This window comes from Osmerus eperlanus, chromosome 5 (genome assembly GCF_963692335.1).
Source record: "Osmerus eperlanus chromosome 5, fOsmEpe2.1, whole genome shotgun sequence".
In the NCBI taxonomy this organism is placed as follows: Eukaryota; Metazoa; Chordata; class Actinopteri; order Osmeriformes; family Osmeridae; genus Osmerus; species Osmerus eperlanus.
The window spans coordinates 11794876-11855916 of NC_085022.1; the positions used below are offsets into that span (position 1 = coordinate 11794876).

Consider the following 61041-nt stretch of genomic DNA (forward strand, 5'->3'; position numbering starts at 1 on the left):
GGTGTCGTGTTGTCATTTTATCAGTGTTTTCATCAGTTTGTATGGCTTTGTATGTCATCATGATGTGAACAATAACAAGAGGAGCATATCTGAAATGTAAAGACATTCATATGTAGACAGTCAAACTGATGTTTGTTCTCATTAGTGTCGGTTCTGTCAGAGATTACACATTTTGATCCATGATACACAACATCCTGACCTGATCATGCTGTGGCCTACTTTGTATTGCATTTGTTTTCCCCCTTGGAATTTATACGTTGACTAACAGGTTAAGTTAACACTACCATATAGTGTTACACATTCTTGAGTGAGTGATTTACGCAGTAGGCTTCACCTATAGAGTCATAATACTATAGTCATCATATTACACACTATTCAAAATTATTTTGAGGACTTTACTGTTCTTGAGCAGTAGACATCCTGATTGGGAGCCACAGTCTGTTAGAGGTGACTGCGTTGCCACCAGTATTATGGGACAGCATTATTTTGTATGATTTAAAACTACTCAAACTACTTCTTAGAAACGTAACATGAAATCCAAAATTGACCTGGAGTTAGGAAAAAACTGCCATGCTACTTTGCATGGTCCTGCTAGCACTACATTAAATGTCCCCTGTGAGATGATTAGCTTTTCATTGTGTATAGCTTAGCATTCATTAGCATTCAAATGAAATACCGTATATTATATACATGGTAACTGATACACAGTATACTGAACTTGGATCCATATTACCACAATCATTAAAGTAAACTTCAATTTCACAGCTCTCCCCAGACACCTCTTTCTCTTCTTACAGTGAGTCAGATATACAGGCCCCAGGGGGACATTGTTCGAGGCCCATAGCTGCAACATAAAGGTTGGGATGTCAGTCATAGAATCAATCAACCTACAGCACTCAGGTGTTTTGATGAGTGACCACAACTGTACAACTCTACTGTAAGTTTACAGTTAGTTTAATTAACTACACAGATGATTTAATACTGAATATTAACTTTTTTCTCCTATTTCAGAATGTTTTTTCAGGCCAACAGGAAAGCTGAGCTGTACTTTTGGGAGGAACCACCCTATTCCACATCCTATAAATAACAGCAATTTCAAAGACCAGCACAATTCTACTCAGAAGTGTTCCATTCATACATTCCTGGCACCAGACAGGTCCATCCCCACCCACTCAAGCTGACTCATGCCTCAACAAGACTACACATGAAAGAGTGTGTTGCATGCTCCTTAAACACACACATTCCATTCATTCAATAATCAGATACTTTTGTTCTTCTCCATTTTACTTAATTTATATATTTGTATTTATTATTATTGATAACTCCTCAATAGATTCTATAATATTAATCGTTACACTAGGAAGGCAATTCTGGTGCAGCATAAAAACATAAGAGAATCATACTTTACATACAGTACATCCACCAAAAACTCTATACAAGAAGCAGCAAACATCAAGTTAGCAAAGTGTAATAACCCTGTCTATCAAATTGAATAGATAAAAAAGACAGGTTTGCTAAATATATGTAATTAAATATGGAGAAAGATAACCAGACTGTGGATACAAATACAATAAATATACATAAACAATAATACAAAAGTATACAATAGCCTTGATACATTTGCCCATTTTTAGTCCCCAGCATACAGTATAAATGTTTTTAAATAAAAAGGGAACCAAACATACAATTATCTTCCATTTGATAGGCAATTTATCATTAATTACAGGTAGACAGTACCAACACAAAAGCAGGAAAACATAGGAGAGTAGCACCCTAGTAGAATCATTTTAAATTAAATAAATGTAATTACATTGTGTGCAAATATATATTCACTGAGTTCATGTGAAACAGCCCAATGCCATATGCCATTTTATAGTAACTCAACAGACAACACTACAAATAGTATGCTGATTGTGGTCACATAATCAGAAACAGAACTGCAAAGATTGCACCGTTTTTTTCCTGAGTATTGAATGAAGGAAATGATAATGTCATTCTAATTCAGGCACAAGCATGCAGTGAAGCAGTAGAGTTGGACTTTACTGTTTGAGAATGACAAACAGCCTATTCCGCATTGCACTACCATTTATATTCAGTTTGATGCCCCTGAATTTTTAATAGTGGGCAATATTGAAGTTTGAAGACACAGTTTGTTGAATTTCAGATTACACTGTTTGTGGTAATAACAAGAAATCATGTAGTCTGGGTTCACTGCTAATAATGGACAGGGCCATATACTCTCCCGTTAACTTTAATGTCATTCCACCAACAGATGTTTTTCAACCAACAGATGCCGACTGCTCACGGTTAAGAACAGGGCCTACATTAAATTATATGTTAGAAACTACAGCTAAGAGGTGTAAACGTGTCCAGACTGATTTACTCATAAATTCAGATTGTGAATTTGACAATAGAAGCAAAAGGTGAAGTCCTAACGACCTCCACATAATCTGACCCTTGGATTGGGTAAGTGGATTTAAAATCTTGGGATCAGGATTTATACGATTTCATTTGAATTTAAATCAGTATACATTTACATTATTTGAAAATATTATTATTTGGCCAAAATGAATTGGGTGTAGCCTACTAACCAAAAAACCCCGAAACAAACTGGAATTACAGACAGATCATCTTTGTCTCTCTATCCCAGAGTTTACTAAGTGTGTGTAGTGTACCCTATAATTACTCTGATACGAACGCAACTTGAATAGAAATTGGTGCATGCTACACAGCGCCACCGTAGTCTGTCTCGTGGATGGACGAGGCGCGCAGTCATACTGTAGCTCCAGAAGTGCGGGGAGTGCTAAGTAAATCCAGAGCAGTCATGTCAAGATTGTAGTCGAATTCAGGACCTGACCATTGTGACGCTTACCAGTCTATTCCGTAAAGATGCAACCTGAGCGAAAATTCGACGCTTTTCATTCACTTGTACCTGGGGGATCATCGCCAAGGAGTTTTTATGTCCCTGCTTTTCTTTCTGTTACACGACGAGGCAATGTTTAGATCTTGCTGAAGGGAAACCCCTTGGAATCTGGCTGTATATTTACAGTCATAGTTTGTCAGATGCGTGGAATGTACAAGACAAAATAGAGACTCTGAATGTAGCTAGCTTTAAGGACGACAGCGGTGTCTTCAATGTTTATCTTCGGGCGAGCCGGTTACCCTCTGTCTTTCGTTTCTCGCAGAGCTACAAAGTAGCCGCTCAAAAAACGATGCAGGAGAAAAAACAGAGGGGGTTGGAGAGGAACAGTGGAGACATTCAACGTAAAAAGTCATCATGCTTCTCAAACATCAAGATATTCCTGATCTCGGAATGTGCCCTGATGCTTGCACAGGGCACCGTTGGAGCATACCTGGTGAGTCGATAAATCTGCGCGTTCGAGAGGCATGTGCCCAAAGACACATGTTGTGTACTTGTATTGCCCTTTATTTAGCTGTAATGGACAAATTACTTTTGGGTTTAAAAGTAGTTATATGCCGGGTAAGATACAGCAGTCTTAAGTATCTGTCATGAAACGTGCAACACCTATGACATAACAAGATAAATGTACAGTAACCGGCTTATGTGACTTGCCTTGCTTTGACACAAGGAAGACAGGCTACTAGGCTAGGTCCTAAATGGTGTTTGGAGTGACAATTTACAATGCAGCTTTAGTTTCGTTTCTCCTAATTATAGTTCACCGGTGATAGAATTGTCCTATTTAGGTTTACTTACATACCTACTTCATTCATTTGATAAATATATTGGTACATCAGTTCTTGGAAGTGGAAAATGGCTTCATTGACCATATACTTATTTATTCAAGCACTTTACAGCTCTGCAGCAAGAAAATCAAATGTAAACTGACACGGCCATATTTGGAGTGGAACATGTTATCTATTCTGTGCTACTTGGAGAAGCAGTTACCTCCCAACCATGGGAACAGAACGATTGAGGCACACTGGTTTCATACGTCAGAATTTCCTTGCAGGACTTATTATTGAGGTTACGCTAATTGAGAACAGAAGTGAAAAATAATCCACCACTTCCTGCTATTAACCATTGAACCTAACTGGCCTAACTAACAAAACTTCCAGTGGGGATTTTTTTTTCTTACTTTAGTCTCTCTTATTTTGTATGATTGACTGATTTATCTTTTTACTGATCCGTTCAGTCCTGGTCAGAGTTTCCTCTGCATGTGGTTAGTTGCTAGCAAATGGTCACACACACCTTTCCTTGGAACCAAGTTAAATTTAAGTAGCTTCAGAGTGAATGTCATCCTGTAGGCCTACTCACATTTCAGTGTGACGTGAGGTGTTTCTGAGCTATGTGCATGTGGTAAAAGGAAATTAAGACTGTCAAGATTCCTATCAATCAAGTTGAGCACAGTGCACTGCTCACTGTTTTTATAAAACAAATAGGTGTGTCTTGAAACAATATATTGTTTGTTATGCAAAGTCCCAATAACGTCCCCTCCTACGTGGGTATGGTGAACAAACTTTTTTTGAAGGTTAACAAACAAATTATAGATCTTTGAGGAGGTAAATGACTTGCATATTCAAATAAACATGTCACATTGCCTGAATTATTTGCATGGCCTGGAAAATGAGGCACCTGCACCAGGATCCAGCTGATGACTTGCTTGTGACATTGCTCAAGGTTCTCTTGGAGGAGCTATTGTTGCTGCTGTGATAGGATGAGGGGACTTAAAATGTGCACTGGTAGCCAAGGCTTCAAACTCAAGGATCACAGCTCATGCTTATTGCTACAGTATGTGAGCTGCTTAGGATGCACTCAACTTGGCAGATTACTGTCCTGATTTAGGCCAAGTTTTGTTGCATGTTAAACTGTCAACACAAACCTGCATGGACAAATGGTGAGATATCCTAACAGTAACCATGCTCCTAGCAAGCATAATTAGTTGCGGGGAATTGCACAGAACTATCTTTGTCAACCTGTTTGGGGGAATACAATGATATGGAACTGGGTTGTTACTTTCAGTTCACAGAAATTCCATAGCACTTTGCCGTTGGTGCTGTTCTATTTATTTATTTATTTTTAAATGTAAAAAGATTCTATACTTATTTCCTATGCTCAATCTTACACATCTTAGTTGATTTGCTTTTTTAATTCATGCTTGTTGATGCCAATACCCACTGTCCCTCACAAACAGCTACAGTAGTTTAATTTTAAATGTTTATTTGGTTGTTCCCAGTTTATTTGTTGATAGAGTTTACAGAATGTAACAAGTAACAGTACTGTAACATAGCAGAAGGACAATAAAGATGAAAAACTGGCAGCCAGTGTCAGTTGAAAAGGACAGCAAAGGGGAACCTGAGCTATACTTATACCGGAAGTCACTCTGCTCGAACTGGTCTTATCTTTTTGTTTGAGAAAAGGGATGCGGATGTATGTTGATAGTGACAGTCACTCTCAACAGGTGAGGTCATGTTGAGGCTAAACCTTGTTAATGAAAACAGACACATTTTCTTTGTTAAAGCATACTTTTCAGACAGTTTAGTGCTGTCAATATACAGTAAACCCTAGCTTTAGTCTAGCTAGTTCAAAGTACCTGCTCATGCTAGTGTAAAATGTGTGCAGTCTCTTCATATAACATAATCCAGACAGAGCTCTATTATTTCCAATTTATTTTGTAAATAAATTGGAAATAATAGAGCTCTGTCTGAGCTCTGAATTCTGTCTGTGAAAGTCAAACTTATTGGTGATGTAATCAGGTGTGAAAATTCTCAGCTACAGCACCTGAGAATCTCAGCCATGTAGACAACTTCTACACAGGGTGATGTGAAGATATATTTTCACAAAGTGTGCTGGTGTGTAATGAAAGCTCCAGCTTTGCCATCAACAGGTTGCATTGGCATGGTGTTGCTCTTAGGAAGGCAGCAGATGCCAGCGTTTTGAGCCTAGGTTTATGCAAGTCTAGGACTGTTGTGGTTTGGAAGCTACATTGCATTACTCATACGCTATGGTAGCTCAGATGTGACTAAAAGACCAGGACGCACACATGTAGACACACACATTCCATCTGGTTATTACCACAGACTGTATGTTAGTTTGTACCTACAGTTAGGAAAAACTCTTATGAAATATAGAATTAACTTCATAACCCTAAAGATCGGCAAACAACATTAACTATCCACAAGTAACTATCGCCTTGATAGTGAAGAACCTTTGATACAGGACAGACAACGATTACTTGCAAGGGTCCCTCTTTTAGGAGAAAATAACTTGCTTTCATTTTCAAATATATTTCTGTCAATGGAACTGGCTATGCCCTTTAAAGGTAATATTTGAGACAGATCCGGGAATAGTTTGATAGTTGGTTGTATTTGGCAGGTGAGCATGTCGGCAGTTTGTTCTCAGACATTTGTATTTATGAAATCCATGAGTCCATCATGGACAGTAGAAATTTTGTTTTTTTAATTGTTATTTGGAGATTTTTCCATTTTACTACCCTGAATTTAGTGTCAACCTTTTAGTTTTGTAAAACGTTTTTTACTAATTTATCCACTTCAAAAACGTAAATGTCCTCCGAGAGGTAATTTGGGGTACAGCACAGAACATATAGACAACAGACACTACTGGTTAGTAGAGTAAAAAAGAATGTGGGTTAGGATTGTGTCTGCATGCTTGCTGAGCTTCATTGACAAAAAACTTACTGTATGTAGCATTAGTTAATCAACACTTAGGCCTATGTGTGATTTACTGCCACTCACAAACACAACCTTACTCTTTCAGAGAACTACTGTAACATATTGTATGAAGTGTCATTGTAATCCAGATATACACTACCGTTCAAAAGTTTGGGGTCACCCAGACAATTTCGTGTTTTCCATGAAAACTCACACTTTTATTTATCAAATAACTTTCAAAATGAATAGAAAATATAGTCAAGACATTTACAAGGTTAATTATTATTATTAGAAATAATTATTTTTATTTGAAATATAAATTTTGTTCTTCAAACTTTGCTTTCGTCAAATAATGCTCCATTTGCAGCAATTACAACATTGCAGACCTTTGGCATTCTAATTCTAATCCTTCTAATCATCCATTAGTCTTTTAAGGCAATTAGCAAACACAATGTACCATTCGAAAACAGACAGTAATAGTTGCTGGAAATGGGCCACTATACACCTATGTAGATATTTCATTAAAAACCAGACGTTTCCACCTAGAATAGTCATTTACCACATTAACAATGTATAGTGTATTTCTGATTAATTTAACGTTATCTTCATTGAAAAAAACAGTGCTTTTCTTTGAAAAATAAGGACATTTTAAAGTGACCCCAAACTTTTGAACGGTAGTGTATATTCTGAAATACTTACGCAGAAATGTTCATAGGTTAGGCTAGTTATTAAACCTTTGCATGTCTAGGGCTAGGCTACATTTTCGTTGTTAAATTAACAGCTGGGCCATGTTGTGTTTGCTGTCACTGTTTTTAGTAGCCTACCTATTGTCAGACTGCCCATACAAATGTTTATAGTCTGCACAGGTTTGATAAGAGGAAAACATGTGTAGGTGGCTGTACCTGTATTTCAGAGGGATCATCAATTTGGTAGCTAAAAGTCGGGAGTAGTAAGTATTGATGCACCGGCCAGCAATTTGTATCGGCAGATTATTTACAGAAAATGTAATAATCTGTATCTGACGACTACTTTAAAATGGCAAGTTATCAGAATCAGAATCAGAATGGTATTTATTCGCCATGAAAGTTTGCACAGACAAGGAATTTGCTTTGGCAGGAAGGTGCATACAATAAACATATAGGGACCTAAAATGTAAATATGTGGACTATCTATACTAAGGGTACATAAACTAGCAGTACTAAGTGGAATTAGAATTAAATAAAATAAAATATAAGTTGCCGTAATTTACAATATAATTTACAATATTATGTTCGAGGATTGTGGTGTCTGAAGGCATCACAAATGCTTTTATAAATAAAAGCCTAAAGTTTTTTTTCTAGTCACGTATGACAGATAATATATTGCTATGCTGCTATATCGTATTCAAGGTGAGAACTTTCACTATCTAACAATAAAAATGCTAGCTGTGTGAACATATTTCATAATTTTGGATCAGGACAACTGAATTTCCACTGGTAAATTACAGTAATGTGAAAACTTTGGTATCGGAATTGGCCTTTTATGTTACGTGTATGAACATCGGCTATAGGGATTTGTGTATTGCATCCCTAGTGACCAGTCCATGACAAATTGTCTACTAATTCATACACGTAAATGTAATTGAATAGATAGGAATGGAAAGATTCAACTTTTGTGTATTTTACTTACAACCAAAGAAAAATGGTTTGATAAATCCTCAGCTACCCAGCCTCAGTCCTAAGAAAGTAATATGATCAATTCTCGTCTTTCACTTGCATTAGAAGTGAGAGAGAGAGGGAAAGAGAGTGTGAAGGTAGAATGCACTTTCAATAATGCCATGGGAGTAAATGTTGCAGTGCCAAGCTAATCAAAAACAGAGGACTGAAGTCGTTGAATAGAGTTGAATATGATTTTTTTCTGAAACCACATCTGCAAGGGGTTTGCAAGTCAGTTTATTCAAAGGAAAGGGATTACTTAAAAGAGCATAACCTTAATAACATTGTCTTTTCAGAGGCATAATCCATTTCTTTCTGATGTTTAAATCCCACATTCAGCCTATCCTTCCATCATATGTTGCTTTGAAAACAAAATAGAATTGTTTTTTTGTCTATGGGTCATGTACAAGTAAATAGAGACTCCTGGATGTCCATAAAGTTAGTGTGATATTTCAATGAAATGTTATTTCTGATATGTTGTGCTTTTACAGGTGAGTGTCCTGACCACCTTGGAGCGACGTTTCAACCTCCAGAGTGCTGACGTGGGTGTGATCGCTAGCAGCTTCGAGATTGGCAACCTGGCTCTCATCCTATTTGTCAGTTACTTTGGGGCCAAAGCCCACCGGCCGAGGCTCATTGGTTGTGGGGGTATCGTCATGGCGCTAGGAGCCCTTCTCTCTGCCCTGCCGGAGTTTTTAACCACCCAGTACGAATACAACCCAGATGAGACGTGGATGGTTGAATTTGGACGTGACGTGTGCACTAACAGGACTGAGAGAGATGAGGAGGAGACCTGTTCCAACAAGGCCAACACCAACATGATGTACCTGCTGCTGATTGGAGCTCAGGTCCTCCTAGGGATAGGAGCCACCCCGGTCCAGCCCCTTGGTGTAGCCTACATCGATGATCATGTGAAGAGGAAAGACTCCTCCCTCTATATAGGTAAGTCAATTTGCATTCACGTACACCCTATGGGCACCATGACAGTACACATTTTGTTCCTGTGCAACCTTGCACTTGTTGCTTTAGCAAAAAAGAATAAAACAAAAATCTAGAGCACATTAACCTCACCGGGTTACTGGCGAGTCAACAAGAGCTCGAATAACAAGACTGTAATGAAGTGCACCAAGAAAAAAGGCAGATTGTTATCACTCTGGCATTTACAAATCAATTTGTTCCAGCACATGAGATTCTTAAGACAAACACATTTGGGTCATCCCTTTAGTTGAACATCATGTTTTCACTGCCAATGGCAGGTGCTGTGTGTACATAGCCTCAGAGTCCTGAGTAGTCTGAATGTGTGCTCTGTGTTCGGCTCAATCTTCCTTTGTCCCCAATCCTAGGCCAGACCATGTGACTACCAGGTTTAACAGAGCCACAAGTTTTTTTTATTTATTCATGTCCATGACACTAGGGCCCTAATTTACTAACAGGATTGCGCCCATTTCAGGCGTAAAATAGCGGTTAAAGACATAAAACCGTATTTACAAAGGCAGCGCAATTGAGTAAAAACGCAGATTACCGCTGCTGGGAGGGTTTAAGAGAAACTGGGCGTGTGGCGCAAAGAGATGGGAGGAGAGGTGTATTTCTTCCTTGTAACATGTTAATGTTAGCTGTAATTTCGTGAACCAATATTTATATCTCCTGTTCGATGAACCTTCTTTTTTTTTTCTCGAATCACCCATGGTGGCAGTAACATGCAGGCGATTTCTCCCGTCTTTTAACGGCGTGCTAATTAACACTAAAGGGCGGAGTAAGGCGTTGATTGCCCGACGAGGATCTGGTTTGATAAAAACCACGCAAAATGTGGAAATACACCGTGCACTATTTGCGGTTGGGCAAAGGCGCAGATTAAGCTGCGGTCGCAATGTTAGTAAATGAGGCCCTAGGTCTGGTGATGGCATGAATTGAAAGAGGGATGAAAATCAACTGAGCTTGCTGTCTCCTCCTTTGGCTACACAAGTCTGCTGATGCAGCTTTTCAATGTTTACCACTCCATTCAAAGCAGTACCAGAGCAGCCCTTTGATACCACATGATTGGTGGATGATATACCCTGTGGTGTGCCTGGTCTCTGCTGTTTCTTTGCCAGTGCTCTGTTTCCTTTCAGACTTTTGGAAATTCCATGGGTTTTGTTGTGGCTTCAGAGGTGTTTGTAACTGAGATACGACCACACTGTAGAGTCATAACTGGGTCTGTTTGTTCTAAGAAACCCATCATCATCACCTTGGCGTCTAGCAGCGAGACCTGCTGCAGCACATCAAAAGCAGGCTAGAGGCTGGTGCCTTGTGGACAATCCCACCCAGACAGTCGGTTCACAGTGACATTACACAAAGAGATGAAACATAAATCATGCACATCTCATAATAACTGATTTGCTTTGAAGATCAACAGTTGTCAAGGTGACAACGCAATGTCTGGAGGATAATTGGAAAGGCTGCTGCAACCTTCTATCTTTCAACTTTTTTTAAAATGTTGACTGTAATGCCGATTGGTAATTACTCAAATCAGAAAACAGTGCTTATCACAACAGGCCTGGGTTGATAGACACCTGGTCATTGCTGATTGCCCATGCAAACTCATCAGGCTTTGATGGAAAAGATTAGATGAACAGTATCTTTGTTACTCTGCCTCTTCTCTGAAAATACATATGGTTAATATGGTCAAGCATAACCCATGCCCCTACAGATGACAGGCTGACATCATATTATGTTACTTTAAACTGGACAGATGTGCTGTTCAATTCTTTGGACAAAGTCTACAACGTGCCGCTATTGTAGATTTCAGAGGTCAAATTTGCCTAATTGTCCTTCCATGTGTGTACAATTCCCTAAATCTTTTATTTTCATAGTCCTTTCTACCTTGTCTGAAAGCAACAGGACCAACAAACAAGCTCTGTGAAGGCTTTGACGTTTGGAACCACTGCTGTGCCTTGTTAACATTGTACAGTAGGAAGTGTGCTCGCGTAGATTAACGTTTTGCATTCACAGAGGGAGATTTGGTGCTGTTCTCCGTAGATAAGCTGCAAAGAAAGTTGGAGGAAAACAAGCGGTGAGCGCTGAAGAACAATGTTGTATTGAGTTGAGACCATGTGCTCAGCTGATCATTCTAATCCTCATGCTGCATGCATGTCATGTGATTGTAGCAGCATGAATGGGGGAGATTGTCTGAATCTCTCTAAGATGTCTTTTCACGTACTGATAATGTATTCAGTGATTATTCAGTCATGTACATTGTATACAGCCAGGCACCCATTGTTACGGTACCGAGATCAAGTTGTTTGGCCAGGCTCCTTCCTCTCTAAATATTCCTGTTGCTTTCTTTTTAGACTCTGGTGATTGGCACAAGCCATGACACTGCCTCTTTGACCAAGTAGCTGGTGATAGCCAGACAAGAATAGCAGGCATGATAAAGTAGATGCCTTTACATAATCTGTAACCTAAATAGGTATCGAAAATACCCTTCTTGATGTGCAGTCTGCTAGATAAATCAACATTCATTGGTTAATGTGTCTACAATGTAGACACAAAAACACTAGATGTTATATGAAATGTGAAAGCACACACTTTTTGTATTAGTTTAGTGAAGATAGTACCCTACATACTATAGACCTGGGAGAGGTTCGTGTTGATGTATAAGGGATGATGTGTCCTAAAGACCTTGAAACGGGGAGGTTGATTGCAGGTGGTCTAATTGATTCTGTGTGTCTAAATGTTTCAAATGGACTCTGTCAGCATAATGATTAACATTTATCCTAATGATCTACCCATCCATCCATCATCTTCCGCTTGTCTGGGGGTCGGGTCGCGGGGGCAGCAACCTAAGCAGGGAGGCCCAGACTTTCCTCTCCCCGGCCACTTCCACCAGCTCTTCCTGGGGGACCCCGAGGCGTTCCCAGGCCAGCTGAGAGACATAGTCCCTCCAGTGTGTCCTGGGTCTTCCCCGGGGCCTCTTCCCAGTGGGACGTGCCCAGAACACCTCACCAGGGAGGCGTCCAGGAGGCATCCTGATCAGATGCCCGAGCCACCTCAACTGGCCCCTCTCGACGCGGAGGAGCAGCGGTTCTACTCTGAGCCCCTCCCGGATGACCGAGCTTCTCACCCTATCTCTAAGGGAGAGCCCGGACAGCCTGCGGAGAAAACTCATTTCGGCCGCTTGTATTCGCGATCTCGTTCTTTCGGTCACTACCCACAGTTCGTGACCATAGGTGACTCATTACTAATGATCTACCATCAAGTCTAATAACTACATAGGTCTATTAATTCCTGCTAAACATGGCAAAGTTGACCTCCGTGGGTAGAATTTAAAGTTAGAAACAGCCTGGAGGAGGCTGATCCATGTGAGGAATAAAGTCATAAAAATATATAAAAAGGGTATACTGGTAGTTGATATGGTTATTCTGCCCTTCTAGGGGAGCTGGTCATGGGATGTAGAAGCAGGGCCTAGTTTTGTTGACAATGGTGATAGTTTGTTGGGGGTTTTGGTAATGATGATGATCTTAGAGCATCCTGCCCCCAGCAATGCATTATTGTTATAATTAGACATTCTGCTAAAGTGCCAGGTGATGAGAGAGAGAGAGATAATGAGAGAGGGAGGGAGAGAGAGAGAGAGAGAGAGAGAGAGAGAGAGAGAGAGAGAGAGAGAGAGAGAGAGAGAGAGAGAGAGAGAGAGAGAGAGAGAGAGAGAGAGAGAGAGAGAGAGAGAGAGAGAGAGAGAGAGAGAGAGAGAGAGAGAGAGAGAGAGAGAGAGAGAAAACAGTGTGGTCTGTAGGAAAGGCAGAGCCATAATTACAGAGAGAGACAGGAATGCCAACCAGCCAGCCATGAGGTGGGTCTGACTGGTACGACTGCATATGCATTCCACAGAGCTCTGTGAAAAACAACTCCTACTGAGTCACTGTGCTGGGCAGCAGGGCTGGGCTGTCTCGCCCTCTTCACTGTGTACTCTACCAGGCCCAGCTCACTGCTGTTTATACAAGCAGGAAAACCTCAGACATTTCTACATTACACGTTCAATGAAGTATGGGGCCTGCAGTTTCCTACTTATTGTTTAAAGACTGCTTTAGTTGTGTTCGTAGCCCCCCCTTCGCTTTCGTTTTAAGAATCAGTTGTAAGTCTCCTTTTGTGTGCCTCCAAATGCAACATAGAGACTAGAAATGACTTCCCTCACCACAGGGGGCTTCCATTGTCATGTCTGGTCCATAGTGGTGCTGTGGATAGACTGTTTTAAGAGATCTTCTTGTTTTCCATGTCTGGACGTAGGTACGGATTTGTGCCAAAGGAAACAAATATGATTGGAGGGCGTGCGTCAACAGGATTTCTCTTCTCAGTACCCCATGACCTTTCCCTTCTCAGTGCTAAATATGGCTCTTCCCACAGGACCTTTGGTTGCAAAAATATACTGTACAGCACATGCATGTGCAGGGTGGAGCTTGGCTGTGACTCTCTACACAACAGAAACCCAAGCAATAGGCCTTGTCCAGTTTTGTAGGTTTTCTAGTGCCTGAGAATTACGCTGTACACTTGACTGAATGGATCACATTATTCATTTTAGTCAATGTCGATGCCAATTAAAATTGATTACTTAAAATACATTTTCAATATATTTTTATGGATCCTGTATTTTCAGTATATAGTCACAGATAAGTAAATTATCATTGGAAAAGTGTTAGCACTGGTTTGCATCAGAGTCCATGTTTTAAATATGGTTAAAAAGATTTGGTGTGATATCTTTTCATGCAGTATTTCTTGCCCATTATATTTATGTTAAATAAGTATGCTGTGAGACGATTTCTTCTAATTCTAATGTATGGGGTGAGGGTGACAAACGGACACTGTCACATTCAGCTTTGAAGTAAACAGTTTTGTGTGTGAACACCAACAGTCTGTGGCCCAAGCGGAGGAGGAGCCCTGAAGAATGCTGTGTCTGTTCCAGCCACGAAGCAGCCCTGTCCTTCCCTGGCTAACACAATGTCCACACACACACACACACATATTCCCCGGACTCCATTGGGCTAGAAAGTGAGGCCAAACTAGAAGTGACAGTCTGGCTGTAGGACAACACAGAAGTTTTTTCCTCCACTGTGGCCACATACAAGACAAGGATCCACTCCTGGGGCACAGAAGCCACAGAGTCTCGTCCTATTCATACCTGACACATCAGGCCCACAGCACTTGCACTACTGTGAGCATCTGACACAACACCACTTTATTGTGATGTAGACCAAAGCCTGCATGTTATTTTCAGGACATTTCCTTTCTTCCCTAGCATAACTGTGTATACTGTATATACACTACCGTTCAAAAGTTTGGGGTCACTTAAAAATGTCCTTATTTTTCAAAGAAAAGCACAGTTTTTTTCAATGAAGATAACGTTAAATTAATCAGAAATACACTATACATTGTTAATGTGGTAAATGACTATTCTAGGTGGAAACTAGAATAGTCTGTATGTGTTCGAATGGTACATTGTGTTTGCTAATTGCCTTAGAAGACTAATGGATGATTAGAAGGATTAGAATTAGAATGCCAAAGGTCTGCAATGTTGTAATTGCTGCAAATGGAGCATTATTTGACGAAAGCAAAGTTTGAAGAACAAAATTTATATTTCAAATAAAAATAATTATTTCTAATAATAATAATTAACCTTGTAAATGTCTTGACTATATTTTCTATTCATTTTGAAAGTTATTTGATAAATAAAAGTGTGAGTTTTCATGTAAAACACGAAATTGTCTGGGTGACCCCAAACTTTTGAACGGTAGTGTATATATAAATTGCGTAGAAAATTATACAGTATACATAACAGTGGGTTTACATTATGAATATACAGTACACCACAACAGAAAGCTACCCAATTTAACTTCAACCCACGTTTACGTGCTTTGCCACGGATGTCACTTGTTTTAGACCAATGTTAGAAAGCTGGAGTGGTCGTCATAGTGACAAAGACCTCAAAGGGATCCTCGAGGGACTTGTCAACATCGCTGCTCAAATGTTCTGACTCCATGTGGCTGCAGTAGGGCGTGTTTATATAAGCTACTTAAACTCAGCGCTTGTAATGTCATCTTGAGGGATTAGATTCTAAATGGGTTTTTCCATCTCTGCCACTAAGCTGCATGCTGAGTGTGTGCCTAGCAACAACAGTTTGTTTTATTTCAAGACAATAAGCAATTTTTGATGTATCAGCAAGCTGCAGCTCTCTATTCTTCCCCCCAGTGTGGGAACCTGGCTGTCTCCAGCAGCATGGCAGAGCTGCCCTGTCATCACCAGCATGGCTGCATGGTTCCCCAGATGGTTTACCCTTTCCAGGCTCTGGGATTAGAGCAGTTGTCGAGCCACACTGGCAGTGGAAGTGTAGCCATGAGCCCATTACCCGGGCTGGGTCTAAGCAGGTCTGCCCCATCATCGCAGCATACATGTGCTATGCGTCTGGAGTTATCCACAATTACATCTACCTATGGATAGACAACATCAAATCAGGAAAAGCAATCACTTAAGGACAGTGCATAGATATGTTAAGACGATTAGCTGGAGATCTAACAGACTCCCTCACTCTGGACGAGTGGGTCTGGTGTATGGAAATCTGCAGTGATTGATTGAAGGACAAGCCAGTATTAAGCATCTACATTAAACTATGTTGGAGAGGATCATTAGTGTTGAATCTTCTGTCTTTACTTTAACCCTAATGAGATCATTTATCAAGGCTGTCTGCTGAACAAGCAGAACAAATGCTATGGAGGAACCTCCCATGCCCCTGACTAGTATGGAAATTGGAAACTGTAAGGTATAGCCTGGATGTTGGACCAATCTCAGGCTTAACAAGCTGGGTTGGGTTGATTGTCCAATGCTGGGTTCATAGATAGATAGATCCATAGTTTTTACTAGACCATTAAAGCTGTCCAGAGGAAGACAAACATGTTTTATTTGAAAAGGAAGTTGGCTTTTTGCATCAGTGCCAGTTGTACTATATTTGGCAGGGACCTGAAGCCACTGTGTTATAGCTTTACAATTTAAGAGACCACGAGTAAGTGGTGGTTTAAACGCATTCATCACCCAATATGACAAATTAAAAAGTCTTCTTACTTCTTAACTTCTGTTTAAAATAAAGGAGGGCAATTTCCTTTTAATTTCTGCCAAAATATATATATTTTCAAATAAATGCGTGACATCAATTTCAGCTATATGTTCTCCTTGAAAAATCTAAAATAAATACTTTTGGGAGTGGCGTCCACAAGGGTTGTAGCAGTGTGGGTGAACAACCGTGCCATGTGGCACCGGTGTTGACAGGATGTCTGCATAGGGCACGTGTCCTAGGCGGTGCCCAATCACCAGACCTGGTGTGCTGCAGCCCCTCAAACCTGCAGCACTGTCCCTGTCCTGTCCTGATGAGTCTGGTGCCCTCCAACTGTACACACCAGAGACAGAGAGGGATGGGAAGGTTGGTGTTGGCAGCCTCTAAATGGGTCAGACTTCTGAATGATGTGGGTCAGCGCTGGATAACAGACATGGCCCGGAGCCCCCTAACATCAGAGCAGGCCCAGGCATGTTCTCCAACCCTGTGGCTGTCTATGTCAACCCACCATCTGCAGGCCCAGTGGCCCTGCCCCTCCTCTGGACTGCTGTGTCCTCCTGCCTCCTTGGCTGGCTGCATGGGGAGCTCAGTGTGGGTGCTCCCTGTTGGAGGGAGGGCAGGGTACCTGTGGACTGAGGGTGTCGGCCATATAGCCTCATCATCACTCTCTATCTATGTCCAATTCCTACGGCCTCAGTAAACCCCCACACTATGCCGCCTTCTCAAGGAAATCTGGGTCAGTGCCCTGTCGCTGATTAAAAAGGGGATTTTTTTTGTGGTTCTCCTGGTGGGGTTGTAGGGGGTGGGGGGTGAAAGGGGGGGGGGGGTGGGGGCAGATCATAAACACAACAACACTAGGAAACCGTTGCCACGGAAATGTCTGTCAGCTGAGCTGGGGGTTTTTTTTTTACTATTGGATTGAGATGCTCATTCCTCTACCAGGTACTGCTGTTCCCTCCCTGGCCCCCTGCCTGCTGGGGGAGGATGCAGCTGTCAAAGGGCTGGGCTACATCAGAGCCCATCAGAGTCCAGCATAGCGCAGCAGCAGAAACAACACTTCACAAATCCCTGGTTGAGTCAGGGAGTGGCCAACTCCCCTCTACCTATCAGGACAACTGACCCGGGCCTCGGGTGGACTGTGTTCTGCAAGGGAAACAGAGCAGCGGTATTTACAGCGTGAGGATAGGTCAACAAATTCTGCCGATTCACCATCCACTCCTGGTATTACAACAAATCCCCAGTCTCATTTATTGAGTGGTGTGTAAGTAGTGGCTCCGGCTGGCTCTTAAGATGGCCTAGTAGCATGTTCAGCACTTTATCCTAGTATCAGCGCTGACGTGGAGCGCAGGCTAACAAAGCTTAATTAAATGGACTCGGATCGATAGGGTGGCTAGCAAATTTTTACAAACGATTAGAGGGTTGACTGAATAAACTTGTTAGTAGCCACAATGAGTAGGTCTCTGGAAAAAACATCCGTTGGACGTTTTGCTCAACACAGCTCCAACTTTCAGTTGCAACAATTTTGCTGAATGGTGTATCATTGTACTCGCAACATCAGTTCCCAGTTGCACAACCCTCTTCATTTCCTCAGGATGCAGTGCAATTAGGTCTTCTTTGTGGTTTGTAGCAGACATGCTGGATGTCCAACCAGCTTCATTATTTTTGCCTGGTTCTCCCTAACACATTAAGGAGGAAAGGGGGGGGGGGGCATGGTCCTGGCACTGTTACCCTGGCAATTAGGCCAAGCCACCTGCTGAAGGAGCTGCTAGCAGCTGCAGCGAGCCCCAACCTCTGCTCCTCTCCTCCCCTGCTTCGAGAGGGGCAGCTGGGGCCACTCCAGCAAAGCAGCCTGCCTGAGCCTGCACTGCCCTGCTCCGCCCGCGCCCTGCCTTCATCCCACCACCCAAACGCACAAAAGACACTGTGTACGCCACTCGCCTGGGCCTAAGGAAAACATCTGAGGCAGGATTACAAACGGATTGCTGTACCAGGGCTCCTGACAGGGCACCTCGCTGTCTGGAGGCCTCCTACTCATCCCCTCTCTTTTTTCTCTTGGTCTTTCTTTCCTTTCTCTTTTTCTCCTCCTCCCTCTTTACATCGCTGACCCAGCGCTGACAGTGCTGGAGGTCTGGCAGGGTCCATTGTGGCTCCAGTTCCACATCAGTGGCATGTTTGAAAACATGCCCAATCTGTTTATGCAATCTTACAAACAGAAAGACTATCATTAACGCTGTGAAAAAGGCTGTAAGCTAGCATTATCGAAATAATTGCAAATTGCAAGCTGTGAGGAAGACGAGATGTCCTCTGCTGGGACTAGTTCAGGCATCCCAAGCTCAGACGGACCTAAAAATGCTACAAATAATAGATTTTTCTCACAGAAATGAGTGAGTCTTATATGTATATCGTAAAGAGAATATAGACATATTCTTTGAACACTTTTTTGGGGCTTGACATTTTATGTAAAGACCTTGTAAACAAAAGTGTTCCAAATCAGGGTTATTAATATATCTGAATATGTCCTATTTAACTGCATGTCTCAGTGCCATAAATGAAGAAGATGCCATTTAGGTTAATAAGGACTTTCTCATACTGTACTTGAAATAGTGGGGGTGTAATGACACAAGGTTAACACCCAAAGATTATCTTACTATATAGTTTGTAAGGACTAAGCAGGGTAATGCAATTGACCTGACAGTCTATGTAGAACACATATGCAGGTAGGAGGAAAACACCAAACATTTGTGAAAGCATATGATGTGCAATTGAGTTGCACATCATAGCAAAATATTTGCCTCCAAACTGTTAGCTGAGCTGTCAGGCAGTGCTAAAGTACACTGCTATGAATTTGACATTTATTGAGCTGTCATGCGTGCACCGGTTCTGGGATTAACACTCGATATGACACCTCAGTGACTCATCTTCATCATCAGGGGCAGTAGCATTCCTTCACATTCTGTGTGTATGTGTGTGTAAATTACACTACCAGACAACGTCTCAGTGCAGGGCAGGCCTGGGAAATAGTGTGCTAAATAGATCTAAGAACTGTTCAGCTGCAGGAACAGGATGAGTACACAGAGAAATCAAGGACAGATATATTTGGGTACAAAACAGCTTTAAAACATTCTGGGAACTGAAGCAAGTTCTCATTGTTAAGGGCCAATTGGCAAACCCCTGCAAGAGTTTTGCCTTATATGGTAACACTGTTAGGCTTATTTATGGGATAAAATGTCTACTGTCAATCTCTGTATTCTCCCTCACTAAAATAGATCTACTCAGTTGAAAAATTTGGAAGTAAAGCAAATATTAGCATCATCTGAAGATTCTGGCATTTCTTGTGCGTTTTTGTATGAAATGTAATTAGTTCCAAGTAGTCATTATCTTTGTCTCTTGCTTCTTGTCATGGTTAAAGACTGTTTCAGGGTCTAAGTGAAATGCAATCCTTCTATCCTAAATACTTCTTTCTTCTTTTACGTACACGCTGTGTGTTTGTAACATTGCATCTTATCTTATAAATTCTGAGAGTTTGTTATAGATTCAAAGAGCATTTATTGCCATAACAACATCTCACAGTTTAAACTAATTAATGGGTCCCACTTGATAAAGCCTTAACATTTTTACACAACAATGTAGCTTGGAGTGCCTTATTGTTAGGCCTCTTTATTGCCACCTAAAGAGACATGAGATGGTGGCTTGACTTTTACAACTGCTGAATGATAAAACAGGACAAATTGAGGATCAGTTAAGGTTCTTTTAGCAACATACTTAAGTGATTTATCTACTCAGTAGCAGTCATGTTGTCACGGGCATGCAGTTGGTTGCATGTTCTTTTGAATTACTGTTTGATGATGACAGAGGCCAATTCACAGTGTCAGACTGATGTTTGCAGCTCTGAACTGCATACAGCCTTTAAAAACCAGCTGTTTTGGGCTGTTGATGTGACACATTAAATACATCAGCAAAGCGTGACATTGAACTCCCACTTAGGATCATGACCCCATTGAGGATTAAGTCTAGCCGTACCTAGCACCCAGGTTCTGAATGTGTCTTGTACAAAGGATAGCTAGCACATGGTTTGAATCTAAGCGACATGGAAGCCTGTATTTGGGACACTTGCATACCTCTGTTGAACATATTGACATTGTTTTGCTCTGTGCCCTGTTTAAAGCTTTGACGTCCAGGGTATAGGCCCAGGCCTAATGCTGTTACTAGTGTCTAGTGGATCACTGCAGATTTGGCAGGCCATAATCCCCTTTTACATGGTGTACTTAATCCAAAAAGACTTCACCTAAATTCCCCTCATGGTGTTCCTCCATACCCTATGTAACGGAGTGAGAACCGTGAAACTCGCTCCTCAGGTATGTAAGAGGCCACTGCGTCAAAGAAGAGCTAGCTTTTCTTTGACGTAGTTGGTAGTGGTCGCGCTTGGCAAGTCGGAGGCCGAGAGTTTGAATCCCGTGAGTGGCAAACTACCTTGTCAGACGGAGCGTGGCTACGGCTTTTACAGACCCGTTACATTGGTGCCGTGACCCGGATTCACTAGGTTAGCGTCAGCTAACAGCCGGAGTGAGTTTCAGAGGGGTGAGTGTAACGGAGTGAGAACCGTGAAACTTGCTCCTCAGGTATGTAAGAGGCCACCCGCGTCAAAGAAGAGCTAGCTTTTCTTTGGCGTAGTTGGTAGTGGTCGCGCTTGGCAAATCGGAGGCCGAGCGTTCAAATCCCGTGAGTGGCGAACTACCTTGTCAGACGGAGCATGGCTGCGGCTCTTATAGACCCGTCACAGCTACTTGTTTTGTTTTTAAACACATCTAATAATGCCAGGAATGTCTGTTTGTTTGTTTGTTTGTTTGTGTGTGTGTGTGTGTGTGTTTGTCTGTCCGTGTTAGTTTCCTACGATTATCTGGAGAACCGGGCAGTCTGCAAAGTTTGACATTTCTTTTTATAATCCAATGGAGTGCATATACGATTTGAAACTCTGTAATGTGGAAAGAATAGTTTTGCAAGCTTGTAAACTAAATTTGAAGGTTTGTAATACAAACTTGCAAGGTTGAAACTTGATATGTGAACGTATTTTTTATGTTTGTAAGCATAATAATTCAGCTACGAGTATTCAAAACATGGGTTAGAGTTCAGAGTTCTGACACTGTTGTCAAGCCGTGAAAGTTTTGAAACTCTGGAAACTGAGAAAGATTTGAAACTCTGAAGAGTTAGGTCAGGACATTGCGACATTGACCAATCAGATTTCTCGACAAAGTCTTGCATTTGTTAGATTCTCACATCAATCTAAAATAATTCCAGAAGTCACACCACATTGTTGTGGGTCACAATGCGCTTGCATTTACTACTGATGTCCCTGCCTGAGATTATATCAAATTTACAGCCCTGAACTGGACATATACTGGATTAAGCAAGGGAAGTTTTTATAATGCATTGTATTGCATACTTCTTGAGCAAGCTTAGAATAAATGAGTAGTATGAGTAGCTCAAATGAGGGGTCTGTGCCCCAGTAGCGTCATGTCTAACAACGCCCCTGTGCCCCACCATATGCAGCTGGTGCCCTTTTTTTCGCCCCTGCCCCTCAGATAGATACAGATAGAGTCCACCACTGAGGTTGACTGAGATAGAGAAGTGGGACTGGGCAATACGTTTGCAGTCTTCTGAACTTGGACATGGAACACTCTGTTCCCCTTTACACTACCAGCACAGTCAATATTGCAGTTAGATGGGTGGATAGGTTACTAGACAGGAATGCTAGTATCATTAAAGCCTGGTGACATATACATCAGGCTGCCGAGAATGTAAAAATTCACACGTTTTACATTTTAACCTATTCTTTCGTTGACTTGTCAGATATTTAAAGATGTATAGTACAACGCACTCCTTAATATTTCACCCCTTACATTTTCCTCTGTGGTTATCTGTATGTTGCACAGATTCTTTAAGCACACCGTTCAATTCTGGATTCAGTCTTAACACATAAAAACTTAGTCATTTAGTGCTAAGATATCAAGAAAGCAAACAAGCTAGTGGCTGGTGTCTTTTCAGCTCTCTCCACAATTGCAGCTACCTACACATCCCCCAATTTCCAGAGAAAGAAATCGTACCAAGCTACTTTAGGAGACATTGAAGCTTTTTCAACTGAGTTAGTCTGTGTGACCAGTAGATTTCAGGGTCTGGGCAGCAAGACACCAAGAGTGTCTTAAAAATATGTTACTACTAAACATCTGTCCAGTACCTTGGCAGAAGGACAGTGATTTTACTTGCAGTCTCCCGCCTTATTTTTTTAATACTCTTGGCTTGGTCTAAAATTGCTGACCCTATAGAAATGTTTTCTTTATGCACTAAATGAAGCCTATAATAGGGAGTCTGGGAGTCAGGTGGCTGAGCGGTTAGGCAATCGGGCTGGTAGTCAGAAGGTTGCCGGTTCGATTCCCCCATCAATGAATTGAAGGTCAAGAAAGCCAGCTTAAGTCTTCGGTTGAGTAGGATGTTGAGAGGAAATATTTAGTTCCATAATACGCTGAAAACCCAAACAGTATTAACAGGTCAAAAAATAAAGTGAAAGTTGCACCCTATGGAGCGAAGGATTAAGCCTAAAGAGTTGGGTGAATGCTCTTGCCATTTATTACTAAGGTATCAGCTGTCTGCTGTCAGTTTGTCATGAGTCTTATTCTATTCGTGATGCAGGCATACATAAGTCTAGAACTATACACAGTGGCGGTTCTACATTGAATTACACCCAGGGCGAGACGCCCTTCGCGCCCCCCCCCCCCCCGCGCCCCCCCCCCCCCGCGCCACCCACACCCCCCCCGCGCCCCCCCCCCCCCTAACATAAACATGCCCTTACACGCTAAATGTCTGTTATTACATGCTATATTAATATAACTTTTAGGGAGGAACACTTTTAGTTATGACGTTAAACTATACTTTGTCACGAAATATAGTTGTAGTAAATAGCAAATGTTCGTCTTTGAAACTACCTACAGATTTGAAAATTCCGTTGGCTAATTACAGGGCCTAACCTAAATAATGAAAATAAATAATAACTGAACTTGTTACAGTTTTGTTGCAAAGCACACTATTATGGTGAAATGTTATCTCGTGTTTGTTGAGTTAAAACCGAAATATTGTTGTTGCATAGCAAGCATCATAGCAAAAAGGCTAACAAACGTAAGAGTTAGCTTATACCCATTTTTTTTTAATTCGCCATTTCACACAATTAAAAAAAAACAAAAATGTGCAGGAACTTTAGGCCTATATTTATAATATTATGAATTGTCCGTTCCATTTGGGAGACCCAGTAAGATGAGCAGTCTGTCCCTCTCCCCTTTTTTCACACAGCTTCTGTGCACGGCACCTTCTCAGCAAGCAAGGGTGCCTGCCGCTGCCTGAAGGGGGCGCCAATTTGCCAATTCCCCACACAGTGAAATGATAGAAAAGAGAAAACCGCTTCGCGGCGCAGAGATTTTTATTTATTTATTTTATGCTCGTGCGCCTCCCACGTGACATGAAAAAACGCCGCCCCGGGCGGCTGCCCGGTCCGCCCGTGCCTAAAACCGCCCTTGACTATACACTATGCATACAGTAGTTTGTCCCTTACAGGACAATAGGAACATTTGTAGCTCAGCCCCCTCATCTCTGAAAGATATCACTAGGATGTTTTTAATATGAGCTAACTGAACAGACTGAAGTCAGTCTTTAGTCCTACAGTCACTACCTTGTCGGGTTTGTTGTGATGTTTTCTTTAAAAGTACGCTCGCTAACCCAGCTAACACAGTTACGTTGCCCTTACGTTGCCGCAACGTCACTCGATGACCAAACATACGTTGCCGCAACGTCTTTGGCGACGTTGCGGGACCGTGCATCTGTGGGACGCCAGAACGTAACCGCAACGTAATCTTGTGACGTTGCCAGTCCGTAACCGCGACGTCGTGGCAACGTTATTTTTCCGACGTTGCCAGTCTGTAACCGCGACCTCCTAGCAACGTCATTTTCCGACGTTGCCAGTCCGTAACGGCGACCTCCTAGCAACGTCATTTTCCGACGTTGCCAGTCCGTAACCGCGACCTCCTAGCAACGTAATTTTGTGACGTTGCCAGTCCGTAACTGCAACGTTAACTAAGTAACCTATATTTCTCAATTCTACTGCTTATATTGGGGCGGTTCATATGCAGACCTCATTTGCCCAAAATGCTACTTGTTCTTGTATAATAGGCTACATGGTAGCCAACTTTAGGAGGTTTGTGTGATGTGTAGCCTAACTCCAGCTAATCATAAACAAGGCAGCATTTCCATGTAACATTGTCATTTTATTTCAAACAAAGTGCCAAACAGTGAATTAAAATCTTCTGCCTGTCCCCGCTACAGGTCCTGTCTGTTGGCCCTGACAATGAAGCACAAAATAAGTTAGTGTTCTATCAACATAATTGCACGTGTAAAAAGGCGCTATACAAGTCATAAAAAAATCACATCTAAAATAATATACATCATCAAAAAAACATGTGATTCTAGATTTGTGTCACATAGCCATGTGAAAGGTTGGATATGGAAGCTGCAATCATGATTCATTCACCTGGCTTGTTTTGAACGGGCTGCCGGGTTGTGTTTGAGTGTCTCCTCTATGAGGAGCTCCACAGCTTTCTCTCCCAGTCCCGTCTTCCACTTCATCACAGCGTCTGGAATTAGAAGTCATGAACTTATTGTCAGCACCAATGTGAACGTTGAACGCTGCGTGTAAGCCATAGTTCATGGCATCTCCAAACACTTACCACTCTCTTTCGCAACTCCAGCACCTTAAGGCGCTCCTCGCTTAAGGCGTCTTGGAGTTCAGCCTGTGTTTGGGCCACCTGTAGGTCCATCACTGGCACTGGCAGTGTGTCTGCCCTGTAGTCGCCTGAATAGGAGAGCCTCTCGCTGGTTCTCCTCTCTCCATCTTCTGGAGCATAACCTGTAATGTGTCTGTCATTAAAGACAAGTAAAACAAGTTTACAAGAGTTAGCATGATTGGCATACACTGTGGTTCTTCTAGATTAGCTGTAACATTTATGTAAATAACAAATGTTACCTTGAATGGTTGTATACAAAGCATATATTTTTTTGAGTGTTTTATATTTGCACTTGCCTGGCTGCCAGCTGTTTTCCTGGGCCCCCAATTGGTTCACCTCCACCAGACCAGAGTTGACATCTAGGGGTATGGAATCTGGTGATGCAAAAGTTTTAAGTCATGCTTTTGCTTCAAAACATAGCCTTTAGGTTGCCATGGCTCATACAATTATTGTCACTGTTTTAAACGGTCATTCATTACTTTACCATCATTTCCCAGGGACACAGTGCTAGGCCGTGTGACGGTGGTAGGATAATCTGTACAGAAATGAAAATGGAATGTAGTTTATGTACATAGTTATAGCATATTGATATAAAAGGAGTAGCATTGCACATATGTGATCGTTCGAAAGCAGGGCCCCACATCGTAGCGTCGCACATGTGTGATTCTGAACATTCCAACCGACTGTTTTCCGATAGACAAAAACTATATGACAAACGCTATAGTATGGCTTCAAAATTTACAATTAGTAGGCTAACAAGTAACACTAGCAGGTAGTAGCATTGCTACGAGTATTATGCTAGGTTGCTAGGTAACGGAAGCTAATTAAAGCAACCTAGCTGCCGTTTTGGAAAAATAACTGGTGGAAGCGTCGGAAATATTTAAAACTCACGCATCTAAAAGGTTAAAACGAATAAACTTATCCAAAAAAAGATGTCATGTACAAATTGGAAAAATTAGTGACATGATACTTTTATAGACGCCATTGCTGTGATTAAAACGTGATCAGCCACGCTAGCTCCAGTCTTTGAAAATTCCGGGCTACTGTAAATAAACTATTTTGGGACAAGGTTTTTTAACAGTTCTGAACGTTTATTTTTACTGATTCTTTTGTGGGTGATTTGTGAGAAGCTAAACTTTGAAAACATGTAGGCCTATGCATTTTCAGTATTTCAACATAACTTTCTGGAGGGTTTACAGTAACCTCTACTGTACTGTAGCTATCGAAATCCTAACGTAAACAATGTGAATCTGATAGCACATAAACAGGCTAAATGGCCTACATTTCAAACATATACGTATAAGTATGCCCCATCAAATTTCTTAAAATATGTTTATATATTTCTGTAAAGAAACTCACCTTTGAAGTAGCTAATTTCCAGTTGAAATCCAATGCGTACAAGACGGTGTTGAACCCCTGCAAAATCTCTTCTGAAACCCCAATTTGAGCGATGCGTTGAAATGGGCATGCGCAAAGTTGTTGCTCAGGGGCAGACTGAGGGGCAGGTTTGCTAAGGAAGAATTGTAATATTCTGTGATGACTTGTCTTTGGAAATGAAACTCTTAAGAGTCGCTTACCTTTTGGTCACATTTAACAATTTTGTATCACAAAAATTATTGGAGCACAAATTTGCATTGTGTGTCATACAGCTTTGGTGTGCTATACAAAGAATGTTTGCTTAATCATGTTACACATCACACATTGATTGCTTTTGTACATGTTTATAGTAAAGAATGAAAGACTAAATTATTTTCCAGATTCAGTCTTATTTATTAAAGCTATGTTTCTGCATATGAGAAAATTGATGACCAATGACATGCTGGGGCTGAGCTGCACATGAATTACATGCATTGTCTACATTTATACGTGCTGGGTGCAACATTTAATATTGTGTGTGATTGAAATTCATGTAGACTATGGGTACATTGCAAAAGTGTCAGAACTGAGAGCAGTCCAGTGTGATCTCTCCATCTCTGGATAAACCACTATATGCACTCGAGATCCGTTGTCCTGCGACCAAAGAGCGACTTAGCCGCAACTTAACCCATGGTACCAAAAAATAACGTAACCAGCCGACCAAGGTACAACGTCTCGGCAACGTTGTCCACGGGTCTAAAAATAAGGTAATTAGCCGACCAATGTACAACGTCGCGGCAACGTTGTCCATGGGACCAAAAAATAACGTAACCAGCCGACCAAGGTACAACGTCGCGGCAACGTTGTCCAGGGGACCAAAAAATAACGTAACCAGCCGACCAAGGTACGACGTCGCGGCAACGTTGTCCAGGGGACCAACAAATAACGTAACCAGCCGACCAAGGTACGACGTCGCGGCAACGTTGCCCACGGGTCTAAAAATAACGTAACCAGCCGACCAAGGTACAACGTCGCGGCAACGTTGTCCAGGGGACCAAAAAATAACGTAACCAGCCGACCAAGGTACGACGTCGCGGCAACGTTGTCCAGGGGACCAACAAATAACGTAACCAGCCGACCAAGGTACGACGTCGCGGCAACGTTGCCCACGGGTCTAAAAATAACGTAACCAGCCGACCAAGGTACAACGTCGCGGCAACGTTGTCCAGGGGACCAAAAAATAACGTAACCAGCCGACCAAGGTACAACGTCGCGGCAACGTTGTCCAGGGGACCAAAAAATAACGTAACCAGCCAACCAAGGTACGACGTCGCGGCAACGTTGTCCAGGGGACCAACAAATAACGTAACCAGCCGACCAAGGTACGACGTCGCGGCAACGTTGCCCACGGGTCTAAAAATAACGTAACCAGCCGACCAAGGTACAACGTCGTGGCAACGTTGTCCATGGGACCAACTGGCAACATTCCCTTTATAACGTAGCTACGACGTTGCCACGACGTTGCCAGAAGGTAACGTCGCGGGTTACCAACTGAGCACTTACTGGCAACGTTGCCGCAACGTCATGTGTTAGCTGGGAATATAGCGGGACAAGCTATTCCTTAGGCCTACTTCTCAGCGTGAGAAATCCGAGGTGTTGCGTGAGAGCGCGTGAAATGGTTGAAATGCGTGAGTCTCACTGCAAATGCGTGAGTTTTGAGAGCCCTGAATTAAACATAATCTGTATGTTCTAAACTTTAATGCAGATTTTAGATTGGTTAGTATTAGCTGCCAGTCACTCCTTGTCACTGCGCACCGTTGTCACATTAAAAGGAGCTAACAAGCGTGCAAAATAAATCTATAACATCAGGGCTGCCAACTCCTGCCTCGTCCATTAGGCTACTGTTTACAACGTTAGCAGGACTACTTGGTTGGCGTTCAGGGTTCGAATTACGGGGGAGGTTTGAGGGGGTTTGGGGGGGTTTGGGGGGGGTTTGACCCCCCTAATTAAGACTTCCCCCCCCCCCCCCCCCCTAAAAGAGGTAAAAACCACCGGGGGGTCGATACATTTATATATCGTTCTTACCTGTAATCGTAAATATAACTTTACGTCCTGGAGAAGAAGCTGACCGCCCCCCGATTATCTAGGGTGACCAGATTTGAGTTTGTGAAAAAGAGGACACTTCGCGTCGGCGGGGAGGGGTGTGTGTGTGTGTGGGGGGTGCTGCCGCACTATCTGATCGAAATGACAGTTCTCTCTAGAGTCACAGCTCGCGCAAGAAGGTGGAACGTAAGGAAGATACCCTTTCTAAAACTTGTAAGGGCGTAATAGTTTGTGAAAGACCCAGAGAAACACAAATATCTGACGAGGCAAAATCCCAGACAATTTAGGAATCCCTGCCGGACACATTTTTTAGGTCTCGAAAAGAGGACATGTCCGGGTAAAAGAGGACGTCCTCTTTTACGAATTATACAATGATAATCTAGGGCCTAGATTATCATTGTATAATTCGCACTTTGTTGGCGTTGCCTTCTCAACGTGAGAAATACAAGGTGTGGCGTGAGAGCGTGTGAACTGGTTGAAATGCGTGTGTCTCACGGCCAATGCGTGAGAGTTGGCAGCCCTGGTTTAACATAATTTTTTTTGTTGTGGTGCTGTGCTGTAAAAACTTTGTCGGGTGCTCAGTGGTTGGGAGCACCAGTGCCACCCATTAAAATTGTTTCGAGCCTGTTTAGTGGAAGAGACAGAAATCTCTCAGCAGAGTGGTGAGCTCTAAAAACTGTCATGTTTCACCTGGCCAGGGGTAAAGCTTGCGTACGCACAAAACGGGGCTGAAAATGTGCTTACGCCACTTTCCACGCAAAGGTTGTGATTTATAAAAAACAAACTTGACGGGAGAATGTGCGGTCCTCCACGCAAACTCTGACCCTGCCGTAGGCCTACGCACATTTTGGAAGCAGTTGGAATTGGCGACGCAGATGACCGTACTGTAGTCAGACTGCAGAAAGTGAATGTGGGAAGAACATTACTCGTAATATTTATATATATTGTTTTCCTTACACACGTTTTTTTCACTCGATTTCATAATTATCATGAAGATTAAATCCAGCAGTGTTATTTGCGCTTGTACTGACTGATAATTGTTCCATAAACACCTTGTACAATCCAACTCAAATTTTAAATCAAAATTCAGCGCTGTATGTCTCACCATCAGATTATCCACTACGGGATGTAGGAGGCGGAGATGCCCGAGCCCGACTGCATGGAATACAGGATAACATCACATATCCTACCTTTAGATAACTGCAGAACACATTGTATAACTAAATATATTTCTTTAATACTGTGCATATATCATCATATGTCAAAAACTGGAAATACAGTCGTTAAGATCCCGCGCAATCGCTACACTCTACGTCCTCGTTATCAGTCCAGACTTCAATAGACTACTTCATAACAAAACACTTTTGTTTTCAAATTGTATCTGGATTTGCGGTATCACTGGCACAGTTGACGACACTCGCACTGTTTTTTTTTAATTGGTGATCCAACGGCCACCAAATAATGTGGTTTTCGGGCCTCCACCAATAGGTTAACAGTGTCTAAGAAGTTGTCATGCGCCATGATTCACCGTGAAGAACAATCGCATGCCAGGGTCATGCGATTGTTCATGAGGTGCTTTGCATTGACCATTTATGGTTAAAAATGGGCGTGTTCAGGGCGGGGTGAAATGCAGATTCACGTACGCACACTTGTGGGTAGTCTGTGATTTATAAAGGGAACATTGCTTACAGGTGTGCGTACGCACGGTTTTATAAATCGGATTTTTTGGGGGGCGTACGCCATTTTAGGCTTTTGGGCGTACGTACACTTTTAGTAAGAATCCTAAGCACAGTTTTATAAATGAGACCCCTGGACCTGACCTAATCGACACAAAGTGAGGTTGACTTAAGAAACTGTTAAAAATGCACTTGCATCCCCTTAATACTCCACTCACCAAAGAGCTGCAGGGTAAACGAACACTTACATTGCTGACATTACTGACTTTATCTGTCCTGAGTCACTGAATAGCCTTCTCAAGTGAATTTAGTTATATTTTATGGTATAGGACAAGTCCCGGGTCTGTAGAGGTGGTGGGATGAAACATAGTCATGCTTCATCAGCTCTTACTCCTTGCAATTACAATTCAAATCACTTTGATTGAAACGTTTTGTTTTACACAATACTTCGTACTTTAGATACCCTGCTGGAGCGATTGCATCCTTATCAGCGGAATGTGCACCAAAAAATCACTACCCCTAGAATACCTAAGAAATTCTGAACATAAGCAGCCTTTTTATTTTATGACCTCAGTTGCTGTTTGATGGTGGGAGAGCTTTGGGGGGGGAGAGAGTAAAGCATGTTGTGTGTGACATCTCCAAAAATCTGTGTTGTCTGGCCTCACGGTGTTAGCAGCTTTCTGACACATAATTCGTTGTTTGCGATGCCCTGCCCGATTATGGTTTCTCTCTGTCGCAAAACTGTCCGCTCCTTTTCATTAGCTGTCAGCATGAATGTTGTTCCCTGTCAGTTTGTTTCACACAGCAGGCAGAAAAGGGCCTGTGCCCTGAGTCTCAAAGGCTCTACACTTCCATTTAGGGCTTTTCCTCTGCATTCTCCTCAAAGTCTTTATAAGGTCAAAGCCCTGCTGTCTGGGTGGTTTACTGGTTGGAGGATGTTGTGGCCTGGCTTTAGTTAGCGCAAGGAGAGGATGTTTGTTTGAAAGATGTTTGGATTTACAGTCTGCGGTCTTTACACATCGGTAGAGGCGTGTTTACAATTGGTTCAGGTTATCTCAATCCATTTCCCATCAAGTATTTTTGGAGTGCCAACATTGTTTGTGTTCTCACTCATCCCAGATCTGCGCTGTGCTGCTGGCTGGTGTTTGTGAAGGTCTGGAAATCCGTGAAACAATACTAGGCAGCTGTGACGTTCGGTCCAGTGCTTTGACCTGTAACCCTGTGAAGTCATGCTAACCCTCTGGCCCATTCTCATCCATTCTAGTCCCCCTTTCCTGTCGTGTCTGTGGTCATGTGTGGAAGACATTCCCTTGATTACCGCAGAGACGTGAAAATCGAAATGCCTGGCAGTCTCCTGATCCTCGGTCAGTTTTGGATCCCTCTTACACCCGGCCTCAATCTGGCCCCCCTGTGAAAGTGGCACGTGCCGTTGTTTGGACTCCCACATCGCCCTGTGTCCTCAAGCTCTGATTGAGCTCAGAGGATTACCAAGCAAACTTGAGCTGGATTAATGAAGGAGAACATGGAATCTCCTCTGCACAGTGAGAACGAGACGTAAACACAGCTCATGGCAGCAGCCATTTCTCCATGCCATGTCTCTGACAATCTTGCCCCACTAGAGTCTTTATTCAACCAAACACGTCGTATCATCCTCCCCAACGCTGCACTGAATGTAAACATATTACCTTTGATTGTCTGTGCCCGAAAGAAAACCCCTGTTCATTTTGGTTCGCTAAGCGTACATCTGTGTGCATTTTTAATGCCACTGTGTTACTGCAGGCTTACGTGCAACACATTCCAGCACTCTGTCATCTTTAGAGTGTGGATGTTAGGTTAAATGTAGGTTCTTTAAGATGTCGCAGATGTCTGCCTTGACTCTGTCCTCCTGGGCTCCACGGCGATCTTGTAAGGAGCAGAGTTGGTCAGGCGACTGTTGTTTATGGGGTGTATTATGGTTTAATCTTTGCACTGTGTTTGGACGAGCAATTAGAAGGAGCTCAATAAACTGAAAGTCCCTGTAAAAGTGGTCCCAGGTCTGTGCTCTAATTGCTAAGAATGGGGATAAAGCTGCTATCATGTTGAGATTAATGGTACACCGTTAAACATGCTCGTACCGCTAAATGATATTCTAGATTAATATCCCCAGAATACTAGATCTTCTGAAATATTATGGGAGTAGGGCTCTGCCACGAATTGAGCTATGCATAGTGACCAAGGTTTCCTAGCCAAACTCCTTTGTGTTCAGAGACACAGCTATTTATTCTGTTCAATCATTGAGTTTAAAAAGGCAAACATTTTCATTTTTATTGCACAGTGGATTGCACAGGTCATAGGGTGGGCTTCCTGGTTAATTAATATAACTATAAGACATGACTTATAAGCAGCAGCTTGAGGGGCCTATTCTACTGGTCTCTAAGCAAATTAGAGGCAGACAAAAGCACAAGAGCCCAGCTTTGTTATTGAATTACGTCGGCAATGCTCTGCTGAGAGTATTATTCACAGGATGCTCAAAGGCTTGGGGATATAAAACAGGAACAAATTAGTTTGTTTTGTACTTATTCCATAACAGGACTGCTCGAGGATAGGAATAGGATGTCCAATGCACTGTCAAATAACATCTAGATGATGATGACCAACTACACTGTCTAAGAACAATGCCTTCTTGGAGAGTTCCTAGTTTCTTCTTCTTGCTTATTAAATATCAGTATGTGTGTGTTTGACTAGGTGTAGGGGGTTTCTTTCAAATGACCTTTCTCTTATGACTAGATTCCACCTGCTTGTATAACTGGATACCTACTTGAGTCATATGAGAACAGAGACATGGAAACAGATGGAAAATGAATGAGAGAGAGAGAGAGAGTTTTTAAGGGTCTGTTAGATGCACCTGCTTGTCTGGAGAGGAGCAGATCTTGTGCTTCACAAAAACATATCTTCAGACTGTTCTAAAAATACGTTTGTCCATCTCCTGTCAACCAGATAATATTTCCATTGGGGGCAGTGGGTTACAGTTGTGCAGATAGCTTGGTTATGTTTTTAAGTAGTAGAGATGGACTGGTAAACATCTCAACATTTTATCATTGTGTGGAATGATTCAACCTGCTGAAAAATATTAAATTCATCTTCGAGAGAACTATGTTCAAGTCTGAAATCGTACAGTTTGCATGTTTAGTAACTGTTGAATGAACCTAGTGCATGGTCCTTACACAGTTAAGAGCTGCCTGTGCTGGTGATAGGAAAATGTAGTCATGTTATTACCAAGGAGACTATGTGTCTGAAAACACAAGCGGCAGAGAAAAAGAGAGAAACAGAGATAGGGGAAAAAATGAAACTGAGAATGAGAGACCTAAACATTTTTAGTCTCTGGTTTTGGACTCATTGCCATCATCTCCTGGTAGGTGTTTCCTCTTTGAGGCTTCCTGTGGTGAAAGAAATAGTGGTGTTGCTATGACGAGACAACACACGGTTTCTAAGGAAACTCATGAAACATAGACCGCACCACACTAATTTGATGCACCACAGTTCAGTTAGCAAGCACACCCACAGTGAATTTCATTGGTATCCTTTAACATCCCTGAAACCCTTCCTTTCCTTCACTCAACTTATGTTGGACAGTGTGGCCGTACCACATAGACTTAAAAGCAATAAAGTGTCATGTTTACATTTACATTGTCATTTAGCAGACGCTCTTATCCAGAGCAACTTACAGTAAGTACAGGTACATTCTCCCCAAGGGTGAAGTGCCTTGCCTAAGGACACAACGTCATTTGGCACGCCCGGGAATCGAACTGGCAACCTTCAGATTACTAGCCCGCTTCCATAACCGCTCAGCCACCTGACTCCCTATGTTAGTGAATACAACTATTAAAATTGTAAGCTAAGCATAGTATTTTAGCAACCCAATAATGTCCTGTATATGTAGGATTCAAGTGAGCATAAAATGGACCTAGCCTAAAGCCCCAGGGCCATACTGGACCAGAGCAGGACCCTGATGTACCATGGAGTCCTAGGGCTGGTACTAGTGTGGCTGCTTTACTGTTTACCCGAAGCCAACATACCAGGTTGGTCTTACCGTCATCTGTCCTGACAACTGGGAGTCGCTGAAGGCCTCGGGAGGAGGCTATGTTTCTCATTCGCAGCGAGCAAACACAAACTCTTCTTTTTGTCTTCCGTTTGCCGAGTAAGTGACCCAAACGACCCACGTCAGGATCGAATAATAAGAGGCAACCTGTTCGGCCTGCTCTTTCGCATCGGAGAAAGCTCATCGACGCGTGAGGTGTGATGTTATACGGACGTGACACTCCTGTCAGGCTTGCTGAGCACATGTGTTGATTCTTAGCATCTAAAGGCAGCGCTCTCCACACAGCAGCTTTCCAGGAAGATGTATTTTCCTGAATGGTGAAATTGAGTCACGTTTCCATGTATGCTCATTAATTGCCTGCTCGGGGCGTATGAGTAACATCTGTCCTGCTGACTGGAGCCTCCCTCCTGGTAGGGGTGATGCTGGCCGACCGGGAGCCAGCATGAGGCTAATGTGGGGCGGCTGGCGGTCTCAGTGTGAGTTCCCTCCCCACCCTGCTTCCAGCTCATTAATGGAGCTGAAATGCGGTAGAATCATCTGGAACAGCGTGATGTGCGACTGCTTCAGAGCATCTCTTTCTGAATCAGGACAATTAGTCGACCCAGCCAGGGCCTAATGCCGCACCTCATCCACTAAGTGTTTCCAGCATTTTAATCGAGAGCGCCACTTTTTGCGTTCCGAGGATCTTGTTTTGCATCACGTTTTCTTTCATAGAAATGTATTTGATCAATGCATGTCAGTTGTTACAAATTTGATTTGATGTTTGTGTTAATTAGTCCTGGTATCATCTCTAAAAGAGTCCAGTTGCATATTGTGCCCACCTCAAGCATCCCTTTAATGCAGTCAAACGAGTTATTGGAATAGGAGATACTGGTGGCTGAGATGAAGAGTGCCAGGTAGGTTTTCCTGATGTCAGTGCGTCTGCCCCTGTGTGTGAGTCATTGTGCCAGGCTCCTGCCCCCCTGACAGATAGCCGTTTTTAATGAGGATTTGTGACTGACCAGGCTACATATTGAAACTCCAGCTGTCCACTCCATTAGATTTGGAGTACATTAGCTTTGTAGCTAGCTCCCCTCAAACTGAGGAGATTATGTTTCTATGTAGACCAGCTATTGCCCTGTTGTGTGTGGACTATATTGCCTTTTTCTCTCAGAATAGCTGCTGTGTCTGAGACTCTGTGAGGTTTGTCTATGTAGTTATCCATTAGCTCAAAGCTACTCAGTTTCATCAACATCCTTTACAATGGCAATACCTCTACACATTTGTTTTGATTTGTCAGTCAGCTAGCGTGCTTTGATCAGGATGCTCTATCTGCAAGTTGACACGGTTTCTAGAACTTGGTAATGTTTTCTAATTGGTGTCTTGTGTACTGCCTGAATTGACAGTAAAACAAATGCGCCACCTTGTGGCTGAGAGAGGAATACACTAGATTGCACTAAAATGGTATTTGGCTATGTGAATGTTGTTGAGAGTTTAACGTGCTAAGAGGTGTTATTCATTGATAAGTGATAACTGATTTTTTTGTAAATATTTTTTGGGCCCGGGCCGCTACATGTTTAGCTCCCATACCCAGACCCCGCCCCGCGGGGTGAACCTTTGCAGCCAATCGCAAACAGCCAGGCATCTAGCACAGACAATACAGTACAACAGGGACAACAGTGTGTGCATGTGTGTGCTCCTGCATTTATGGACCTGACTCAGTGGCTACATGTTTGGTTTTCTTTCAGCCAGTGTTTCACCTTTCTATTAAATGTTTTCAGTTCGGTTTGTGTTTTTATTCCAGTGGGTAAATCATTAAAAAAATGGGTCCCTATCACTGAAAAACATGACTGGACGAAAGTGGTTTTTGCGCCCCTCTGCTATGCAGTTGCCACCCACTGCTCCCCTAGTGGCCACTCTCCTTGTATTTGTTTTTGTCACAAAAGGACAGAGTACTGCTGGAGCTAGATTATTTGTGCATTTAAAAGTCAGTTTAAGAAAAGAGAACTTAATAAAGCTATCAAAATGATTCTGTACAATCAAACAGTGGTTTCCACATTGTTGGTTTCTGATCCATTATTTTCAGTGCCTGTTCGTTTAATGATATGATGGGTTTGACTGTTGTCTGGGAGGCTTGGCCCCATACAGTAACACAGTAGGATAAGTGAGAGAGTATCATGGCATGAAAAAACATTAAAGCTGCCTTGACAGGTATGTAATGCCTTATCCTTCTGAAACAGATTATAGATTCATTCTATCATTTAATTATATCTTCTGTGTTTCCTTGCAGGAATCCTCTTCTCTACCTTGGTGTTTGGGCCCGCCTGTGGCTTCATCCTGGGATCTCTCTGTACCAAGTTCTACGTGGACGCTGTCTTTATAGACACCAGTGAGACACTGTTCCAAGTCTGCCTAAACTAAATCCAGTTTAGCGGTTTGTGTCGTGTCTTGGTCATTTGTGCTAACTTTGTGTTCCCTTGCCACAGGTCGGCTGACCATCACCCCTGACGACCCTCGGTGGATTGGGGCTTGGTGGGGGGGTTTCCTCCTGTGTGGTGCCTTACTGTTCTTCTCAGCCCTCTTCATGTTTGGCTTCCCCCAGTCTCTGCCTCGCCGGGATGGGGAGGACGGGGGGGAAAGTGAGCAGGCTATGCTCTCCCCTTCCACCTCCATGGACTACAAGCCCAAGCCCAGCAATGGTGTGGCGCATAATCACGAGCCGACCAACAGCCCCACCTGCTGTCAGCAGCTCCGAGGTAGGAACAACCGACACAACGCTAATTACAAATGGCTACTGTCACTAGATCAGCTTGTTATCCACACACGGATAAATGTACAATGACCTGTGTTTGCCAACACGCATCCCTGTGTCATATCAGGACTCCTCAGTGACCATGGTGCTGATTATAACACAGGTTTCCCAATAGTTACAACTTTGTTTATAAAAACAAATTGCCACAGTTAGTTAGTAGCAACACAATCATTCACAAATGTACCGACTGACCTTGAATTCACGCACAAAGTATCGGAGGTATGCACTAGGGAATCTAGGACAGGCATATTTAGTGACCTTCCTTTTGGGTATGCCAAACACACATAAATAAATAAATCCAATCAATCCACCTCACCTGGCGTTCCTACTATCTCTACATGTTTTACGTAGCACACCTGGATCCAACCCACTTTTGTCCCACTAGGCGCTAGCTGCCACACCTGGACAAACCAAATCACTGGAGGGGTTGATATGGGGTCAGATGGCTGAGCGTTTAGGGAATCGGGCTAATAATCAGAAGGTTGCTGGTTCGATTCCAGGCCATGTCAAATGACGTTGTGTCCTTGGGCAAGGCACTTCACCCTACTTGCCTCGGGGGGAATGTCCCTGTACTTACTGTAAGTCGCTCTGGATAAGAGCGTTCGCTAAATGACTTAATGTAATGTAATATGATGGGAGAAGAAACTGACAGTTTACTTTCCTTTAGTGACACAAAATAGCTACATACCGCAGGGCTTAGAATACCGCAGGGCTTAGAATCTTGTCAATTTTGTGGCGTTAAGTGTCTTTGCTCTTCCTCCTCTCCTCAACAGTGATCCCCAAGGTTACCAAGCACCTCCTCTCCAACCCAGTGTTCACCTGCATCACCCTGGCAGCCTGCATGGAAATCGGCGTGGTCGCCGGCTTCGCTGCGTTCCTGGGGAAATACCTTGAGCAGCAGTTCAACCTCACCACCTCCTCCGCCAATCAACTCTTAGGTTGATTTCACCAAAACACTTTCTCTCTGTCTCTCTCTGTCTCTCTCGCTCGCTCGCTCACTCACTCACTCCATTTCCGTCTCTCTCTCTTGCTCGCTCTCTCTCGCTCTCTGTTTCTCTCTTCCTCTCGCTCCCTCTCTCTTTTGCTCTCCCTCTCTCTTCCTTCTCTCTATTAGACACACACACACACAGACTGCAGTATGCTAACCAGGTCTGTCTCCCCTGTCCGTCCCCGTCCCCCCCTGACAGGTATGACCGCTATTCCCTGTGCGTGTCTGGGGATCTTCCTGGGGGGCTTGCTGGTCAAGAAGCTGAATCTGTCAGCGCTGGGTGCCATCCGTATGGCCATGCTAGTCAACCTGGTATCCACTGCCTGCTACGTCTCCTTCCTCTTCCTGGGCTGTGACACCGGCCCTGTCGCTGGGGTGACCGTCGCCTATGGCAACGAGTAAGAACCCTGTGTGCCTATTGCGATGCATAGCGTTTCTGTTTGTGAGGGCTTGGGAAAGAGTGTCCATGTAGTCACTGTACTTCATTGTAGTGTTATGTTATTGTGACATTACATTATTTAAGTGCTCATTTACAGTAGTAACCAGTAAGCAGTTTACATAATTATAATTAATCACAAAAACAATTTCTTCTCATAAGTAGAAAAGTCTTTCTCCACAAAGTGTCTAATGTGCTGTTAACGTAGCCTGACATAATATTTTTCACTATGGGGAATAATGAGTTTTTTAAATGGTCTTAATGTAAACAAGTGTTTAGGGTGGTGGAGACAGCTGACATTGCTTAGCCACAAGCTTGTTAATATTTGAATACTGAAATTGCAGGCTTTCTCATGTCGGAACAAACCCTTGATTACATGTGCATGCTTAATAAATCTATGCAGTACAACATAGGCTAGAGACAAAGCAAAGGGGAAGGAAAACGGATATCACACTGTCTTAAAGCAGCCATCTCAAGGAGTACTTATTGCAGTACAGTATGGGTTTTTCCTGAATCCTTTATATGTCTCCCTTATCCTCTCTCTCTCTCTCTCCCTCACTCTGCCTCTCCCCCTCCCTCTGTCCATCTCTCTCTTTTCTTCTCTTTCCCTCCCTCCCTATTTCCCTCCGTCCATCCGTGTCTCTCTCTCTCTCCCTCCCTCTGTCCCTTTCTCCCTCCCTCCCTCTTTCCCTCCCTCTGTCCCTCTCCCTCCTTCTCGGTCTCCCTCCCTTTTTCTCTACCTCTGGCCCTCTCTCTCTCCCTCCTTCCCTCCCTCTGCCTCTCTCTCCCTCCTTGTCTGTCTCCCTCCCTCTTTCTGTCCCCCTCCCTCCCTCCTTCTCTCTCCCCTCCTTCTTTCACTCCAGGACCCTGCGCGTAGGCCAGAAGCCTGAGGCGGCCTGCATCAGTCACTGTAACTGCTTCACGTCGTCTGTCAGTCCAGTTTGTGGCTCCAACGGCGTCACCTATCTGTCCTCCTGCTTCGCCGGCTGCAACAGATCAGTGAGCACAGGCACCCCGCCCCCCCTCACTCAGGTCATTACCCTGGCAGGCAGACCCCCCCCCCAGCCCCATTCACACTGTGCCCTGTGATAGATAGCCATTTAGCACAGTCCATATGCTGTGGTCTGTAACCAGGCCAGCAGCCTTCTTGGGGACAGAGTCACTATAATAAATACAAAATACAGTGGTCTGGCTGAAACTAATACAGTGAATAGATTGTATTCTTGCACAGCTATGTATCACTTAAATTACCTTTCATTAAAACTAAGTGGCTTCATTCATGTCCTGTCACAGGTTCAAAAACATCCTTCAGGGGCCTTATTCGGCTATTTTATGGCTTGTAAGTCCAGGCAGGTATTTCTCCCCCGTGGAACAGACGCTAGTTTCCAGGCGAATGTTCTCTTCATTCAAATCCCATCCAGCGAACGTCCTTGCCCGCCTCGTGTGTGTGAATCACAGTTATTATCTCAGCCTTGCCATCAGTCAGAGCACTGACCTTTCTACAGATGGATGTTTACATCAACACTACACAACCCACGCCAGGAAGAACGATGCAGGAACTTTTACTGCTCCTCGCTAAAGCAAACTCCAGTGTGATCTAGCTTTGTTGCTGTGTTTAGAATCGGACCGGCTGCTCGTGTATATCCAGCGACAGTGAGTTTGCCACGGCAGTCCCAGGGAAGTGCCCCAGCCCTGGCTGCCAGGAGGCCTTCCTCATCTTCCTGTGTGTCATCTGTGCCTGCAGCATGATTGGAGCCATGGCCCAGACACCCTCTGTCATCATCTTGATCCGGTACCAAACCCTCAGTCCTGTGTGTGCGTGCATGAGAAGCAACCTGTGGTGTAGTGAAAACATGCTGACATTCCTCTGTTTGTTCCCCCTCAGGACTGTGAGCCCTGAGCTTAAATCCTATGCTCTTGGAGTTCTGTTTCTCTTGCTGCGACTCATAGGTAAGACATGATCTGAACCTCCCTTATACACCCCACATTTTTATATGATGTTCAAAACAAGACGATGTGTTACTTTTTGGGGTACCTTTCAATGATTCCAATTCTTTTGGGTCTCCTGTATTTAAGCTTTATACCAGTTTTTAAAAAATGTTTTAAGATGTGCTTGATTTATTTTATTTGATTGTTCTTCTTACTCTGTCTTATTCTTCGCTGACTAGCACAGATGTGAGAAACAACATTGGTTCATTCACCTACGGAGTTGAAGAGCATGTGTTGACATTTGAATATCCCCCTCACACTTGTTTTGCAGGATTCATCCCTCCTCCCCTGATCTTTGGTGCTGGAATCGACTCAACATGCCTTTTCTGGAGTACAGAGTGCGGGGTTAAGGGTGCCTGCCTGCTGTATGACAATGTAGCTTACAGGCATCTTTATGTGAGCCTGGCCATCATTCTCAAGGGAATAGCCTTCCTCCTGTACACCACCACCTGGTACTGTTTACGCAGGAACTATAAGAAATACATCAAAAGTAATGAGGGTCACTTGTCCCCAACTGAACTCTTCCCTTCTGGGCACACCCTTGACAACATGGGGAAGGATGGAAGTCAGAACCCAGACAGCCGGACAAAGTTTATATACAACCTAGAAGACCATGAGTGGTGCGAAAATATGGAGTCCGTTTTATAGATTTTGTCCCAAGATGAGGAGGACCTGAGGATCTACTTGGAATTCCATCAGGAGATCGTCCTCTGTCTTCTGTTGTTAGGATAAACTTTTCTCTTCCAATAAAGATAATCCTGGGGCCCAAGTCAGGGCCTTGAAAGACTGTTGCTGCTTTCTGCTTCACATCCTCTGTAACTTTTTAGGGGTCCATTTTGATAGTTGAGACAGTCGCTTGTCAGCAAGGTGTTGTCCAGTGTCAGTAAATTCTGTTGTGATTGTTGGAAGAACACAGGTTTCATCTGGCTCAGTCCAAAGCTTCTAGTTAGGAGCTATCAGTTACCATAGGCCATAGGAGCATTAGTTTGTCAATATAATGCTACTGTTGTAGTTGCCATATTTCTCAACTCTGTAATGGATCCAGTCCATTACCTGACATAAAATGTTCCTGTCAGTCAAATCAATTCAGTGTGTTGTATGTATGACAGCTTTCTCTCTTGAAAAGAGATTACATAGTTTAAAAACTATTGAAAATACCTGATAGTTGCCAAGAGTTTACAAATCGAGAGATATGTCATTCTGCATTGCGTTCTTTGCTATTTATTGAGAGGGAAACAGAGCCTCATGTACTGTAAAGTGGAGAGTAGAGAATGTTTTAAAGTAGCCGCCTACTATGTGCTTTTAATGTCAGAATCAAGTCAAGTGGTAGTCAGTAGAATGGTGTTTATTGTTATTAACAGCATACACTGTTCAGAAGCTGCCCTCTTGCTAGAACTCTGTATTTTTTGATTAACTTGAGTCATATCCAAAACCACCATCTATCGGTTTATTATTTGTCAGATTCAGTTCGATAGGGTCTTTATGTTCTTGATTTTCAGATTTGCTGACTATATTTAACCCTAATATGTCTTAATATGAGGGATTATTCAGATATTTTTTTTATTTATCTCGGATTTGGTATTTTGCACCTTGTAGAAAGCAAGTATTGGAAAGTACTGAAAGTCTTTTTATGTGTTTTGATTACATATTCAAGCAAAACGAGATTACAATTAATATATTTGTTTTTGGTAGTTTCTAAATATATATAGAAATACTGTACTGAGAGTATAAAAGAAGATTTATTAAAACAAAAATGTTTTGCTATACATGTTGCGATTAAATTGGGGTAATAAATAAATAATATAAAAGAAAAATAAGCATAAGGCAAAAGAAAATGTGTTATTAGGCATGCAAAATCTGCATGTAAAGTTGCAAAAAATGGTACAGGAGGTGAATAGTTCGTGGAAAATAGGTTGATATCCCGCTAAATACAAAACACATATTTTATTACCCCTACTATTTAAACCTCTTCAATTTGTGTGGGCACATACTGTATGACTTATTGTGTTACTAATCAAAGTCTCTGCAGATAAGGTTTTTGGCATTGTCACTTTTCTTACACTTTTTTGTATGGCAAGATATCATTTATTTTACTCTGGAAATAAATTATTTTTCAGAAAATCAACCTGTCTCTTGAGGTGTTTTGGATTTATTCTTTCAGACAGTCTGTCTTACTTTTATGCAGCGTGCATCTCAGCTTGTGCTGCCTGCATTCTGCGATACAATGTATTTATCTTTACAACTCAGACCAAGCAAACAAACCTAAAAAGACCTAAATGATCTCTTCTGTCATCTTAACTGACGTGCTACATAGTCTAGTGAGCTATACAAATAGATATAAACAAATCGATACTTCAAATTCAAAATTTGATTTGAACACAAGCACAGTGCACAAAGAGGCCAGTTTTTGCTGCCATGATTATGTCATATTTTGGTTACTTTGGTAGTAGTGTAGTAGGTCTATTTTTTTGCTGTCAGTCCAGTTATCAATGATGAGTCAATACTTAAAAATGCTTTAGATCTAAAGAAGGTCTTCACTCACTGATTGATACTGTAGCTGTCTGTGCCATGGTTCCCTTATTAGGATTCTATTTCTACATCACTGCAGACCCCAAATGCATTTCTGTTGTGCCTACAGACGTTTGTCCGCATGCTGTGATGTCTTGGTACTTTGTACTTGATTCTGAATTTTCTCTGAAAATCACAGTGGACAGCCACACTGCTTTCATCTTGTATGCTTGCAAAGTAGATTAGGGTTCCCCTTGATATGGATTAGATTATCTTCTTAGCCATGACAGATGAACTGGGCTAACGCTGGAGGGGGAGTGAGTGCAGCAGTTTGAGAAGAGGCCTTCAGCTAATCACTGAAGCCCTCAGAGCAATTTGACCACATGGTAGATAAGGACAGGATTCATGTCAACCTTTCGCAAAGCTTCAAGGTTTGCACAACTTTTCAAAGCAGGAAACATTTTTGCTTGGTATTTTATACAGAAGTAATTTTAGTGTGATTGCTGAGGAAGATTTGTGTGTGTGTCTGTTTGTGTGAGCGTGTGTAATCTTCACATTGCATCTGCTCTGCTTCCATAAGTTGCTTGGTTAATGTTTCACATAACCCACAATAAATTTGGGAATACATTGCAGAGGCTAGTTTCTCTAGATCCCTGTGATTCCAGTATGTGAAAACGCATTACAAGTAAATCAAAATGGTGCCACTGCATGTACTGAGGCAGAAAGCTTCCCTTAGGTCCAGTCAATTGCATAATACTGGGACCTTAATGAGTTCAAACCATAAGAAATGTTACCTTAATTTTTCAAACCACATACCACAGATAAAACATTGTATTAAAACAAACAACACAAAAGTTGTACTGTCAATGTGCATTTGACATGTGTCCAAATGACCCCTTCATTTTAAGTGATTGATGAATACTACATTTCATTTGTTTTACAGGTGTGCAGTGTGAGATTGTGCCACAGTTGTGCTATGTCAGAGCTCCAAGTGCAGTGGAAAGCTTTTACGCTGGTACTCATATCCATTACTTTGTTACCATGGCTGATGGCTAAATACTGATGTTCAATTGCATGTAAACTTTAACCAAACTAAAAAAATATATATACGAAATTATTGTAGAGCTCTTGCTCCATTTCTTTATGCATTGTCCGAGTGGGTTTAAGCTAGACACTAATGTCAGCCAACACAATGAGTTTCCTCCACAAAGGACATAAACTGAATGCTAATTATATAACTTCCAGCATCCCAGGCACCTTTATTACAACGACACACTTAGACACGTGCCTCACTCAGCATGCTAATCACACCCTAGCCTTTAAACACAATTACTATTCTTCAACACAAGACAACATTTAAAAAAACTATGGTAAGGCACAAGCCACAAACAGCTCTATCACAACAATACCCATATTTTTTATATCACATTGGGCATCACATTGACAATCAACAATAGAATACTTACAATAGAAAACATTATGGATATTATATAGCTTTCTATTACCATGCCCCCTGTTTGCGAGCACACATTTCAATAAACAGTACACTGCTTCCAGAGAACAGTTTGCTGACATTTAGAGGAAGGTGCAAGCGTGTTACTTCTCACTGTAGAAAGGCCACAACTTTGAGATATCCCTTATAATATAGGATTTGTTGATTTAAAGCACAACAGAGCAAGTAGAAGTACTGATAACCTTGAGATTTTAGGCACATGATACATGATACATGTGCAATATATGGCTCTTGTGAAAGCAGATGTGCTTTGAAGGGCATCTCTAGTCAAATATTGACAAACCATTGCTTAAGAAACCTACTTGGAATACAGAGTACACTTGCAGGATTCTGTATAAATGAGTAAAATGTGTTCATCAATGTACAATGAGGACGTGAAATTCTAAAGCAGAACTTTGAATATTCGCTTGATGGCAAATTCTTTCTGCTGTCTAAATAACCCATTCATGAATTCACCATTCCTCAAGGGCAACATTCTATAGAGGTGTTTTCCATCAATATATTGAACTGACTACCTTTACTACTGGTAATGTACTGGTAGTGGTCTATAAAATACTAAGTACATTCTTAAAAGTTATTTGAGACCTTGAGTTGATGTTCACCCAATGTTTCGTCAAAATAAATGTTGCAGGAACATGTTAGCTGAAATGATGAGACAAATTAACATATTTAATCAGGATGGGAATCATCACAGGAGTCATCACAGTGGTAGAATCAGCTGAAGTTTGGGAAATTACCCACCTACCAAATAACTTGTGAATTGGCATTTCTGGGGAAGTTTATGAAGTATTTTTCCTATATCCATACAGTATCGTAATCTCTCTCAAGCATTGTTTTGAATGTTTCCACACGTCAACTGATTTGTCCATCCTCTCTTGATTTGTCCAGCTTGTGATTTTGCTCCTGAAGGGAGACCCTTGTAGACCCTGCAAAAACTTGTTTGGTAGGCTGTCTTGAAAAGTGGCCTTACATTGCAATACAATTTTCACATGTAGTTGTTGTAAATATACATTGTTACTATTACAAAATATATATTTTTTCCACAGAAACGAGAGATAATAAAGTAGTCTTAGGTTGTTCTGTTTGTTAACACAAACTGAAACAAACAGAAACAAACAATTCTTAAGGAACACATGCGCCTATGTGGCTCACATGAGAATGATTGATTTACAGTTATTGAAACTGCAATAGTATTTTTTATTTCTAGTGTCACCCATGTACCCTCAGAATGGTAATTTTACATAGATTCGTCCAATACTTTCTAATTCACAATGGAGATGTATTGTCATGCCATTGTCTGCATGAGTATCACTGGTATAACATGCAACCTTATGTAAAATATACATAAATATCTAATTTAGCACCTGTCAAGAAGCAGCATATACTAGCAGAACTTCATGATCTTCTAAGATCGTCAATCTCTCATCCAACAATCTGACAAATTAAATTTGCACAGATTCAGCATGCCTATTGAAAGTGAACTGTGCTGTAGAATACTGCAAGGTTTCATGTAAAAAAAAAAGTTGTAGTTGGAACACTGGAGCAAAAACCTGATTGGACTCAATCAGGTTTGGATCAGGAATGTCATTCATTTTTTTAATTAAACCTTTTTGTCAGAACAAGGAAATTACATATAATTTCAGTCAGTTAATTTGAGCAAACAACATTGTAAATCCAGCAACGTGAATTTAAATTAATTAATAAAATATACAATCCATAGCCTCAATAGATTTTTATTACATTTCTATTTACACCGCGGTGATCTAGGTTTAAGGAAACATGCTATCCAGATGCGATCTTAAACACTATCAATGCCCATGTCCATTGTTGCAGATCAGAAGAAGGAGAGCTGTGAGGAACAGATTTGAAGTGCTGTAGCTTTAAAATCCAATTCTTCAACATAGGCTGCTGCTTCCACGACAATGTCAATGTAGATGGTCAGGCACTAGCTTTGAAAGTTTGACTGGGGAATAGAGGTGCGAACCGGAACAGTGTCGCGGCTGGAGGGACAAAGAGGAATGGGGCATTGAGACCAAATGATATGTTCGTTGACCAAGATATTGTTGAATACGATAATAAACGCGTCGGCGATTGATAGTAGCTCAAAGATGTGCCATCGACTCGTAGTCCTCAGAGTGAAGCTATAGAATAGCTTGAACTATTAGCTGCAGGTAGTTCTGAAAAACAGCCATGCTGTTAGAATATCGCACATTGATGTTCGGAATTGTATCTTTGCTGGTATTGTTTTTAATCTTCGCGGATATTTCTGAATTGGAGGAAGAAATTGCGTAAGTAGCCATGCTGAGAAAATGCATTTCACCATGCATAACGTTTTGCACGCTTTAAATTCCAATGTTTGATATCACTTGATGTAAAGGTTCCTTGGTGACTTCTGCATTTTCATGAATAATTGGTTCACTTTCTAACATTTGCCTTTAGGCTGTATGATTGAATAATGTTAGTGTATATTTCATATACTACAGCTAAAGGTTTAATATAGTTTGGATATTGCAATATTAAGAGTGAGTGTGTGTGTGTGTGTGTGTGTGTGTGTGTGTGTGTGTGTGTGTGTGTGTGTGTGTGTGTGTGTGAGAGAGAGAGAGTTCAGATACGTGGTTCTTTTGGCTATCAGGATCTACTAATTATAAATGCACACCAGAATAAAAGTTACTTTAACCTCCAAAGACGTAGATTAACATAGTATATTGTTTGATGAATTACAATCTAGCCAAGAACTGGAAGCCATTTTCTCCCCAGACCCAAACCTTGAATCAATTGTTCATCATCAAGAACAGCAGAGCCCCTCTGAGATTTGTGTAAGATGAATCTCCAGTTTGGTTCCACACTCCATGTGTGTTTGCACTTCTGCTTAATTCGTGTCATGGTAGGTTGTTCTGTGGTTGGCTGTGCAGACAGGAGATAACTGTTTGATTTGTTGAGATCAACAGACTGGAGAAACAAGTAACACATTTCCTTTACCCAGCCATAATGGTACCCTGCAGAAGACAATCTAATTTTATTTTGCACATGGACAGCACTTTCAGTTTGATATCAAGTTTTCAACTTGTAGACCCTGCAAAAACTTGTTTGGTAGGCTGTCTTGAAAAGAGGCCTTGCATTGCAATACAATTTTCACATGTAGTTATGTAAATATACATTGTTACTATTACTATTTTTTTTATTTTTTTTTCCACAGAAACGAGAGATAATAAAGTAGTCTTAGGTTGTTCTCTACATATTACAGGACTGGCACTCAATGAAACACATGAAATCTGTTGGCTCATTGTCTGCTGGCACATTAGTATTTTCACTGGAATTTCTTGGGCAGGACACAATTTGACGTGACTCATTTGTCTTTTTTGCACTTAATTTGAGAACCTCTTATCACACTGTGTATCCTACCTAGTGGATTTTGTGCTGGAATTTAAATAAGAAAGAAACTCTCTTGCTTGGTATTGACTTGACTTAATGTTAAAGGTCGGATGTATGATGCACAGTTATAGTGTGGCAACAAAGGTTATCAAACAGGTTGAAAGAGTAGGGAGGTATTGGGGAGGTGCTCCAAAGTGCACTGCTACTACAGATGTTATATTATGAATAGCAATTAACTTGATAAATACCCAATAAATGTTGTGCATACGGAACAGTTGCTCATTTCCCATCTGATGTATTTTTCCAGGGGTTATACTCATTTAGATTCACAGCATTAGTTTGAGGGATATGGCAAGATGCCCCTCTGTTATGGGGAAACAAGCCTTCACCACATGCTTTAAAGATTTACATTTTGTAAAGGCAATTCTGTTTTTGTGTCAGGTCCTTGGTTCCAAGTGCTTGAATTATGTGGTGCCTGGTATTCTAGTAAACACCTAGTGCACTTTTCACTATTTTCTAAATCAATCTGTTCATCTGACAGTAATGTAATACATCATTCTTGATGATGGCTATAATTATTTTTTGGTCAAGGAACATTGGAGGTTCAAGAAAATTCTACTGGCCCAGCAGCATACCCCAGCCCAACAGGTTAGTTTCCTTTGCCCCATGAGGGCCTCCAGAATTGACTGGGATTTGTATGAATCAATTCAGTTCTACCAGCGTTTGCCACCCTAATAAACTAGCACATGCAGACATGTAAAATAACTACAAGGCCTGTTGCACCTGAACATACTGTATCAGTATCATGACTTTTTCTTGGGGTTTTACCCTGAAGGCAGGAGACAGACCTTTTAATAAATACCCAATTAATAGTTTTCATAGAAACAAAAACAACTTATGAGGTTTTGGGAACCTTTATGACCTTGAATAGTTGATAACACCGGGTTGTTAACACACACAACAATCATTCCCTTGACACAGGTTTGAATCTTGACACACAAAGCTTCAATCCATAATCAAATTCTTCCTTGTTAAAATTCAGAATTACAGCAGTGAAGATCAACGCAACACCGTTAGCCAGTGAAAGCAAGGATACCATCAGTATTCCTCCTTCAAGCTGCAGTAATACAACCAAGCTCTCTCTAGATAACTGGACCTTCAACAAGACCCTTTCAAGAATAATCAGGTACAAGATTTTTGCACCTAAATAAAAAATATTCTCAAATTGAACCAAACTGGAGAAACATAGTCACAGGTTTATTTAATTCCCCCCTCTTTAGGAAAAACATATTGAAATTCTTTGATCCCGAGAGGGATATCTCCATTCTGAAGGGCACTCTGAAGCCAGGAGATGTCATCCACTATGTGTTCGACCGACAGAGCACTACAAACATATCAGAGAACCTATACCAACTGCTCCCCACTGCGTCCCCCATGAAGAACCAGCACCACCATCGGTGTGCCATTGTGGGGAATTCTGGAATCCTGCTGAACAGCAGCTGCGGCCCAGAAATTGACTCTCATGACTTTGTCATCAGGTAAGGTTTCCACACCAGCTGTCGAATGAGAGAGGAGATGACACAGCTTAGTGTTTTCAGGTCCTTGTATGCTGGTGACATTTGTCACTGTTTACTTTTAAGTCATGGATTCGTTGGTGCCAAAATAAGCTCTTTTGGCTAATAAGGTTTGTTTTAGGAGATTCTTATGTAGAATACAAGCAGAGTCTTGAGTTACAAAGCCTTGCCTTCAAGTTACATTTTGGAGTAGTGCCAGTATACCAAAAATGTACCCTTCATTATGACAGGCGTCAGAGCCATTTTACTTCAGACTATGGAAGGCTTTCTGATGCAACACTTGGAGCAACTTGCTGGGCACATTTTGAAAAAGCAGCAGGAATCCTTCACAAACGTAATGGGCTTCTTGGAGTTAAACCAGTAGTCCATGGTCTCCGAGAGACATTTATCAGGACAGAATTATGTGTATAAACATCCATCAATTCTGTAATAGTGTGTCAGTAAAAGAGGTTCTGAGTGGGTAATTTATTGCTTATCACAGGTTTGTCAAACGCAACTATGCACAATAATGGACTCATGTGCACCTATTGGTTAATGAGGTAAAACAGCTAAAAGTTAGTAGTTTAGCTGCCAAAAAAGGTGAAAGACCTCTGCAGTCCAGACTAACCTAGGAAACACTTTACCCTTTATATAAAACAGTAATTGATCTTCTGGTTTGCACATGTTCACTCCAGGATATTGTGCAACACCACACGCGTCTGCATGGATAATGTGACATTGATCTAATTTTCTTTTGAGTTTCTGGACCATGTACATTCGCTCCAATTTCTAAATTCCATAGGGCTTCTATGGGGAATCACCTCAGCAGACAAGTGAAGGACAGGTGTGGCTAGGTTCGGTCAAGGCAACATGTCTCTGACCAGGCAGTTAGCTGGGTGTGCTGAATTAAAAGAAGCTTAGGAATTTGCATAGGCTGGGAAAAAATTCAGTAGTTCTCCCCTTCCATCCCTTGCCCCATTCATCAAATCCCTAGGGCTTATGATTAGACAAGGATAAAAAAAAACTGAAACTAATTTAAAACTTTAGCAATGGAGTTAGAAAACAACCGTATGAATGATACAAGGGTGATATCCTTTGCATTGGATCTTTCTGGTGTTGATAATCGTTGGCAAAGCAGGAAGCTACAGGATCCATCAGTTTCAGTGAAAAAAAGAGTATCAAGTGATCTGTGGTGCTCAAGAGGCTGGCCCCACAAGACGTGGCAGCATGAGTGTGATGTCTGTGTCGTCTGTTCCTCCACAGATGTAACCTGGCCCCAGTGGATGAGTTTGCTGGGGACGTAGGGCTGCACACCCACCTGGTCACCATGAACCCCTCGGTTGTCCAGAGGGCCTTCCAGGACCTGGCTGATGAGGATGGTAGGGAGCGGTTCCTGCACAGGCTCAAGGGCCTCAGTGGCAGTGTCCTGTGGATTCCGGCCTTCATGGCCAAAGGTGGAGAGAAGCGTGTGGAGTGGGCTATCCGACTCATTCTCCTGCACACTGTGGATGTGCGCACTGCATTCCCCTCCCTGCGTCTGCTGCATGCTGTCAGAGGGTAAGACACAGCAAAATTACACAGGGACACAATGTACATTTCAGAACGATTGTCACAGCGGGGCCGTACCCCCGTTATTGTTTAGTTTTGAGCTCAGGGTTTTTCCCTGCCTTTGCGTTTCCCTGTTCTGTCCTTAGCTGCACCTGTGTCTTAAGTGTCTGCGTCAGGTTTGCAGTTTTGTTTCACCTGTGTCTAGTTTGGTCTTGTGTGTGTCGTGTGCGTGAGTATACCCTTTTTGTTCCTGTTTTTTGAGAATTAAATACTTTTGGTTTTCTTGATCCTGCCTTGACTGTCTTCTGACAACGATGGCTCCATTGGATATCTATGTAGGCTACACCTGTAAGCTCCACAATCCAGGGCTTGACAGGCTCTAAATCTAGCAGCATCCACTGGTTCTATTTTTAAACAGAGCATTAAAGCTACTCACCAGATGCCGTTGATGACCAAGTAAGTACCGTGTGGCTTCCTTGGCAGCAAGGGGTTTGCAAACAGAGGGCAGTTAGTCAGGGGCAGCCTTAGCTGTATGCTATAAGCCTTCAGTTAACTATACAGTATGCTTATCATTTCTTTGAAAGCAAATTAAATCATTAGGAATGTGAGCACACAATGCTCTCAGGAATGCAGTGCATTTCTATGGCCTTTACAGTGCAGCGTGATACATTCTCGAAAAGGAATTGGTTACTGAGGCACTGCATCTCTGAGTGCTGGAGGCTCTTTAAATAGATCAACCTTTGCCTCCACCTCTGACCTCTTGTCTGTCCAGAACACAAACAGCCCGTCTCCAGGGTCCCATTTGTGAGCCTGTGACTGAGGACACCAGATGGGACTTAATGCTGGCCCTAGACTTTCACATCCCTTATCAAGATATGGTTCCTCTCTGCATGTGTCAACTGTCTGATGTCAGACAGCACATGTACAGAGTGGGCTGCTATTGTAGAATTGGGAATTTTGAGGGTTCTTCCTAATAGATATGCATTCCATGCACAGCTTTACTTGATAGCTGGGCAGAACAATACAACAAATATTCAGTCTTTTCAAACTGTGAACTGTGATTATAGTGTGCGTTACATGATATTCTACATGTTTGATTAAGTAGATCAATAGTGGCCCAATAGTGTTAGGGTAAAGATATGGGTAATGAAATGGAGATGTAAAACATGCCTTGCATGAAATACTTTCAATAAAGTGTTCACCTTGTTATTGATTGTCCCAATATATCTTATCAGTGTCCCTGTCCATTTTAAATCCTTACTTGTGTTTTCGTTGTTCTTGTATTGATGGGCATTGCCTGTCTCCTTGGTATCCTTGTAACGGTTGTGCAGAAACATGGAAGATGCCGGACTCACAAAATAAAAGGCCTTGGAGAACGTAGAAACAGGGATAGACAACAAGAAACCAATTGACAGGAAACACGCTACATGAAACAGCGACTCACCAAGACTGAACAAATGACAAGGACTAAATACACCAAACCAAACAAGACACAGGTGAACGCCACAGACCTAAAGACACCACTGAAAGACAATCAACAAGACACAGGTGGAATTAATAAACAGAGAACACAGGGAAAGACTAGGGCAGACAAACTAAGGCTGGGGCACGGCCGTGGGCGTCATTCATGTGCATTATTAAAGACACCATTTGGCTTTTTTATATTTCTTGAGATATAACAAATAATATTGATAGCTGATTCTGAAATCAAACCAAAGAGTCAGATTCCAGCCTTATCCCAGAATTCAATATTGGGACGATATTCACAAAATGTTTTGTCTTTTTTTGTTTGTCAACAGGTATTGGCTGACTAACAATGTCCAGATTAAGAGGCCAACCACTGGTCTGCTGATGTATACTATGGCCACTCGTTTCTGTGAAGAGATACATCTCTATGGCTTCTGGCCCTTCGCTCGTGACCCACATGGAAAACCAGTAAAGTACCACTACTACGACACTCTTACCTATGAGTACACATCCCACTCCAGTCCACACACCATGCCACTAGAGTTCAGGACCCTGAACACTCTCCACAGGCAGGGGGCGCTGAGGCTCCACACTGGTGCTTGTGAAGCAAGAAGGGAACAGCAGAAAGCTCAACAAGGAGTGTCACCATGATGGTGTTCTCTCAGCTTTTGGGGAAATTCTGTCTAACTGATCATGTTCTTTGGTCTCAGAAGAAAGTGACTCTGAACAGCACTTCAGTGAATCTGTGAATTGTAGTTATTACTGTGTATAATGTATAATGTAACTTTTTAGCTTCATAAAATGATTGAACAAATTATTCTTTCACCATTTCCAACAAAACTGTGTTTAGGAGAGCTGTAAAGGCCGCTCCAGTGTTGAGAGATTTTGACATAGCAGTTGATTGATACCAAGTTGCAAAAAATAGGTGCCTATGATAAAGGACAACAGCCCACACCATGCAGTTTTTTGGGGGTCTTTACCCTTTGACTTCTAGTTCCTGGTAAAATCATCAAACACTTTCCTTTGGAATACTGATATGATATACTCTCAATATAGTTATCAATTAAATTAGTTTCATTAGATTGTTCTACTGCATGTGAAAAAGCTTACAAGTTCCCGATAACAGCCTCCAGTACCTGATATCCCAGTCTTATACATAGATTACCTATTAATTTAACAACTGGAATGTTAATTTTACCAATTTATTGTATATATCATGTTGGTCCAGATTGAGCTATATAGCCATTTCTGTAGTCAAATTAACACTTAGAAATGTGCTGTTTGTGTAGTTGTCTGATCCTCTAATTATTTGATCTATTATCAAACTTTATACTTCTCTTAAAGCCCATATAAAGAAATTAGGTAAGAAACCACACCAAGTGCTGCCGAATAGTTGCCTTACTAGAGGACTCTGTTGGAGAGCCAAGGATTCCAGTCAACCAGGATAAATACTTGACATTATTAGTTTACCTTGAGTGCAGTGAAATCTGAGGCAGTAGAGACTTGTCAAACTGGCTGAACTATTCAAACTCAGTCTTACATGGAACACACCCAGCTGATCACATAGTAGAGTTGACATAGCCCACACCAACAGCACACTGGTCGCCTGGACAGTAGACAATATCTGCTGTGGAATGTGTCTTTTATTAGCCATTGTAGGTGTACTACTAGGTGTACTACTAAAAACTATATTCAATTGAATGTTATTTCTACTACTGAGAAAACGGAACCGCTAAACGGTGTTGAAGGTCTGAAATTTGCTGAGGCCTCATGTACTAGACATAATATTTATTAAAAACAAAAAGTTACTTTTTATATGGTGATGTCGTTTCTGAAATGTCTCAGAATAGAGATAATATGAATAACCTTTATAGTTCTAATGCTATAGATGTTTTGTCCTGTACATAGCTTTGACATCTTTCAAAGCACTGTAGCTATGACAGTCTACTTTTCTTTAAAAGAACATGCACTCTCTGCTGATCAAGTTGCCTAGGATTCAAACATCTCATGTCACCTAATTCATACTCTTTATAAGTGTTTTATATAACTTGCATGTCACATTGTCAGTTTCCTTTAATAAGCTTGTATGTGGTAATTAATTTTGATATCTTGGGGGAGAGTTATACCCAAGTGGACTATGCATAGACCAATAATCACCCCATGGTCAGGAATTATTTGGTCATTTTGAAGGGTACAAAAGGAGTCATACAATACAACAAAGGTGATGCAAATGGATTCATTATAATATACAGCATTCTTATACCAAGGACTATGAATGAGACTGTTTGAAATGTTAAAATCCTACTCAATCCAGGAAGCAAAAAATAAGTAATCAGTTATAACTCATATCCCACAGTGCTGCTGCCAAAGTTATGTATTAAAATGTTAAAGGATAAACCGACTGGTTTTGTGTCTTTTTTAGTTGTTAGAATGCTACCATTTTGATTAGCTTTTCTACCTGTGCGGCAGAATTGTATTTCACTTGTAGAAGATTTTTATTTTCAAAAGCTGGTCAATATATTTACATCATATGAGTTTTGGAAGAGTAAAAATTTTATCAGAGGAAATTTTAATTGCATTTATGAGAAATATTTGAAATATTTGTAGAGTACTTCAGTCAAATGAACAGCCCCTCATGTGCTCTTAGCCATGTGATTTGTCTGTGAAAGAGTGTTGTTTTGACAAGATGCTCCTGTTGACGTACATGCTGCTCTTATTATGCTGCCAATTAAGTTAAAAATAGGTAACATACTGCAGATGTCAGATGGCATAATCAAAGCACTTTTTCTAAAAAGCAAGTGTGTTTAGCTAAAATAGAAAGTCTGTGACCAATACCCCTAAACTATTTTGCTTTGAATTTGTCATGGGATCACAACTCATAGGACATCCTAAAGAAATATTCACATATGCCCCTGTCATAATGTTATTGTTCAGAGGTCTAGTTCTTTCTCAATATAATGTACTGTGCTTGGAGACGGACGTTGTATCTTGATTGATACAAAATCCTTAAGTACATTTAATTTTAAACATGCCATACACAAATATATTACTCTTGGGTTGCATTATTACCACAGAATGAAGTTTGTGTGTAATGATTTAAGTCTGGGTCTGAAGTGAAATTTACATTTACATTTAGTCATTTAGCAGACGCTCTTGTCCAGAGCGACTTACAGTAAGTACAGGGACATTCCCCCGAGGCAAGTAGGGTGAAGTGCCTTGCCCAAGGACACAACGTCAGTTGGCACGGCCAGGAATCGAACTGGCAACCTTCAAATTACTAGCCCGATTCCCTCACCGCTCAGCCACCTGACTCCCCTCCACCTGAAATTAATACAAAGCAGACCGTTAATGTACATGACAAGAGAGGAACACTTTGGGAAATGTTGTCTGTCTCTATCTCCTGGCTGAGTTCAAGTGTACATGTCACAGTTTAGCAATGTAAAGGTTACTTATCAGACCATTTATATGGACATTAATAAGTCTTGAGATGGAAGAAAATTACCCGAAAACAGGTTACAACAGTTGAGTTGGGATTACTTTTATTAATGTTTTACTTGAATTGGACAACCATGGAGCCAGTCAATGGATGGTTATCAATACTATAATGTTGAATGTCTTTTTGATGAAGGTATTCAGATATGGAATTACTGTGACTTAGGAGCCATAGGAGTTGGAAGGGTCAGAGATGAAGATAATTAGCTACAGGCTACAGTAGCAGGACAATCTTGAAATTGCATCAACAAGAGGAAAAACTGCTTGAACCAGTTGATTCATTTCAAATAAACATTTCAATAAAGCCTCTCAGAAACATGGTGAGACATGAGACTATAAAACTATATGAACTATAAATACATCCAAATACAGCACTAGAAACACATTCTCATCAGAATATCATCAATGTGAGAGAACATTGTATTACAAAACAGAACAAATAAGGGTGCTATATTAATCCGCCAAAATATAAACAAAATACACAACAGTATATTGAAAACTTGGGCTAAATCTTTTTTTAAGAAGAAATAATCAACATACTAATCAATATAATAATTACGTTACGTAAGTACAACCCATGACTATCTTTCAGTGATTTGAATTTACATGAAGTGTAAATTGATTTGATGTGATGTTTTTGTCATTTAAAAGGCAATCCCTTTTTTTATGAAAATGTCTCAGGTTTATCTAAACAAAATCATTAAAAAATGAATCACACAACTTACTCATTGCATACTTAGAAGCAGAATTTCCACATTTCTTTTCTCCTCCAATATTAGAACCTGACTCCAAACCTTGATATACTCCGACACAACTTTCACAGTGCACCATTTGTTGAAATGTTTGACATAAGTATCTAAAAGCTCTGCACTGAGACTAAACAGGGGAGTCTTCAATTCCCAGTGTGAATCCGCTGCATACCAGGATTCTAAAGATACAGCATTAACTCAGGACATGAGTGGAATCTTTTTAGTTCCTTGGGAATTAAAAACAACATACTTTGTCCTACATGGGCTTGATGGCACCAAATAACAGAAAAAACATGATAATGCAAAAAGTTGACCCATTCGAAGTAAATATCTAAATGTCAAAGATGAAACATCTGTCACTCTAAAACAACAGTACATCTCCTTTAAAAAAATATACACATTTCCAAAACTAAAACTACAACCTGATTTCTTTGAGAGCCCCACATACGAACATAAAACATAAGCTTAGCAGCATAAACAGGAAACTCTAACACATGTACAACAAGAAATATACACCAATGAGGACAGAATGAATCAGTCAGTATACAGTATCGGCACAACTAAGTGGTTAGTGGGTGACATTTGGTCTTCAAAAACAGATTAAAAGAATAACTTACCAAGCTGGTAAATAAGTATTTCATAATTGAGTGCAAAATATGAATATCTTTATAACACACTATTATTAAAATGTTTTGTTATGTTTAGGAATGGGGAATCTTATATTACAATGAAATTGCTAGAAGCGTTAGGGGTGGGGTCAGAATATTTCCAACAGCAGCAGCAGCAATTCTAATTCTATAGGTATTTGAATTGTGTTCTAGTCTCAAATGACTACATAGTTCAATACAATCCTATAACCCATAACCCTGTAAGGTGGTGTAATGACTAACAAAATAAAACAAATGGTATACTGTCCTTACGGTAGATGTGACAAAACATCATCATAAAGTATGATACAATTCTGAAATTACATTTTACAAAATGAGACCACAGGATCAATATTTTTTTCGATATTTTGGTTATTTGGGAAATACTTTCAGACAATAGTGTTTCATTTTTCTAGCCTAGTGTCTCAATGTACAGAATGGTGTTTAAAGATGGTCATTAACAATCTGTAGGCTGAAGATTTTATAAACCAGTTAACCGTGGTGTGCATACATATCGTTATCCAAGGTTGGATGATATAGATTACTTCCATTGAACTGGTGAAACAACCTCTTGACCATAGAGTAGAAAATATTTTTTTGTTTTGTTATTGTCACCAAAATGTCCAGTTGTCTTCATGTCGTTTTTATATTCACCTGAAAAGAAAAGGTCCGTGTAAGGAGAATTCATCAATTCTTACACTGCAATACTGTTTTCAACAAAATGTAGTTATGCTTGGCACAGTAAAGCTATCCTATTTGCAAGTTGTGTAGCCTTTAGTTTCCTTTAGAATTAGGCAAATTTGTTTCTGGTGTACAGAATAAAACGATTTTACTATTTGTGAATAAAATCATGTAAAACTGTGTATATTAGTTCAACATAAATCGATATGAGTTCCACATACATACATTTATGATAAATTGAGCCTTAATGTGCATGTTATTCTCTCAAAAGAGTATATACTATCTTCAGCCATAAAGTCTGCTCTCACTTGGGTGTGGGTGGAAATGAGCCTGCACATGTGTGGTCCATGCAAGCGTAAAATTCCAGGTAAACAGGAGGCCCCTTTTTCCTCAAAGGAAGTATAGGACTAGTGTTGAGGAACAATTCAAAGGGCGGAAGGGAAAACCCCAATGACAACACTCCAGCTCTTGCAAAATCTTTCTAATACAAGCATAGACAAGGAGCTGCAGCAAGCGTGCATGCTGGATCAGTGGTAATTGGCATTAATACTTGTTATTGTAGCCTGTTGAACAATTAGTCAGGTAACTCTGCATAAAATCTACTTCATACACGTTAAAATTGGAAGCGTAAGCATTGCTCTAGCCACATTTAATAATTGCATGTGTGGGGCTTTCCATGCACAAAACCTTTAATGACAACATTTTAGGCAAAAATATTATTGTAACCTTGTAATTTTCTTTCTTTATTTAACTTGACTTGAATGGATAATGTTACGTCCTTGCGTTCTAATTTTGTCCTTATGTTTTTCAAATTGGATGTTTTTCAAAACAGGAGTTTTGAATTATGATTGAGCATACCACAGAGAAAGTGGTCCTGTTCACAGGAAGAAAAAAAATGCACTGGACAAACTTTGACAGGATAATGTTGTTTGGTTAGTGGTGTCAACTAACCAATACTACAAAAGGCAGATGCACATTAACAATAATCAGAATAAATCTAAGAAGTATATGCAGTTGAGAGCCATCTAATTCATATTAAGCCCTAGTTGACTCCTGTAACTATTTTACTTGTATTTGACATCAAAGAGGGTAGAGTCATCCTCATCTTCATTCTCCTCATTCAAGGGCGCCATCTCTACTCGCTCTGCAGGTGTAGTGATGATGTCATACTTTCGTGTTTTTCTGATTCTCCTTCCAGATCTATGGTTCAACAGAAAGTTAAAACAATAAGACTTCACCCAAGGGTGCTTAGTTGTACATCATGGTTTGTAGATAGACTGTCTGGCTATATGTCGCCTATAAATGTCCAACTCTATGGATACTGCTTCAAAAATATCTGATGTATGCTATTGTGTATCAGTCGCAAAAATACTGCTGCTTCACAAGTTTAGCCTCACACATCCTACTTAAGCTTTGACTGAAAAGTTGATGTTTAAAGAAAACACCTAAAGCCAACTCATCTATTTGCCAGGCATCAAACACAGCGCGGAAGAATCACCAATGACGCACATACTGGATTATGTACAATTATTGGCTACCTATAATGTTACAATAACATCTATTTTAGTATGTTATTAGTAGCCTAAAACGAGTCTGTCCTTTGGTACTGGCTGTCACCCTACCTGCACACTTTGATGACCAGGCACGTGATGAGAACAGCTGTTAATACGCAGATCAAAAATACAGTACTTTTCAATGTAGGGAGATGTGTCAAGATTGATGACTTTCGTGATTCGGTAGTTGTATTAGTGCCATTCTTGGACATATCCTCCTCGTGGATGGATAATGTTGAATTAAGATGCGTTGCTGGTGAAGGTAGTGTTTGTGGTTCACATACAACTTCCCAAACAACCGCAATGATGAACGAGATAACTAAATTGTATGCCACCATCCTGCAACTGTAATATTCCCTAGATTGCCGAACAGTCTCTCCTTCATTCCTTTTACAGCGACATGTAGTGAAAGTCTACGATGAATGAGACATTTCACAAATATTTCCAGTAATGTTTGTCAATATCCTTTTTCATACGCAGTATTTAATCATTCCAAATTATTGCGGGTTTCTCTGGTCGCGGACGTAGTTCCTTGTCCTTGCAGTCAACGCGCACCGGGATTTGCTGTGATGTTTCCCCAGTAGGCTTCGCGCAACCAGGGTTGGTGATTATGTCCAACCGGAAGAGATCTGGCAGTCACCGTTCCTGACGTTATAGAGGAGGGCAATACGGTGGGTCCTTAGACGTTTGTTCAATGGGTGGCCTATTGTATGAGCATCGTGAAATGCAATTCAGTGAGAAAAAAATATAATCTCGTAAACGTTGTAGTATAATCTAACCTCTGAAAGAACTGATTTGCTGTCTTTCAGATGCTCTAGCACAATCATGTCGTTGACTGGTGAACTACTGAGTCTATTTTTTCATACATAATCTTGAGTCAGCCTCCTTCAGTTTTGCTGTCGGGATAGGCCTATGTTAATTCTTCACGACCCAGGTCCAATTTACCTTTCAGCTCTTTGATTCTAACTAACTTAATTTTGAAGGTGCCTAAATACCACCCTAAACATACCGCACAGCACCTATTATTAAACTGCACTGCACTACATCCAGCCTGGACTGTGAGCTGAGCTAAATTAACAACTCCACCCGGGACATTGTTCCCAAATAACACCCACTAGATGGCGGTAGCCTTGTTCACCATATAGCCAACAGGCAGATCCTTATCCAATAAGAAGTGGGCTGGGGGAGTCATTTGTTGCATAAGATAATATTAAACTAACCGATACTGTTTCATCAGACTGATCGAGGTTAAATCTAACTAGACGTTTAAAGTGTTGATTTGTAGTGGATCATAATGTAACGACAAACGTGTATAACTAAATAT

General features: G+C 41.4%; 2 protein-coding genes and 1 long non-coding RNA gene across 6 annotated transcripts; 2 read left to right on the forward strand and 1 right to left on the reverse strand.

Moving 5' to 3' along the window:
* Positions 1-2734: 2734 nt before the first annotated feature.
* Positions 2735-42759, forward strand: slco3a1a (solute carrier organic anion transporter family member 3A1a). 3 transcript variants are annotated; one of them, XR_009930477.1, is made up of 10 exons: positions 2735-3356; positions 8816-9266; positions 36700-36798; positions 36896-37165; positions 37995-38159; positions 38409-38607; positions 39509-39677; positions 40265-40456; positions 40531-40595; positions 40906-41043. XR_009930477.1 is itself a non-coding variant. In XM_062461641.1 (10 exons), the coding sequence occupies exons 1-10, from the start codon at positions 3213-3215 to the stop codon at positions 41280-41282; spliced, it is 2112 nt and encodes a 703-aa protein (XP_062317625.1). In that variant the 5' UTR covers positions 2736-3212; the 3' UTR covers positions 41283-42759. The 3 variants fall into 3 exon arrangements, 2 of the variants coding, with proteins under 2 accessions (XP_062317625.1, XP_062317626.1); XM_062461641.1 differs by having other exon boundaries at positions 2736-3356; positions 40265-40437; positions 40906-42759; XM_062461642.1 differs by having other exon boundaries at positions 2737-3356; positions 39509-39644; positions 40265-40437; positions 40906-42759.
* A 3720-nt stretch (positions 42760-46479) lies between these two features.
* Positions 46480-53557, forward strand: st8sia2 (ST8 alpha-N-acetyl-neuraminide alpha-2,8-sialyltransferase 2). 2 transcript variants are annotated; one of them, XM_062461653.1, is made up of 7 exons: positions 46480-46943; positions 48619-48675; positions 49070-49213; positions 49308-49565; positions 50844-51137; positions 52928-53063; positions 53165-53557. In XM_062461653.1, exons 1-7 carry the CDS (start codon positions 46846-46848, stop codon positions 53198-53200), a joined length of 1023 nt encoding a protein of 340 aa, XP_062317637.1. In that variant the 5' UTR covers positions 46480-46845; the 3' UTR covers positions 53201-53557. The 2 variants fall into 2 exon arrangements, with proteins under 2 accessions (XP_062317637.1, XP_062317636.1); XM_062461652.1 differs by having other exon boundaries at positions 52928-53557.
* LOC134021140 (uncharacterized) lies at positions 49264-52736 on the reverse strand. The gene is made up of 4 exons (XR_009930479.1): positions 52331-52736; positions 51565-51603; positions 50899-51127; positions 49264-49583 (listed from the first exon to the last, which is right to left on the reverse strand). It is a non-coding gene; the product is annotated as an uncharacterized LOC134021140 (long non-coding RNA).
* Positions 53558-61041: the final 7484 nt, after the last annotated feature.

What these genes read in the sequence shown, in the direction of transcription:
- slco3a1a (XM_062461641.1), top strand. Translation starts at nt 3,213, where the DNA reads ATGCAGGAGAAAAAACAGAGGGGGTTGGAGAGGAACAGTGGAGACATT. An exon ending in GCACCGTTGGAGCATACCTG is followed by an intron (nt 3,357 to 8,815) that starts GTGAGTCGATAA and finishes GTGCTTTTACAG; the next exon opens with GTGAGTGTCCTGACCACCTT. An exon ending in TCTGTCATCATCTTGATCCG is followed by an intron (nt 40,438 to 40,530) that starts GTACCAAACCCT and finishes GTTCCCCCTCAG; the next exon opens with GACTGTGAGCCCTGAGCTTA.
- st8sia2 (XM_062461652.1), top strand. Translation starts at nt 46,846, where the DNA reads ATGCTGTTAGAATATCGCACATTGATGTTCGGAATTGTATCTTTGCTG. An exon ending in ACCCTTTCAAGAATAATCAG is followed by an intron (nt 49,214 to 49,307) that starts GTACAAGATTTT and finishes CCCCCTCTTTAG; the next exon opens with GAAAAACATATTGAAATTCT. An exon ending in CTGCTGCATGCTGTCAGAGG is followed by an intron (nt 51,138 to 52,927) that starts GTAAGACACAGC and finishes GTTTGTCAACAG; the next exon opens with GTATTGGCTGACTAACAATG.